The following is a 71,149-nucleotide window of genomic DNA, read 5'->3' as shown; positions in this document are numbered from 1 at the left end:
AACATTGTGAGCACATTTGAAGTAGGAACTACTCCTGGGTCGTGACCCCAAGACGTTATTAGTAAGCGATCGTAACCCTGGAAGAGAGAAATTAAGAGAGTGTGTAGTAATGAATTATCTGAGCACATAAAGTGAAATATTAGAGTTAGGCATTAGCATATCATCACAGCTAGGAAGTTATCATAGGTAGCTACAGCTCTACAGTGCTATGCTTGTAACCAAGGATCACTCATGTTAGTATTTTTGGTAGAGACAGAAGTTTGCCAGCCTCTAAGTTAAAATGCTATTTTGGACAGGAACTATCTGTCACCAAATCCTGCAAAGGTATGTGGCCATTACAGCAGCCTTCTAGCAAATAGGAGATTAATATAATCCTACATAATTTAAAAGCAAAATATAAGCTGGATAAAGTAACTCTATCAGCAAAGAATAAACATAGATCAATCCCCAAAACATCTATTAAGGGCTGGGTGGACAACACCACTAAAATAAAACCACTAAAATAAAACCAGACAAAACCAATAAATAATTTCCTAGTTTCTCAGTTTTCAAGACTGAATTCCACTGCATCTCCACAAGATTTCTAGAAATATCTTGACCGTTCCCTGAGAAAATAACATTACAAATCAGCAGGGGAGTGAAGCACTCATATTCCCATAGAGGGGAAAAAAAAAATTCCAGACTGGGAGAACATTTAATTAAAATAAATCTATCCTGTCAGCACACTGAGATTCATGCAGTATTTTGGAGTTTTCCAAGCCTACCACACTGAATGCTTCTTTACTAACAGAAGTGCACAATCCCTACATGTACTGGTGGTTTGAATTAATGACAAACTAGGGTTTGAACCAAGGTCATCACTAATGGCCTTAGGAAATGCCTTCTGCTCCAGAAGACTTGACTGACGTAATCCTGTGTGATCTTACAGTCAATCTTAGAAATACAGGTATCCACAAAATTTTTGAAATCATAAAGGGAAGGGACACATGAAAGGTTTGAGGAAGGGAATTCACAAATCCTAGTGCTAGAGACGACTGCTGATGTAGGTACATCAAAGAATGCACTCCCTCTCTGAATGTCTCCAAACCTTTCTATTATATTTTGTTCATCATGTATCTACAAGATGAAAAAAAAAGAGATGAAAACTTTAGAGGCTTCTCTGCAATTATAAACTTGAACAATACTATTTTACAAATTCCATTGTGAGGAGCAAGACCCAAACACTGCTAAATGCCCATGGCATTTTAATTTAAAGTCAATAGATGCAAAGATTTTTTTGGTTCAGGCAAGTTTAGAAGTTGTTATGGCCTTTCCACCTACATTTATCTAGTATACAGAATACCCAGCAGTGCTCCTTTGTGGTACATTTGTCTTTATTAGCATCTCAGAGTCAAAATGGGAGAAGGCAGCATCTGAAATCTTTCAGGCAGAAGTTGATCACCTGTGCTGTTTTGTGGAACTCCTTGCCAAAGCACTGTATGGATGCTAAAAGGTAGGTGGATTCCAGGCTGGAAGGAATTGAGGAAATCAACTCATCAGTGGAGAACCAACAATTTGAGTCACAATCTCTGTGTGCAGAGAATCACACGCAGCCAGGGAGCTCCAGACCAGAACATGCAGGAGTGGAAAGGTCTTAACAAGGAAGTATTACACAATGTGCTGCTTTTTTCTGCTTCCAGACACTGCTACAAGTCATGCTATGGGGCTAGGAAGACCATCTTTTCAACCTAATGCAACCTTTATTAAATTATTCTGTCATTTAAATCGCAGGGAAAGTTACACCCAATAACTCCAAAGTCTCCAGCACAGATTTGGATGAGCTGGAAGTGATCACATTAGCCATCTAAACCAAACAGAATTATATGCAGAATTGACGTTCCTTGCACAACGCTAAAAAAAGTACACTATACTATGTCTCAGTCTTTTCACATAGCTCTTCTACATGCTTCTAACACTCTCTGTGGATGGGCTAACAAACCTCAATTCTTAAGACTGCAGTACCACATTTTACACTAAACTTGAAAGGGGTGGCATCAAATATACTGGAGTCACATTCTGACAAAGGGAGGGACATAAGTAGCATTCCTTTTTCAGAACTTTGAAAGAAAACAAACCAAGATGCTATATAAAACCTGCTTCTAGAAAAGGAACATCATCTACAATGAATTGTACCTCTGACTTCAAATGTTATCTCTAAATAGCATACAGCATATCTTTGAAACACTTGGAGAAGGAAGGAGAATAAATCCATACACAGACTACCTGAAAAACCTCTGGGAGTTTTCGAAGACGTGTTCCTTTAGAGAGCAACAGGGAGGGTGGTCCTTGTCCAGTTATATGGTAAATATACAGTTTGAACCAAACTGAACTGACTTCTGGTATTGCAGGCCCAATATGCTGAAGAGAGATTATTCAAGAAAATAGACACAACTTCAGATTGCAACCCTCATTCACAAAGATTTAATTTAAGAAGCAACAGTTTTAAAGAAATATAAATCCAGTTTTTGAACACTGAAGCATGAATGTATTACTCTCCACTAACTATATTCTGTGTACTTAGTCCAGTGACACAAGAGTCATTATAGAAAGATGACAGTAATGTATTTTCTGTGAATCAAAATTCAAGAATAAAATATCTGTCACTGACTCGAACTTGAACAGAAAAACTGTTAGTAAGTTAAACAAAGTTAGTAAGTTAAACAAAGTTAATGTACTAAATATTCACATTTTTCCTCAACATTTTTATTAGATAAATTACAGTAATATTCTGCATGCTAATAATTTTGTCACTTTAAAAGGGACATCTGACAAATTTTTTCACCTGAGGTGTACAGCTGCTAATAGGTCGAATTTCATTGGTGAGTGGTGCCATGGAAACCAGCAGAGTGTAATTTTTGTTGAGAACTCTGCTGCAGGTAGCCGGATCCAAACCGAGCAAACTCTCACATCGTAACAGGTCCAAGGGGAACCCTATGTTCGAAACACAAGATTCTTAAATTATCACTTAAAATGGGACATACAAACACAAACTATGATTTCCATTCTCTGCTAAGCCATGAATACAGTATTTTCCACAATGATGTTTTAAACAATTGGGGTGAATTTTAATAAATCTGTACAAAACTTTAGCAATTCTAGGCATGCAGGGCTGTCTGAGAGTGAACTAGTTTCTTACCAACTAACTGAACACAGGAAATAAACACAGAGACATTGAGAAAGTTAACTAAGTTTTAGAATAAAAACGTAAAAATTAAACCCTATTAGAATACACTCCTTTTTGTGGCTTGAAAAATGTTTCTTTGACAGAACAGCTGAAGCTGACTCTTCTATATGACTTTCAAAAGCAAGTGATTTGAAACAATCTCTTTCTCAAGTTCAGCTGGTCTTGCCCTTTAATCTGTTGCTCTGCATCTAAAGTGCAAACCTTGGCAACCAAATCTGTCATTCAACAAGCAAACCTAGTAACACAGGCTCAAAGGATGATGAAAAATATTTCAAAATATTTTTAACCAAGTAGGCTACTACTGACTGCTACAAGAGCAGCAAGGGCAGAAAGCTGAGTGCCTGGCAGATAAGTAAGACAACTTAGGATTTCCAGAAGTGCTCACAGTACCATTATTTGGTTGATCAGGCTGTACAGCTTGTGCCCCCAGGTCTTTATTGTGCCGTAAGAACAGGATTGTGTTTCTCAGCGTAAGGGCGTGATCGAAGTATCGCTGTGCTTCCCCTTCTCCTGTGCTCTGAACCTAAACAGGAAACAAAACAAATGCATACAATTTGTTTACATAAGGATCAATTACACCAAAGGAAAGATGAACAAATTAGCATTCTAAGGCTTTGTAACTGAGTAATAACCCTGCAGCTTATATGCAAACTATTAAATGAAAAGCTTAAATGCAACTATTAAATGAAAAGAATGTCTTGGCCAGGCTAGTGCAATGGTCAAAAAGTACACAAAGACAGTAACTATAAATCAGAACCATGACTCATTCTTTAGGTAAAAGAACAGAAGTGTCCAATCATCCTGACTGGTATGGAATGATACAGCAATTAACAGCACTTCTCCGACACGATTCTACAGTATTCCTTCTAGAATTATCTTTAGAAGATGGAGTTGGTCCCTTTAACACTTGATATGCTGAAAAAGCATTTTGTCAAACATGTAACAATTTACCTTTTCCAGCTCCACCAAGAAGCTGTCAAGACTCTCATCTGACAGTTTCCCAACTTCAAACATAGTGACTGCATGACTTTTCAAGTTCTGAAACAACAAAACAAAACTGTCTTCTTTGAGAGCAGAATGGGCAAGTAGAAGCTGTATTAAGCAAGACTACTACTTAATAAATAATACAGAAGATTTTTTTGGTATTTATTTTTTAAATAAAGCTATATTATATTGATGTCAAAGTAATTTAAAACTCTACATGTTTGTTCTTGGCATAATACATGAAACAATTTGGACATACTGGTGAGAGATTTCCCATCATTAAAAAGGCAGTGAGAGTAGAATCAAACAGGAAGGCAATGCGCTTCGTGTGTCCACTGGACAGGTTCAGGCTGCTCACACTGGCTGTTTCAGCTAATAGAAAACAAAAAGGAAGTACATGATTGCATTTGTTTTATTTAAAAATAGTATCAAGTTTAATCAAATCTAATAACAAATAATTTTTTTTTAAAGGAAAAAGTTAGATATCACCACACCAAGTAAAACAAAATTCCCCTATTACTACTAAACTACTAATTAACTTAATTCAGAAGTTGGTATCTTTGTGTCAAGTTTATATCCACATTACAGATCAGTCTCATCTTCAGAAAGAAGTTATTTAGCTGAAGACTCTTAAACCACGAAATAGACACCACCTCCCCCACTGAATAGTCCATATGATAAAAGGATCTACATAATCTGTGTTTCACTTGTTTCTAGGCCTCTTTACAGCCTATGCCACTCTATAAATATAATTGATCCTAATGTATTAAAAGTCACTGTTGGTACTAACCTGGATCATCTTGACTGTTGGTATCTGTATCTGTGGCTGATGACCCAGCTTCCTGTACAGGACTTCTGTTTTCCCCACTGTCCCATGAAAGCAGCATCTTTTGAGGATCCAAAGTACTCCTATTAATGTGAATTAAAATCCACATCCATTGGTCACTGTAGCACCAGAGAAGTATCTCTGCCTCCCAGTGCTACTAGTCCATGCACAAGCATACCCAACACAGGCCCTTCAATATGCCCAAACCCTAAATCAGTCAAGTTTAAAATCCCTCAGGGTCCCGCTTTAGCTGCAGTAGAAAGGCTTATTGGGGGGCCGAAAATACCAGACTGTGAAAAAAATCTTAAAAATCAAACCAGCATCGTTGAAGAATCCAATAGAAAAAAATCTAATCCACTTTGTTCTCACAGTCTGAAAAAGCATTAAAGAAAACAGGAATAGTAGTAATTTCAAATGGCTTAATAGATATTGAGCTAAAAGCACCTAACAATTCCTAATTAATGCAACTTGGCACTTCAACTTGAAGAACTCTGTTGAGTGGTATTAACAGCACTCTCCTGGGAAGTGATATAGAAGATGCACACTTACATCATAGTGTCACTGACAGAACTGTAATGGGTCCTAACAGCAAAGAAGCAAACTCTATGCACATATTCACTGCCAGCAGTGCCAAGAGCCACAGCCTCTGTAACAGCACACTGACAGCTGGTATTTCTGGCCCCAGAAAACAAATACACAGTAACCGGCTGGAAAATGAGTAACTAGGTACCTAAAGATCAAAAAGCCAGCACTAAGTAACAGGACCAAATGGAGTACTCTGAATTTACAGGTTTAATTACCATTCCTCATCCTCAGATTAACATGAGGATCATGTATTCTTGTCATTATACACATTAGAAAGACAAGCGAGATTTGTTATTGCAGAAGTCAAAGCAAGCAACCAATAGCTTTAAAATCAGCTGTTTTAAGTTTTCCCTTCAATGAGAAAAATAAGCCTAAGAAAGAGGAAAGACACTTACTTCAGTCTGTTTACTGAAGGAACATTCTTCCATGATGGATGAAGGTTATCCAGGTTTATTACTTGGCCTTTTTTATGAGCGAAGCCTAACCGACAATACATGGACACAGCATTCTGCAGAACACACACACACACAGAGTAAGGAAACTGCTGTAGGAAACCAAGGTTGCAAGACAGTGAACTTTCTGTATCCAGTTAAACAAACGCATTGTACACACATACCTTTACTAAAGATAAGTCAATCTCTAATACGTTTGCCAGCTTAAAAATAAAAGAAGACAAGAAGACAAGTCAGTAAATTAACAGAGCAGGTAATCACTATTTGTGGGATTTGTCATCTTTTTATTGGTCTTATTTCTAAACCCAGTCTGTACTGGTAGAAGCAATTTTGTCTGCATCAAAGATGATGAAAAAAGAGCATGAAACCTCATAATTGTCCCACTTGAAAGCATGCAGAAGAAATACAAGGCTATAGTCCACTTCGTAACTTTTAGGCTAACCATGTATATATGATTTTAGGTTAGCCATGCATGTCAGAAGACAGGCAAAGAGGAAAACAAATCCTGGACATATTTAATGGGTATTTTTCAGATATTTATTCAGCAAATTTTGAGAAGATCTTATGAAAACATATTTCTCATACTCAAACTATGCTTACCAAAAGCTACATTCCTATTTTAAGCCAACACCCTCTGTGCTTTCACTGCCAAAGAAAAATTACTTGAACTTTTTTCACATTAGCAAAACAGACTTTCTTCCAGTTCTAACTTATATAAAAGCCTACTTTAGTCAACTCTGTATAAATTCATTCCAGCTAATGTAATCACTTCACTGAATTGAAGGTACTCCTTCAAGACTGAAGCACTATAAAAGCTACAGGTTGCATCTTAAGTATGTCTAAACAAAATCACTGTACATCAATCAGCATCTCTAAGTATTTGTAGCTGTGTGCTTTGGGCCATTTTCAAGTATTCCTATCTCCCTGACACAGGTTAAGTTTAACTTACCTCTGCCACATTAGTATGTTCATCTATTGAAACAAATATCTTGTACAGTAATGTTTCAAAGTAATCACCTTGCACTCTGTTCATCACAAAACCTTCAAGTGGTGGCACTGAAATAAGAATTACTTTCAAAATTACAATTTGGTCGCTTACTTTATTAAACTGAAACTGTACTAAAACAGAAAAATAAGTTTACACTTTAGTGTTCATGATACCTGCAATGTTGAGGATTTCACAGGCACAAAGAATAAAAACCTCAAGATAGCATATGAGGTATTTAAAATTCCCCCACTCCTTACGAAAGTAATACCTGTCAACATGTTTTCATATAGAAAATAAAGCCAAGCTAACTTCCATCACAGCCTTGCACTTTCCAGCTCAACAACTACAGATAATTTCCAGTGTTCAGCCCATAAAATGATTTTGTAATGTGGATGGAAATTAAATCACAACTGTGATTGGAGTAGGACATGAAAAAACCCACACCACCCACGTACCCCAGAACTGAGACTTCCAGAGCAATTACCTAAGCAGTAAGTCTCTTGTATTTAGAGGACTTTCACTTAAATGATCTCTATACAGCAATGTCAGGTACTTTTGCATGACCAAGTTCCAAACAATCTATGCCTTTGCAGATTATAGTGAATTCACAAACCTCTGAGACCTATCACAGCAAAACAAGCTGCTCAAAGGCCAGCCCACATGCTGTGCTAGTTCAAGTTCCTACACAGTCCCCAGGCACAGTTTGTGACTAACTGAGGTGACAATACCCATGAAGAATAGAACTGCTCTCTATTAAAACCTTACATCTGCCTGGAAAGAAGCTAAAAACCCATGTATGTTTGGTAAGGTAATTACAATTCTCTATGCTATTCTTCCTTTTTATTACAAATTTACAGGAGGGCACTTATTAATTCATGCCATGACTTCCATAAAAGAATCTCATCTTGCCTAAATCTGCTTTCAATATAACCTAAGAATTCAAGTTGAAATAAATCCTATATACAATAAAAACAATGTTTTAATCGGATTGAAAACATTTAGTCAGTAAGAAGTTTTATAGCTCAAATGTTTTGTTTGAGCAGGCATATGTACACATACAAGCAGCTTCTAAGACAGAGAATTACAGGGTAATTGAAAGGAAACTGAGTAGAGTATAATAACGTGAAATATTTACTTACCTGCAATACAGCTGTCATCAGATATTGGTACATCAAGGTAAATAAATCCTTTGTTATACAAACCTTTTTAAATAAAAGGACAACATTTTAGGAAAAAAAAAGAAAAAAAAAAAAACATTTTTCAAAATACTGAAGAGATAAAGCAGACTCCCCCACCAGCAATTTCAGATTTTAAAGTAATTTTTCCTAATATCCTCCCCAGAAGAATATTTCTTTGCAATGCACAGATCAATAAACCACACCTAATATCAACCAGGTGTCACCCTAAAACAGAGCTCCTCACTTGTAGCCTGATGTAGAGCACCCTTGGAACCCTAAAAACACTTCCAGGACTGCACAGCAAAATGACCACAGATTAAAGCAGCTCCATTCAAAAAACTCGAGCAAATCTCTGCCTAAATGTTACCTTAATTTTCACCATCATGACTACAGAGACACTGCATACAACAAGGACAACAATATGGTAAACATTTAAATTGCACTTTCAAAGCATGAAACTGATTTGAGCATTAAGCATCTCAACTAAATTCTGCAGAGAAGCCAGTAAGAACTTCTTAAGAAAGGGAAAAACTTTACAGCATGGTTATCTTTAGAGTCTAAGTTTTGTAACAGCTATCACAGAATTACAGAATTTGCTGATTTGGAAAGGAGTCATTGCGATCATGGAGACCAACTCCTGGCCCTGCACAGCACACCCCAGGAATCACATCATTGTGCCTGAAAGCATTATTTAAATCCTTCTTAAACATTAGCTGTACTTTAATGGCAAGGCATAAAGCTAAAGTGCGCAACATAAATAAGCCAAATTTATTGTCTGTGGTTTCTTTGGTGTTACCCAAGATCAGTGCATCTACACCATATTCATTATGGTGGTGAAGCTACAAAGAGCCTTCAGGTGAAGGGCTACTGAACACCTGAAGTCAAACTGTTAGGTGAGTTCTCACACAGAGAACTCAGCAATAGTGTGTGTCTGTACAACTGTAGTTAAATTAAATCTAGTTAAGTTACCACCCTCAATGAGAGCTTAAATAAAATGCCTGCATTAACCCACCACCTCACTTAAATTCAGGTTGATTCACTGTTCAGCTCCAGCAGTAACATACTCAGTTTTACAAAATGTGTATCAACAAACCAGCTTTAATGGATCGGGATGACATTACAAGTCATCAACATGCTAACCGTGCTTTACACTGTCTATCCTTTAGATTGAGCTCTTATGATTGATACATCTTTATCTATACACCTGAAATGCATTGGTGGCATTGTAGTTTGGACTCAGCAGTCCTCTTTGCACAGAAAATATGATCCATTTCACGGTCCCATTACATTAATTGTATGTACATTCTTTTTCCATACATTAGATCCTTCTGAAACACTAAATCTGAGTTGTAACACTCTCCAAAAACACTGGGCCATTTATAAAGAAAGATTATGAAGCAGTTCTGGAATTCAAGTTTTATTAAGCCTTGTACTGTTTCAGATACCCTCAGGAGTATGAATTTCACCTGCCTTACTTTTGTAATTGTTTTGTTCTGCTCAGTAACAGGCAATGAAATTCTGTCTCAATTTCTGACTAAAAACTGCAGTGTGCAGGTTTGAGTGCTTGTAGTAAGCCAAGCCCTTACAGAGAACTGACTTTTCAAGGAGGACCTTGTCAGTGAATTTTTACTCCCTAATACGATTTGGCTGTATCTATTAATTGTTACACTGAAATGAGAAACCAGTAACAGCTGCAGACTTCTGTGAAACAAAACAGCCCCATTTTATGGTATTAAAATAGTAGAAAAATCTAAAAAACTCTCCTTTGAAAAGCAAGGAGTGAATTTTAATTACTCAGGATTCTGACATTTTTAATTTTAGTTTCTCATATTCTCATCTACATTCTCTTTCCCCACAACCTTTACTGACAGCTTCCAACGAAAGAATTTTGACTCAACCAATGACAAAGCAATAACAGAGCTGCTAACTGTTCACCAATAAACCATTTACAAGATCTACACTGCAGTCTGTACAAGCTTTTGAATATTTTCCTTCAACTCTCCTTTATGCCTCAGATGTTTACATCACCTTTATTCCTAGTTTCTAGACACTACTAGAACTTACTAAGCAAGATCTAAACCCAGAAATGTTCATTAAAACTTACTGTGAACGACATTGAAGTCTAATGAACCAGCAAGTTGAGGACCTGAATCAATTATCTTATCAATAGCAGACTTCTCTGATGTGGTACAAATCTAGGTTTAAAAAAAAAAAATCGTATTAGTTTCTTGTAGAAATGAGTCTGTGCAACTTAATACCACTCAAAAAACTTGCCAATACTTAAGCCTCAAATCAGTCATAAGTAATATAAGAGTACAGGGAGTAGCCCACATTCCTAACCAAAATATTTGCACTGAAGAATTTACTGCAGTTCCTGCTAAAAGTTACTAATTTTTTTTAGCTTGTCCCCACACAAAATTATGCATGCTCTAGGAAAGGAAATTAATTGCACAAGAATTTGGCAAGTGAAGTCCATAGTGTAACAGATTTGCTCTTTAAAACTTCCAAACTGAATGTTCAGCCACATAACTGGAACATTCTAGAAAGAGGCCCATTACAATATCAAAGTAATTGGCTTCAAATTAACTACCCTGGGGTGCTGTGATGTTCGAATATGAGTAGCCTAAGATATTCAACAAAAGAGATTCCATTACTACTTTAAATATGTTCTAATCTAAACAAAAAACTACTAAAGAAAATAAATTCAGATCAAATGACTGTAAAAAAAAACACTCATGAGAAATGAAAGCAGAATGAGAATGAACCAGTAAGTCATCTTACAAGCTTTTTACGTGCAAACAATGAAAAACTAAGCTTACACAAAGAACAGAAACAAAGAAAATATGTATCAAACCCACTGCCATTCCGATACTAATTACAGTTGAAGTTGAAAATTGAGATTTTCTTTGACATATTCTGCCCTCTCTCCCCTTTGTACTTTCTGCACTATGTACAGTATAGAGGTTGTTTTGCTTCAGCCAATCTGTATTAATTTATGTGCACAATCATATGATTTGTAGGGAAGAAGCAACAAACTATGTTTTCTTAAATTTCATATTTAAGCCCTGACAGGTCAATTTTGACTCAATTTGCATTAGTTCTAATCTCTAAGATCCTCGTAAGAGAGTTGTTGAAAATCTGTAACACAATCTTTGTGTATGTCACATGAAAGCAAGCCCCTGCTTTCAGGGACTCTCAGTATTCACCCAGATTTAGAGATGCAGTCCACACTACAGTACCTTGATGTCATCCTCAGTGATGTAACCAGCCTGCACGACCCACCAGGCCTCTATAGCGATCTCCACGGGCTTCACGGGTAACAGGTCATGGGCACTTTTCCTTCTGAAAAATTTCTGCAGTGGTACAGTCCATTTGAGATGGTAATAGAGAGCACTTCACATGCACAGACATTCATTTACCTTTATAAAAACTGATCTGTATAAACATCCATTTTTAAGTACGTTATATTTACAGACTGCAGACACACATGCTACTATTAGTGCTGTCGTTTAGCAAAAGTTTCTCTCCTCTCTCAGATCACATGGAAATAGAGAGGAAAAAAAATATTTCTATCTGATATTGTTAAACCTTCCCATAAGCTCATCCATATTGTAGGTGTTGCTAATTAAAATCCACACTATTCCCCCTGTTAGGATCAAGTCCAAATTTAAACTATTTGTGACATTTCCCAATTTGAACAGGTAAGAGAGCACAAGTATAGAAATAGGACATTTTTTAAAAGTTCAGTGATGTCAAAAAACACATTTTAGGAACATATTCTGTTTACTTTAAGGGACAAAGTACAACATTAGTAATAAGCACAGTGCTAAAAAATTACAGTGAATATCAATCCATGAAAGAAAAACTGGAGGATACTGTTTATTTATAGAGCTAAATAGCTTCTCTTTCATGGCACAGCTGTTACTTTTTGGTTCACTATCAGCTGCATATTTTGGTAAGCTCACTTTCAGTTAAAGGACTATGAAGCTTCAGCAAGAGCACTTCTGAGTTCCCTGAAGAAAGGAAGGAACTGTTGCAAACTAAAGGCTCTACTTTTATCAACTGTGATACAGTGCTTTCCACGTGTGCTGTTCATGTCCAAGGATGTCTGTGCACTCATTAGCATTGTCTTAGAGAAAAACTCACACACTGCAAGAATTTACACCTACATGGATCACTGTTCCAGACTAAACTGTGATCTCAATGGCCCACATAGAAACATGGAATAATTATTTCAGAACCAGTATCATTGTTCCCTGCTTATAGTGGCCAGGAGACATTAGTTATCTGGTATCATAAGTATAGGTCCAAAAATATAAGATTAACAAAAATTAAAAAGGAGTAATTAATATCCTTTCCTTTTTTATACTTTAATTTTAAACCAAAAAGCTCTTTGTTAACTTGAGGAAACATAATATAATTAGCAATACACTACATCACACTCAATTAGCCACACTATTAAACTGACCAGGGCCAGAATATTATTCCATTCTTCATTTCCTATGAAATAATATGGGGGAGAGGGACAGAAGGGTAAAGGAAAGGGAGGCAAAATTTAAGACAAACTTACTTTTGAAGACCTACATTGGTTCATTAGATCAATATATTGGTTTCTTCCTATGCCAAGAAGTCTCAGACCTGAAAAATAAGTAAGGTTTTATGTATCTTAAGAAAGGTTTAAGATATATTAAACATTCTTCAAAGAATTAGACCTTCTCCTAAAATAACCTTTTTATTTACTCTTATCAAAAATAAAAGGACAGTTACAGGAGCTAAATTCATTCCATAGTCCGTCCCCATTCTTTCACTGCGTACAGGTTAAGGGAAAAAGAAAAAAAAAAAGAAATCCCCTATCATTCAAGTCACAAGGTAGCAGGTAATAAATAATCCAACCTCTTTCCTCCTATACTCCCATCAACAACTTCAGATTAATAGTTATAGTTTTTCTTTCCCTTAACAAAGCCCATGCCATGCACTGGATTAGAACTCTGAGAATTAAACACAAAAGACCACTTAATCTTCTAAGGAGTATGATTAAGATATAGTTGAGTTAAACTGATTTAAAGTTTAATTCCATAATCTCTAGCCTTCAACCATTAAGGTACCATGAACAGATAGCAGAAAACTATCCATTAGTTTTAAGCCATATTCTGTCTCAAATTTAACTTCAACTTTCTACTTCAACACTTGTATTTATGAAAAAATGTAATTAAGGAAGGTTAAGTCAATTATACTGCAGTCCCTAATCTGCAACTGTGCTACGATAACAGAATTCTTGGGGGGCAGCAGAAATCAATCAAAAACAGAAAAAAACTTTTCTTTCTTCAATTTCTGACTAACAATAGATTTCCAACAGGAAAACTGGTGCTGAGGAAGGTTCTTCCTCATCTATTTCACTTCTGTGAACATTACATAGAGGATAACTAGTAGTTAACTGAGAATATCCTTCTGAAACCAAAACCAACTGCTTTCAAAAGCTGCAGGCTACTCCTCACCTCACTACACACTATCCTTAAAAAGAACTTTATGAATGCATAGCAAAGGCAAGGAATTATGTGTTATCTATAGGTAACATTTCAGTGGCAGGTTAATAACCTCCCTGTGCCATCAGTTTATATTTTGCCTTATAAGACTTGTCAGTAAGGTATTGATCTTACCCTGTTCTCCACCACCAGGTTCAAGGTTTTTGCTTTCCTAAGCTCCCCATCCCATACCCAGGTGCAACAGATAAAACATCTGGCACATCCAGAGTGTAACAAAATACCAGATCTTCTTGCCTCTCTTTCCTGGTACATCATCCCTCAATCCACATGGATGCCAATTCACAGGAGTGTCAGCAGCCTCTTGTGTCCTGCTAAAGTCTTCTGCCCAACACATCCCAAAAAAAGCCCACTGGGGAAGGACCAGCAGCTCAGTTTACTGATGTACATCAACAGCAAGTGCAGGCAAACAGGAGTGCACAGCAAGCAAAGACACAGGCAAGGTTTTGTACCACGTCTATCTGTACTCAAACCAGCCCAATTCCAGTCCTGCCTGCAGAGACAGAACTCTGTGTGAAGAGCACACACTCCTTAATATCACTTTAAAACTTTAAATGTTTTTACACCTTCATTCACATGCTCATATTCAAGCAGAGAGATGCCCACAAATCCATTTTCAGAAGCTCCTTACTTCTAACTCACTGAAAGCAGTAATTCATCTAGGTAATACTTACAGTCAGCAGCAGTGAAGTTGGGTAAAGAATCATAGCTTTTTTCGCTGTTCATTATATCCTTAAAAAGAAAATAAAACTTTTAAGTTGCAAGACAAAACTTATCATTTCAGAGAAACACGTCCAAAATTCTGCCTGTCCTTTTTATTTTAAGGATGAAGTTAATTTTAAACAGATCTATTAAAGTCAGTTACCTTATCAAACTTGACAACTATTTGATTAATCATTACCCAGTAAGTTAAATACATAAAATGTGAGACTTCTGTTTAATGTAAGCTTTGCATAGAAAAATGTTGGCTGAAAGACTAATAAACAAAATCCTGTATCTCTCTTCAAAAAACAAAGCAGCACACAGAATTGCTAACAGTAATAAAAGAATAAACAAACAACTAATCCATTATGTCTGCAATCACTGTATACAAAATAAAATAAAAGCACTTCAAATATCCAACGAAAATAAAAGAAGGTTGCCAGAATGCTGACAGAAAACAGAAACATCCTTGTTCTCATAGGAAACAGATCTGCTTGAGGCACCTCAAAAACTTTCCAGTATGGTTAAAACGAGGTATTTCTTTTACAGTTTGAAGCGAAGGCTCACAAATCACAAACATCAGAGAAAGTCTGGTCTCAGAATGAGTCCCACCCCAGCTCCCTGTGACAAAAGTCCAGCTCTTGAAAGGCTAATGGGGCAGAAGGGAAAACACTGCAGGTAAAAGCAGCTCTACAAACTTTCCTGCGCTTCCTGGCAGGCCTAAACAAAACAAAACAAAACCCTGACACAGCCTCATATGCATTACTGGGCCATTACCAACATCTCCAGAGAGAGAACAACACCCTCCCACCACAGTTCTGCACTCACCTCCATTATGCCTGTGTAGTAGGAAAATGGTGTTACCCTCAGACCTTTCACCATGATGTCAGACAAATGATACGGGTACAACATGAGGTGATCTCGACTGTATTTTAACAGATCTTCATAATATTTACGTTCATCTTTCTTGACATGCTTAACTACAAGGGGAGAAAAAGTTACAATGTTCTATGATGTTCAGCTTGTTTTAAAAGTGTTACAACAAAGGATTAAAAATAGCATAATGGCAATAAAAAGAAAGTTACAAGCAAAATAAAGCAGTGGTGTAAGGAATTCAGCATCCAAGGATTTCTACACATGATGCAAGTAGCCTCAAAGACTTTAAGGAGCAGATTCATCTAAAAGGTCACCAGGAAGTGGCCCATTGAGACAGAACTCATGCAGCCTGTAGAAAATTATCTGTTCATTAATGAAATTATTATCTGCTTTGAGAAGACAAATGGATTCAGTCAATGTAAACTAAATTGAAAGCCTGCAAATAAGCCAAAAGCTCCTGTGAGTCAGGGTAACTGTCTGCATCTCGCCTAGTGGCAGGCTTAACTTAACATCTCTTAATTTCTTGGAAAATGACAGAGGAACTATAGTAGGAATTCGGTTCCACCTGTCAACTCAGTAATCTTCAAGAGTGCTTTGCTAGAAAAGTTGCGAAATGGACTCAAAAGTCAGGATTTTTCACGCTTTCATTATTTGGAAGCATTTATTTTCAAGGAAGGAAAGGCCTTTGAACTGGACTTGTTCTTGCAGTTTTACAGTGAAGGCAAGCTTCCACACAGAAGAACTAGGCAGGGATCAGAAGTTACTTTGCCTCTTTACTCACCTAAGTTATTCCGGTACCGCAGTTGATTGCGGATGCTGTAGAGCACGACCTGCCTCTCATATTCCCTCTGGGAGTTTCCAAGACCCTTGAAAACATAAAGGCCTTTTAACTGACTTGCACAACCCCTCACCATTTTAGTTAAACCACTGTAAAGTCTCTTATGAGGAAACATATGCAGGCAGTTGTCATTGCTCAGGGAGTCCCTGAGTTCAACATGACAGCATCTTTAGTCTCTCTATGAGTTCAAAACTACCTTTAAATAGGTCTCTACACAGGATGCATATTTCAGCAATCATTTTTAGATTATTTTTTTCCTAGTACCACTGATAAAAAGGGAGCATCTGATCTTCAAGTCCAAGACATGATGCATCAAACATTTACCAAGCATTCAGTGTCATTCAGCCTTGAGAAAGTACTCAGAATTAGTGTAGCACAACCAAGTATGATGAACGATATGAAGCTTTATTTGCTACACCTAAGAAACTTCTAACACCAAAAAAAAGAAGGAAAAAAAAAAATAAAAGTGAGCCAGCTGAAGTTGCAGCTTTGCGGAAGTAAAACCATCAAGTAATTCTTGGTCACAAGATTAGGGAACAAGCACAGCACATTACTTGACTATCACAAAAGAAGATAAAAAGAGAACTTTGGTTCATGCTTCAGATGCCTCATTTCAAAAACTGTCCCCTCAATATTCCCCATACTACTTTTTTACTCTGCATCTACAACAAGTTATCTGGGTTTTTGGTTTTTCTCTTCCCTCTTCTGGTTCCCTCATTAATGCTTATATTAAAAGAGATTCTTTGACAAAAAGTTACTTTACTGCACATATGGGTTAAAAACAAAAGTTGCACACAAACTGCAGAATTAGTTATTGGAAAAGCAACACCTGATATCAGAGACAGGGTTTGGAATTGATTAAATATCCAAAGAGGGAGCCAAGTGTTTGCTCAAAGGACAAAAATATTAAGGACTATATTAACACTGAAGTAGCCCAACAGTATTCCAGAAGTTACATTAATGAAATTAATGCAATAAACACTGGCATATTTTCTATCCTGAATCACAAAGCCAACAATATGGTGCTCAGCTGGACAGGTAAAGAAAAATCATCATTTATTCTCCCCTTACTGCTCCTGGAATCACAAACTCCAGAAGCTGCATTACTCGTGGCCTGCAGCGACTGACTACTCATCCTCTCCACCCTTCCTCTGTGCAAGGGCAGGAATTGTTTAACAGCATTTGCTTTAAAGCAGTGTAAGCCTTTAGAACATGAACCTCCTCCCAACTCGACACGATGCCTCCCCGTTGCTACCAGAGGCCCATTAAACCCAGGCAATCAAAATTTCATGAGGTTTTCCCTTCTCTGAGCCACTTGCAGCAAACAGTTTTCTGTCCACTGGAACCCGGGGCTGCAGCAGCCTGGGCAGGCACCTGTCCCGCTCGGGCTGGCACAGGGGACACACGGCTGGGCTCTTTTACCCCTCCACAAGCTGAGCGGGGTCCCCACATCTCCCTCCGACCATCAAGGCACCTCAATTCAGCCCTCTCCTCACTGAAGCCACACACACACATAACACACGCAGACTCCCCGCTCCTCACACACAGAGCCCCGCAGGACACCGTGCACACAACACACAGAGAGCCCCCTGTCCCCACAGAGGGTCCGTGCGTCCCCCTGTCCCCACAGAGAGCCCCAAGGCCCGCCCGCCTTGCCCCGGGGCAGGCGGGCCCGAGTGCCCCGTGTCCCCCCGTGTCCCCCCCGGGCCGGCAGCCCGCATCCCGCACCTGCCTGACGCTGGCGGGCAGCCGGGCCCAGGGGTAGTTGTGGCGGATGTGGAACTCCACGTCGATGTTCATGGCGAGCAGGCCGGGCCGCGGGCCCCGCCGCCGGGAGGCGCTCCGGCCCGGGAAGGAGGTGCTCCAGCCCCGGGAAGGAGCCGCTGCGGCCCGGGGCCGCCCTGCCCTGCCTGCCCTGCCCTGCCCTCCCTCCGCCCGCCGCCTCCCGCCCGGCCCGGCCCGCCCCGGAAGCGCCGCGCACGCAGTTCCGCCGCCGGGGCGGGCTCGGGTGAGGCCCCGGTGCCCCGTGAGGGTGATCCTGGCACCGGAGCTGTCGCAGCGCTCGCCTCCTGGTGACCCCCGGCCGCGGGCTAAGCGAGAGCAGAGCCTGGAATGGCTCTGCTGCCCGCTGGGTTGGGTTTAAGCACAGCGTGCTCCCGGTGCGGCCCGGGATGGAGCCGGGCACCCGCCAGCGCCGCTCACGGTATTCCATGGCAGGGAATCACAGGTGGGGAAAGATTAGGTGGGAAAAGACCGCCAAGGTCATAGAGTCCAACCCGTGGCCGAATGCCACGATGTCGAATGGCACCGAGTGCCGCGTCTAGTTTTACTTTAAACACCTCCAGGGACACCGCCCCGCCTCCCTGGGCAGCCCGTCCCGGTGTGGGATGGAACGGGCTGGATGGAGGAGAAATCACTGCGCTGAGCCCTGGCCCTGGGCTGCCGCACTGAGTGTGCCCCGCTGTGCACAGCGAGGGCTGGGAGCCTGCCGCCCTGAGTGCCAGGAGCATCCCGGACCCCCATGTGCCTCCATGGAGCATCCCGGACCTCCCATGTGCCTCCATGGAGCATCCCATACCTCCCATGGACCTCCATGGAGCATCCCGGACCCCCATGGACCTCCATGGAGCATCCCAGACCCCCATGTGCCTCCATGGAGCATCCAGAACCCCCCATGTGCCTCCATGGAGCATCCCAGACCCCCCATGTGCCTCCATGGAGCATCCCGGACCTCCCATGTGCCTCCATGGAGCATCCTGGACCCCCATGTGCCTCCATGGAGCATCCCGGACCCCCATGGACCTCCATGGAGCATCCCAGACCCCCCATGTGCCTCCATGGAGCATCCTGGACCCCCATGTGCCTCCATGGAGCATCCCAGACCCCCATGGACCTCCATGGAGCATCCCAGACCCCCCATGTGCCTCCATGGAGCATCCTGGACCCCCATGTGCCTCCATGGAGCATCCCGGACCCCCCATGGGCCTCCATGGAGCATCCCATCCTCTATGGAACCCCCTGTGCGGGGTCCCCAGCAGGCAGAGAGTGTCACCAAAGACACTGCTTCAAATAAAACAGCAGCAGGTGCCCCTCCTGCCCCTTAGGATCCAGGTGCTTCTGAGTCGTTTAAAATTTTACCTGTGTCAAAATCAGTGCCAAGCGTTTTCTTGCTCTTGGGGAATTAGTGATGTGGGAGAGGCTTTCTGTTTTTCACTGTGCAACATTTTAGTGAATAATTTTATGTATAACAAGAAAAAAAAGCATGTGAGGCTCTGATCCCTTGTGCCATTTAATTTTCAAGGCTGTTTGCTGCGTTCTTGGAGCAGTGGTGACAGCTGAAAGGGGACCAGTAGCAGCAGAAGAAAACTCAGTGCTCTGTTATGTTTGAGTAAATCCCTAGAGAACTAGAGACCCAGTTCTCTTTCTTCAGCATCACAGTCACCTTCAGGATCCCACCACCATGTAACTGCAGAGACACAAAGCCTCAGCTGGGGGACGTGCCCCGTGGTGCCAGCACAGGGTTCCCTGCAGTGAGGAGCAGCTCACAGACCTCCAGAATCCGTGATAAAGCCTCCCTGCTCATGTCACCGACAGGATTCACTCCAGGAACAGTCACAGCCTGCAAATCTGACCTCATCCCTCAATCCTTTTTAACGCTAGTGCTTCTTAAGAGCCCTTCTCTGTCACACCCCACAATGGTTTATAAATAAGCTGTGAAAAGACATTAATAAAAAACGTGGTTTACCTTGCCCATTGCCACATAAACCAGATGGTACAGGACGTTGGCTGGTACTGTCTGTTTGCTTTTGATATCAGCAGTTAAGATACACCTCTGTATAGGGCAGGACAATTTTTTTCTTTGATGACTACTCTCAGGTAAATTATTGTGTAAGAGGCACCAGCACCTGAATAATATTTTTAGTAAGACACAGATGTGAAAATCCACAAGCTAAAAATTCAGATGCTCACAATAATAGTAATTTAGGAAGTATTCCTATTCTATTAATATTATAAAACAATATTGCTATCATCTGCCTCAGACTTTTCAGTTATTGAACTGGCAAAAGAGAGGAAAAAGCAAGACAGAGAAACTATTGACACAGAGTAGACCTTCAAAAAGGCAGCGTAATAGAGCAGACTTGTGGTTAGAAGTGAACAGTGAAAATACTTGACTTTTAACAGGATTTTAATTTAGTACCAGAAAGGATACCATACAACAAAATCGTTCTGTGTTTATTAATGAGTTTGAGAATTTGCAGACCACTGATTCAAATTCACTTTCTAAATGAAGGTCACAGATAAAAGTCTGAACTCCTGCAACTTCAGTTGGGGTCTTCAAAGTTATAATCATGTTGGTTTAAATCATGTATGTAAAACAGTGTGAGCACTGAGGATCACACTGCTGATCATTTTTTTTCAAGCCCTAGGCTATCATTACAACCACATGCACTTCCAGCTCTGCTCCTCAGGATGGAGATAAGATAGATAGATAGATAGATAGATAGATAGATAGATAGATAGATAGATAGATAGATAGATTATGTTACATTATATGTATGATGTTGTGCAGTTTGCAGTTTCTCCAGCTGACCCTTCAGGCAGTTGCAACAATGAGCAGATTTATCCTGGCACATGGGTACTATGTGTGGCCTTCTCCAGTTGTTTATGACTTTCCTTGACCTAAATTAGGGTTCAGAGATTTCTGCCCCTAGTTTGAGGCTTAATAGACCTGCGTCACTGACTACATATAATGACTCTTCTCTTTTTGGTTTTTTGAATCCTAGTCAGGTTGGTGCACACAACTGCTTACTTAAAGACATCAATTTCTGGCAGGAATAATCTTATTGATAAACATTTTTCATACAATACCTCTTATCTTTTCTTCCTATAGAGAAAATTTGCTTCTTGAGTTTTAATACATTTTCTTCCAGTTATTCTCAGCAGCCTTCATTCTTGAGATTACCATCTTTAAAACATTACCTTTTTGTTCACTGACTTTTCTGAAGTTTACTTTTTTCCTTATTGCAAGTATTTTGTTCTTTTTTCTTGCAACAACGTACTTCCATTACACTTTCAAGCAAACCACCTTCACTTTCTGGATTTTCAACGAGTTCCTCCTTGTTTAAAAGCAGAAGTAGCATTTTGGCATCCTCTAGTCACTTCCTCTATTTCCTGAGACAAAACTTGATTTCCAGTGTGCTCAGAAAACTTGATGGTCTGGTGGGGACCTGTCAGTAAAATGCAGTGCTCTGAAAGCAAGCTGAGCTGAATTGGTGTAGCTCTCTCTGAACTGAGCAGCTGCACTGAGATCTCCTACCCACATTCCTACTGCTCCTGGCTGCCCTGACCAGCTCATGGTACCTTCACCAACATGTGAAGAATGTCTGCTCTCCAAGATGACTTCTGTCTCTTTCTCATGAGTGATTAGTGCAGTACCCTTGAGCCGCTTACTCAAATTGGCAGCTGTTGATCAGATCTTAAGATTAAATAGTTCCCGGGGAATTTTTCCTTGGAAATAGTATATCCAGTGACTTCCTTCGAGGACACTGGAGACAATTTCATTGTAAATGTCTGGTTTTAGCCAAATTTGTTGATAGGCTGAGTTTTTTATGTAGGACTTCCACTGCAGTTTTCATGCCCTTAAATACCTCTTTAGAGGGAACATAGGAAAATATCAGTCCTTCCAGCAGCTTATCCCTGTTAGTGAAAGTCTTGGTAAACCTCTGAGAATCTATTGGTCCCTGATAGTGCATGATCAGTCTCCGGTCAACCCTGTGCCCATTTTGACTTACCTGAATAAATCTCTAAATCCTTTTCAGAATTCTTGTGCTTGTCTTTCTTTCTGAAAATTCTCAGTCTCACACAGGTTCACCAGTGATCTGCAGAGTTGAACAGGAGTGCCAGGCACCAGTACCACTGTAAAAGCCATTTCACAGCTCATACCAATGCTATGTCAAGGTTGGGAAAGGTATTCATTCTTTTGACTCTGATGTAATCCACAAGCTGCATTTCTGTCACACAGAAATCCAGGTACCTTCTCCAGGGAAAGTTCTGCATCTTCTTGCAGACAGACAAAGCACTCACTGCCCATCCATGAGGGCACAGTGCTACCTTAAATCCTCTACAAAAATTACCTGTTACCACTTCAGTGCTTCACTATTTCACTTGCTTCAGTAGACTGCAGATTTTCATTGCCTCTTCCATTTAGCCTCAGTTAAGACCTATCAGCTGTAAACAGTTCTGTGGTTGCCTTTAGAAGAAAGACTAGCCTGGGGATCACTAGCAGTTTTCTCCAGAGTAGCAGTGTTGTCAGTCCAGTTCCACACTGCAGTGTGATGTTTCCTACCTGGGATAACTTGCACCTTCTTCTCTTCCTTTCTGAATTCTCAGAGTGTCCCTGTGTCTTTGCCTAGGGTATGTCACCCATAGGAGTATGTGTGGTCCTCAGATCTTCTACAGGGAGTCAGTCCTGTTATTTACAAAGCTAAAAAATACCGTACAATCCTTAAATTCTTGTTCACTGTACAAACTTTCAAACTCCCAGAATATAAGCTAAGTCAACCAGATTGATCAGTAAGGGCAACACATAGTTTTACTACTGACAGCTTATTTACATGTTTAGATAGACCATTTCCCTGCACAGCATCCTGTAGTGGGGCTTAGTCAGCTGCTTGTTGTAAATCCTTCATTAGTTGCACCTTCTGGACTGCTGTATTTTACTTACAGTCAGGGAAAGCAGTCTGTGCTTGAGCTTATAAGTACTCCCTGACTTCATGCTCAGTTTCCAAACAAACCCTGCAGTTGCTTTCCCTCTATAGTATTTTCTTTAATATCAGTTGGGATGTCTTTATTCCCAAAATATTCTGAAAGAAGTGGGTAGTTCCCAGATCATTAAAGGCCTTGATGATGCATTTGAGATAGTACATTAGCACAAATCATTGAATTCTGGATAATTTTTTTCATACTCTTATTTGATTTTTGCATTACTTGGGTTTGAACATCTTGATCAAAGCTGATTTTTTTTCAGTGTGTTTGAATGGTAGTAAGGTCTTTGCACCTATCAATCTACTTAAAATCTACTGCATTTTCAGTAACAGTGATTTTCTTTTGCTTTTTACAGAATCACATAGTTTGTTTTTATTTTCTCCCTAAATTGCTATAAATTCAAATGTATTTGGTTTAGTTTCTTATTTTTCTCTGGGTATCTTGGCTAAGGTCTAAAGGAGGACCTTGACTAGCTGTCAGAGGTCCACCAAGCTGCCCTCCCACTCCCCATCCTCAAAAGAACAAGTGGAAAGAATAAGGCATAAAAGCTTGTGGGTTGATATAAAGACAGTGACAATATTCATCAATTTGTCATGGGCAAAACAGGCTTCACTTTGGGAAATTAGTTTACTTTATTGCCAATTGAAAATAGAGTAGGATAGTGAGAAGCAAAGACAAAACTAAAAACATCTTGACCCTGCCCTTCTTCTTAGGCTCTACCTCACTCCTTCATTCCCAACTGGTCAACTCCTCCTTGACTGGTGTAGGGAATGGGCAATGGTGGTTTCAGTCAGTCCATAATACTTTGTCTCTGCTGCTCCTTCCTCCTCAGGGTCTCAGGTCCTGCAGAAAACCTGTGTCTGCATGGGCTCCACTCCACAGGCTATCATTCCTGCCAGGAGCCAGCTCCAGCATCAGCTCTCCATGACTGCAGCTCCCCTCCAGGGCATGTCCACCTGCTCCCATGTGAGGTCCCCCATGGGCTGTGGGTGGATCTCTACTTCACCATAGACCTCCCTGGTCTCAGGGGCACAGCAGCCTCCCCATGGGCTGCACACAGGCTGCAGGGGAATCTCTGCTAGAGGACCCGGAGCACCTCCTGCCCCTCCTTCCTCACTTACCTGGGTGTCTGCAGGGCTGTTTCCTTCACACTTTCCTCATTCCTCTCTCACAGCTGCTGCCCAGTAATTTTTGCTGTTAAATCTATCATCACAGAGGCACCACCAGCACCATTGATGGGGCTCAACTTTGTTCTGGGGATGGTTCATTTTACAGTCAGCTGTCCCTGACTGTCCACCATGGGGGCAACCCCTGGTCTCTTTTCACAAAGGACACCCCTGAAATCCCCTGACTACCAAAACCTGATCACATTAACCAAATTAAAGCAGTGAGATTCTGTTCAAATGTTTTGTAGGAGCTGAGGGTCCTCAGTGGCATACTAAATACCATTAAATTCTATAAGATCTGATATAAACCCTTCAAAGGAGGCATCTTTCTCTCTAATATGTTTGGGAAGCTCATGTTGGATGCCACAATATCTTAATGTTTTAGATCATTGTAATAAGATTGTAATTAGACAAATCAGTATGTATAATATTGAGGCTTAAATTCTGAAATCCTGATTTTCCTTAGAGGAAACCAGTCAGCTCCATGACACAACAGGATGTGATATTAGATAGTAGGGATAATAAAGCCACCATGTAATAATAAATACACCCCACCTTGCAATGACTAGAATTTCAATAATGTCAGAAGTTATTGATTAACCCAGGGTTAGGTAGTATTTAGCTATTCCAACTGCATGCTTGTTTTATTGAAGAGCAGAAGAGTTGCACCTTCCACGTTCAGGCTAAGCAAAAATGGGCAGTTCACATGTAAGTAGTTACTTAATTTGGATTGTCAAGAATGCAGTGATTTCCTGGTTTTATTTTTGTCAATTTTCACTTTATATGGCATTAATACTGCAATACTGCAATAGCTGCAAGTGAGTATTTAAACTCAAAATCTACTTTGTGGGGGAAACTTGTATGCAGCTGGTGACATTGCTTCATTACAGTACATGAATTATGAAATTACTGCAAGACACAAGTCCTGAGTGCTTTAAAGCTCCTTGTGGCTTCAACAGGGCAGCACTTTCATTTTGAGAAAAAGAAATGATGCACAGAATGTTCTGGAAAAACTAATTTTAGTCAGTTTAGCAAATTTGTGTTGGAACATTCTAAGCACTAAAGCAATTCCCTAAAGATATATGAAAAACTTCCTATTGGTCTCAAAGGCCAATACTTTCAAAATTTGACTGTTTATCACAGAACAATATGGACAGAAGTAATCTCAAAGTGTAGTGCTTACAGAAGGCCCCAATTAAAATCTGGGTGTTGGGATTTAGTGCATCAGATTGCTGTATGAGTTTTGACTGACACAATTTTCCCTAACATTTGTCTGCAGGAAGACATTTAACCTCAAAATGATCTGATTGTCAAAAACTTTTGTGTGACAGCTTTGAATAATTAGTCTCTCTGCAAGTTAAGTTAGCTCCAATTTTGAAACTAGTGGATAAAAGCAATATTTATTCAGCAGTGCATTTTCTCCTTGAATGCAGAATACCTGCGGTTTTGTATCAGTGTATCAATAGAAGACTGCCTGCTTGCTAATACAGGCTAAAGTGACTTTCTGTAAGGTTTATATTATACTGCAACTATTTTTTAAATCCAAATTCAGCAAGGCCTGGACACATGCCAAGGTTCTGATGCTTTTGGACCAGTTTCCCAGGACATTTTCTTTGGCAGAATGAGCAGGACACCCCATACCATTTGCATAAAGCTCCAGCTACAAATCTAAGGAGCTTTTTGTCTCCCCGTGAATGGGATGATGGTCCCATCTCACACCATCTTTTTGCTGTTTGCCTGAGGGGAGAGGAGTGAGCAGTTCAGCAACGCTACCTGTGTCCAGCAATTCCACCTGTGCACAGGAGACACGGCACAGGAGACAAGCCAAGAAGGCTCTTGCTGCACAGGACGCAGGCTTGTCAATAGGCATCTCCTGAGGGTCCTGGCCCTGGAGAGCCTTGCAGTGGACAATATATGGAATGCAGTGCACATGGAATGGGCAAATATACTCCATTCACGTTTAAACTGTCCAGAGGGGATGTATCTGTGGCAGGAGTGATCACAGCACTGCAGTTCAGGAAGGTTTAGCAGGTGTATGAGCTCCATACTGAACTAGGTGGTTTGGATGAGGGTGCATTACTCCACAGTTGTGCTGTAGGCTACAATGGGAACAGGGGTGATCCCATGTTGGAAGAGAATGCCATCATTCAGCACAGACTCGCCTGGGAATTGCATCTCTCTGTTGTTCCTAGAAGGTTCCAGGTAATCTTGGAGAAATGGCTGCATGTGTGTCAGAGAACTTCCAGAGAGCTTCTGGAGAGAGCAGAAAATAAAACAGAAGTTCTTGCCAGAGCTTTTTAGCTGCAGTTTGCTGTTTCTCCTGATTTCATGTCTTGTAACCACAGGCTCCTGAGTGTCTTACACATTGTGTTTTTTAAACCTCCAGAGCCAGTCTTACAAACTCGAGGAGGATATACGGAAACCAGCCATAGGGGCTACCAGTTTGTCAGCAGAACAGCCAGTAAGAACTTCTGTGGAGGATGAAAGGGGCATTGTGGTGCTGCAGCACCTGTTGGCTGTGGTTTATGGTGGCTTTGGGAGGCTCCGCAGTGCACAGAGGCAGCTTTTCTTTTGTGGTCAACACTGGCTCTAGGAAGCTGGGTAAAAATGGGTTGTTTCATTCTGTTGAATGATACAGCAGAATTTTCTCTGCTTTGAAATTTCAGAAGTTATATTTTTATTTAATAGCTTCTGCTGGGAGAGGTATAAAATGAATCATCTTTGTTGAACGAGGTATCTTATTTGGTTAAATGAGTTCAGGTTTTAAAGCTTTTTTAAACTATCATTTTTAAATGGAGTTCTCATTGAAAGCTAACCATTCTTCAGTGAAAAGCTTCCATTATGTGAGTGTTAAAATGGAACTTTTCAGTTCTGTCAGAATGTCTCATTTTAAAATGGAGCTTTCATCAAAATTCATATCTTCCTGAACATATTAGTTTGAACAAACATATCAAATTTTACTGAAAAAATGTTTTCAGCAAAAATTTTCCAACCAACTCTAAAGTGTACCTTTCTCTTAGAAGCTGAGCTCCCAATTAAGAGCTGCACCTGATGCAACATTACAACTCCAAATCTGCATATTTTCATGTGCTTTTTGCTCTCTGAACTTGGTCCAGAACTTTTTTCCTCCAATCAATGTTTTTGACTGTACATTCTTCACAATTTAAAGTCTCTTAATTATTTTCTGTGTTTGCAGTCTTGTATCAAGCTTAACTGTGCATCTGATGTCCATAATATGGAAATCTAGATAGCTGCTCTGCTCTAATGAAGATGCTTTGGGGACATTTGGGGAATAGCAGCAATGGTTTTCATTCTATGATTTGAAAAGTTTGATGGATTTTTACTTATGTGAAATTGTGTAAGTTTTTTTTTTTAATCTTCTGTCTCTCAAAAATCCATGGAGATTGTTTATGCATGATTCTGTGGTATTTGTGAGTTTAATTAATCTTGGAGTTGGATGAGTTCTTTGGTTTTAAATCAAATCTTTTGAGATTCTCTGCAACACCCTTGAGTTTCATCTTGTCATTGCAAAGCAGACTAACCCTTCTTCCAGGGAGGACTGTATAGTATATGGGGATGGCAGGTTGTTGTGGGCCTTATGGTTTGAGAACTTGAAGGTTGAAAAGTAAGTACTACCTGGAGAACATATCTGCCCAAGGAGCCCTCTTGGGCATAAGCTCACAAAACTCACAAGGGCTTCTCTGTTGCCCATGAACATTACTGTCCTTGTAGAAATGTTTCCCTAGCACAAGTATTACCACAGCATGATTTATTATCTCATCATGAAGCTCAACAATTGCTCTTTGTTGCTTCCCCTGGCACACCAGTGTTCAGGGACAGGCAATTCTTGTTCAGTCCCTGGCCATAAGCCCACAGTCAGCACAAGACAGAAATAACTTCTTGTTTAGCTGGGGAAGTGCTGTGGCAGATTCTTTTCATTTCCAGGGTCCATTATGATCCAGGATATTTGTTGTTCCTTTTAGATCTGAGGCTGTCCTGTGAGTGCTGCTGGAGTAGGTGTTAACAAGCATCTACCCATGAAAAAATTATGATGCATTTGTGGCAAAAATATAGAACCCATCTGAAATATCAGGCTTGCTACGGTTATATTTTATATTGTGTAAATAGGTGAAGCAGTTATGTTTTACAAAAACATTTAAAAATCTCAAGTATCTGGACTCTAATGCTCTTCTTTGTATAAAACGGTTTTAAATGTACTCTACCAAGTTCTGTTCTTACTGTTAAGGAAGTCTTTTTTCACTAGACTCATCTCTGTTAGGTGGGTTATTGGCACAAATCATATCTGAGATACCTGGTGTCGCAATCTTAGGTGCCTCAAAAAAGGGACCCCAAACAAAGAAACCCAAATAAACCCTCACAATCTAAACTCCTCATTCCTCATGCAGCACTCCAGACCAATGGTAATAGTGAGGGTCTTCTCCCTCTGTATTGGTTCACTGTTATGTTTCCAGATGGTGGCTACGTGGTCATCTTCACATGCCCTGAGGTTGGTTTTGGTGGGGGTTTTGGTCAGTTCTGTATTCCATGTTGGAATATGGTTGTTACAGTCTATATACCACAATCAATTGACTGTCTACCCTAGCCATTAATTTTTTAAATAATATTTAAGCTGCTACCTTTGTCTGTTCTAACTATTACTAATCTTCTGGTTGTTCACATTTCACTACAATCTATCTTTACTCTTCTTAATTATCAGATTATTAGCTCTAGATTTCTCTGTAATCCATCTTTGATTTACACAACATAGCCATACGGTTCAGATAAAGTTCAATTTGTATCCCCACAATTCTAACTACTTATGTCAAACAAGAACTTAGCTACTTTTAAATAATATAAAAATTTCAACTGTTGCTATCCAGAAAATGACTCTGCCTTTATTGTTAATTATGACTAGTGGCTGTAGCAGTGGATGGATTACTGCTGCTTTAGGTGACTCAGCTGACCTTGGAGTATCTTGAACTTCCTCCACCTCCTTCCTGTGAGGTAGAAAGGCGTTAGAGACACAAACTTTCAAGTTCTGTAGGCACAGTTGGTTTGTTGGACGCTAAACATTCATGTCTGTATAGTAACAGCACTTCTGTGTGTCTGTGAATATATAGATGGTGTTTTGATAGAGTGTCTTGCAGAGACGTGTTTTAGAAACAATGAAGGGACCAGGGGGTGAAGCATGTCATCTTGGGGCTTCCCTGATGGGGTGCACCATCCTTCAAGTTCTTCTCCCTTTGAATAACTGAGCTTTAAAATACATGCAAGGGTGACCAGGATGTTCCCAAAGATTGTGCCCATGGATTCAAGCCCTGTGTAGGTGATCTTAAGTCATGTTAGCTTTCATGCTGGCCTACACAAGAATTTACTTCAGTTCCATCAAGGTTAGCTCACCATAAGTCTTAGTGGAGGTAATGAGTGTCAATTTTTTAATAAGATGTAAGAACACTTGAGTTAAAAATCTGTTATCTCAGCTGAAAAAAGCAGCAAAAAATGCTGTTATCCAAGTGTCTTCCAACCAGGTATTAAGGTCAATAAAATAAAAAGAGTCTGCCCCCATCATAACGAAGAATGATTGTGAACTTGAAATACTAGATTTATCTGTGGTGAATAAAGCCATTTGATTGCATTTTGTATGGCTTCCATTTGCAAGATAAGTAATCAAAGGAAGTGTTGTGAGGCATTACTCATGTCTAAGCACAGGTGTAGTGTCTTTGAAGATTTCTAGTATCCTTTCCTGCCTTGGCTTCAGCAGCCTCACCAGGTGAGTCAAGTCCTTGTCAGTCCCATGTCCCCTCTGCCAGCCCCATGCAGGTGATGGGTGCTCTCACACATCTCAGAGGTGTCTCTAAGCATCTGGATTGAGTCCTCTGGAAATAAAAGCTGCAGTTTTGCAGCTGTGGCATTCCCGCTTCACGATGCCCTGGTAGCTAACAGATTTTAAAAGTACTCTGTGTTAAGGTGTTCCATCAGCCACAAAAAGTTTTGAAAACGTTAAAACTGGACAGTATAAAATTCAGCCATGAGAGAACCATCCCAAACTTACATTTTTCTCTTAATTGTGGGTTTCTTCATCATGGCAATGAGCATGAATAAATTGGATAAAAAAATAATCATTGATGATATATTAACAGCTACTAGAAACAGGAAGGACATTGTAGGAGAAAGATGGGTTTAATTTTGCAGTTTAAATAACTGTCAGAGCAATTATTTTCCCTATTGCCACTTGTTTGTAACAGGAAAAAGAAAATGTGATTAATTCTATTAAGATCTTGTTGTCACTGCAGGTTTAGTCCCAGATAGGGTTTGCACCTCTCAGTTTGGAAGGAGTAACAGAGCCATTGCAAAGGCTGTTGATCCATCCATAAAACTTACATATATTGTATTATGCAGTATAGAATTCATATAGAAATTGTTCTGATCCTGATAGCACCAAACCATCAGGACCAAGCAAGCTGACAGTGTGTGTTGCTGCCGTGCAGCTGTTAGACACGAAACAGCCACAAGGATCTGGGAGAATGACAGCCTGGCTGGCAGATGGCAGTTGGCATTTGGAGACACTGATACCATTCTCTGAGCAGGCAAAGGAGGCAGTTGGCAATTTTTCAGCTGCATATTGTGGTTGACGGAGAAAAATGCTCAAACAAACAAAAATGAGAGGTATGTTTTACAAAACAGTGAAGAAGGAACCTTGCGGACAAAAGGACATGTCTCAAGGTTGCACTTTGCCAATTTGTTTGTAAAAAATGTGTTTGTCAACCCCACCTTTTTATTACCACAGCACAAACCCCGGTGCTTGCTAGTACAGCCCTGCTGCCAACATGCCATGGCTCTTTGCTTCTGTTTGTTTTTAGATGTTAGTTCTCATCTACTCTGACCTGTGTGTAAAAGCCTTGACATTTCACAGAAATTTCTACCTGAATGACTGAGCCCCGTTACTTGAACTTTACTGAAGAAGAGCTTGCAGAAGAATCCCTTACTTTGGTGGAAGGATGATAGGAGATAGTGAAAGCATCATCCACTAATGACGAGATATCCTTGACGTGAGTGGCCTTTCCCAGTTAGATGAGACTTGACCTTGCCTACTAGTAATTGCTCTTTGTTTCTTTTGCTTAGCCATTATATTAAAGAGCTCTAATATTTGGAAGTTTTTCTCATGGAAGTACCCACACACTGCAGTGATATGGGATTTATCTGCTTTTTTACCCTTTCTGATTGATGGTCTTGAGCTTTCTCAGCAGGTCAACCTTTTATGACTGGGAATGTCCATTTTAGTAAATCAGACTAAGGATGAAGTGCAAACAGAGCATCATGTTTTCAGTCTGTCTTTGGAAGTAGATCACAATCAAAATACAGCAGCCCACTCCTAGGTTTCTTCTTGTGTTTTATTATTCTCCATGGATGGAAACGCTTGAGATGAGTAATGAGGTTTGAGCTGTCTCAAAGACTGCTTTGGGTGGGTGTTCAGAGTTTCTTCTGATAACAGGATGTTATCCTGACAATCATGTGATGTACCAGAAGGTTTTAACCACAAAATCTAAGAACATATCCTTTTTTTTTTCCTTAGTCATTACTGTTAGTCTAGTTAACCCTGGATTCCAGTTGCATTATAGCTCATTAAAGACTTCTGCCAAGATAAATAATTAATCTTCAGTATATGTGTGTTTATAAAAAATTAATCATGGAGGTGCTGATTTGCCAAAAGCTGTCTTCTATGATCCAAGTGTATTAGATACAGTTTAACCAAGGAGATGCACACCCGGGTCCTGTTGTTTGTTATGCTAACAAGGTGACTAGATGGTTTGGAATATTTCCTGGTACGTGGAGAAAATAAACTTTCTTCTCCGCACAAAAGATAAAGACAGGAATCATAGAACTGGAAGGCACCTTGAGATGTCAACTCACTTAACCATTGCCTACAGCAATAATTAAATATCTGTGAAGAATAAGAAGCTCTGCCCAAACTGGTCCTGAGAGCTCTCACAGTGCTGAGCTGGAGAAATGGTTCATTAGCTGGAGATTGGGCTTCCCAAAGGTCTTTGAACTGGTGGCTCAGTGGCTGTGCATGGTTGTTGCAGTGTGCATTTTGGGTTTTCTAAAGTTCCGTATGATTTTTGTTATTAAGTTCCTGTAATGGTTCCTTCCTACCCCCACCCCTTTCCTTAAACACTGTCCTTATCCCACATAATAGGCCTGGCTCTCCTCATTGCATCTCCTTAATAGCCCTGTCCCAGTGTATTGTATCCCTATTGTATCTTATCTATGGACACTCCCTGGTATTTGATGGCCCTGGCTAAGCCAGAGGCTCAGCCACGGCTTCAGGTATCTCCACACACCTTTCACCCCAAAATGGCCATGTCAATCCCCCCTGTACCTAAATCACTCCCCCTCATTTCCATCAGTAACGCCCATGTACTTAAGGGGAGGGAAGAGAAAAAATCTTGACTCACACTCTCACACAGTCAGCACCCTGAGCCTTGGCCCTGAATAAACACCCTCCTAAGTACCACCAAGTGTGAGTCCGCTCCTTGTTCCAAGCAAGATCACATCTCTGTCTGAAATCTGGACCCAAAGGAATAACTCATTTATATGGTATCTGAAGAGCAGAGCTAGCCAGAGAGACAAGCTCGGAAGGACCATACATGGTGAGACCTGAGAAATCTCAACAGGTTCTAGAGCTTCCTATCTAGGATGGCTTTTCAATTGTTTCTACTTGTTTGTTTTTCTGGTATTCCTGTCCTCACTTTTTGGACATTATGGATTGTTTGTTACTTGGCTCCACAAAGAAACAGAATGCAAGAGGATGCAAGATGCTGCAATATGTATATATCTCTTATACTAGCTAAAAACATTTGAACCCACCAGACAACCTTAGATTAATTTACTAGCAAGGTGCTAATCTCAAAATTAGTAGTGCCTTTTATGTTTCTTGGAAATCTTAAGAACAGAAAGACTGTATTAGAAATCCTCTGAACAAAAGACTGAGACATGAACTCAACCCTTCTAAGACAGCAGAGAATCTACAGTGTTGGGCCATTGCACTTGTGCCCATGACAGGAATTGTTTCAACTGCAGTAGGCAGTAGAGGAACCAAAATCAGGCATACAGGAGCTGTAAATCTCTGGGAAATCAGGCAGAGATGTTGCTGGTGCTCACCTGCTTGATAGAAAGGAAAGCTCAGACTGATGCACATGGTACTAGTTTATGTCATACTTTTTAAAACCTCGTTTTTCTCCAGTGGATTTTTTGAACATAATTAAATATACATGAAGAAGAAGAAGAAAATGGGTGGAAAAACTCTGGCATGATTGTGTAGCCCACCTCCAGTATCCACTGGTGATACTCTCAAGTATGTGAGACATTCACATCAGGTTAATGGGTGCAGGCCCACAGGAGACCACTGATGTCTGACAGGCAGCAGGCAGCTTCGTCTGGGACACCACTAACAGCACCAGAGACCTATATTTAGACAATTAAATACTGCCACAAATTTTATTACTGATCCCACTCAAGTGTATGAATTAATGCTGTAAAGAGCATGGCTGGGTCAGTCTGCCCTTTCTGTCTGCTGCCAATTTTAGATTTAATTTTTATTTCTGTTAAACAACAGCCAAAGAGAAGCTTGAAGTTAGACATCCACAAAATAAAGACATCCACATGAATTGTACCTAGCAAAAATGAAGACTGGGGAAGGCACTCAGCATACCTGGATCAATCCAGCTCTTTTTAGAGCTTTGCCTACAGCTACTAGAGCTGCATCTCATCTTCTCTGTTCAGCAGGCACACTCCTCCTGGTTCTTACCAGTGATTTTCATTGAAGGTTTGTGCCCACATTTATCCATGTACATCATCAGCATCAATCTCTGTTAGGGCTGCAGTGGGTGACCAGCACCCCGAGCAGCTGCTCCTTTCATTTTTCTGACAGCACTCCTCCATAAAGCTGTTCCTGAGCAGGCTTGTGGCTTCTGCATGAGATGATGGAAATGGAAAAATAGCTGTGATTGCTCAAGCTGTATTATCAGCTGTTTTCAGGGAGGGCTCTATTTTGCAATACAGGAAACTACCTGACATGTTCATGATAGCACTTCTTCTGTTCTTGTCTACTGACAGATGAGCACTTTGTACCTACTGCAATCTTAAGTGTCTTTAGCCAGAGGAAAATACTAGATTTTTTGGGAGTGTCTGCAATGTATTGCAGCAATCTACCAATGATAGCTACTGATGCCTTGAATCCATCAGAGCTCTTGTTCTCCCACCCCCACCACATCCTTCTGGGTTTGCTGACCTTTGTTAAACTGTTTATTTGTGCTCCATAAGGGCTCCACATGCTGAAACATCAAAGAAAAATCTACAAAGCTTCTCTAACCATTGCAGATCATCTTCAACTATAAACTCATCTTACAGCTCCCTAAAGTCAGATGTAAATTATAGTAGGAAAAACTACTTGGTGTGCTTTAAAACAAGTTAGAACAAAGCAAGTTAGTTTTAGATCTTTTATAAACTGTCCAGTTTAATATAAATAAATCTTTGGCAATTTTAGCCAAAGCTGCAAGGGAAACAGATTATTGTCTAAAACATGCTTGAGTGAGACAAAAATCTATCCAGGATAAGAGAAAACAAGTTGACACAGGCCATAAATACAACTATGCTGGAAGTGAAAAGAATATTTTTTACCATCAGAACTCCAGTCACATTAATTAGTATGGAACTATAGGAGAGAAATGAGAAGAAATTTAAACAAATGAGTAGATGGAGCTGGACCAATTTGTGAAAGAAATTCCCTTACACTCTATGTCCAGCTTCAAAGTTGTTTGCAGTCTGTCCACCTGATATTTCAGACTTCACATCATATTCTCACCAAATTTTCTAGAGTACTTCTGAATCAGTAACTAATCTAATCTAGTCCTAACTCTAAAAAAAGAACTATATTAAAGTGGTTCTGCCCATATTTTTAGAAGAAGAATGACTACAGGTTACAAATGGTATTAAACATCAATTGATTTTGCCATGTATTCCTTACAGGAAAATCCACCTATCAAAATCCACAGGCTAAGGAATACAGCTCTTAAACAGCTCTCCCTCTCCTGCATTGGAAAGCTATGTCAGTGGGAAGGTCAAGGATAGGACTCAGCAAGCAGTGAATTTTAGCCAGTGCTTCTCAGATGACCCAGGAGTTGGCTGTGACAGTCATTTACCACAGTGTCAGGTTTCTCTGTATAAAGATAATGCTAGTATTACACATAGTATTATAAAAATGGTATCCTCCAGGCACACCATTTAATGTTTTGCAGCGATTTTTTTCAAAACAGAGGCTTTAGCAGAGCTGACTCAATAAATTCTTCTGGTGCTTTAAACCAGACATGTCCTGAACATTGAAACAGGCCTGCCTTCCTTCCTTCCTTCCTTCCTTCCTTCCTTCCTTCCTTCCTTCCTTCCTTCCTTCCTTCCTTCCTTCCTTCCTTCCTTCCTTCCTTCCTTCCTTCCTTCCTTCCTTCCTTCCTTCCTTATTTCTGCCCTGACAAGAAATATTTATGTATTTATGTCTTTATGAATAATCATAAATCTACAATGTAATTTCAGTTTCTGGTGGTACCATTTTCCTCCCTGTTGCACCTGTGCTACACACAAACACAACAATACAATACAAGTTGTCCCTAGGAATGAGGGGCTCACTAAACCCAGGATAACTGACCAGCCATCAAGGCATGAGAGAGCAAACCACTCTCTCAAGGTCTGCCATGACCTGACCATGACCAGGTGCACCTGCAGTAGGGTTGGAGCAGTGGGAGCTGCAGGGGCAGCAGCACCAGCATGAAAAGGGCAATCCCCACAGCCCAGCACTTCTGGTGGGCAAGGCAAGACAAAGGACAAACCAGCTCCTGCCTTTGTGTGTTTGTGCAGGTGTTTCTGTCCAGGCTGAATGTCTGGAAAGTGGGAGACAATCCCAGATTAAACCTTTTTCTTCTCACTTCTCACCACTGCACCTTCTGCCCCAGGTCAGAAGGCAGTGAATGTGAAGCAACAGTTCTCAACTCTTATTGTTGCAGGGAATCTGAGAGTCTATAAATTAGAATAGCACTTGGATAATTACAAAGTAGTCAAATACCTACATTTGATATGTTAGCACTTTTCTCTGTATTTTGTGCTACAGAATCTTCCCCTTTTTTCTGATTTTTTCAGTTGCTTCTTTGGTCCTTTTGGTTTGCTTAGCAAACAACTCTAGAATAACTTCAGTACTGGCTGCCTAACACAGACAGTAAGCTCCACCATAAGCATACTAGCAGTACAGAGCCAAAGTAATGGTATTTCCCTGGAGCCTTCTCTTCTCCATGCTGAACAACCCCATCTCTCTCAGCCTATCAGTCCATTTCCTTTGTACATGGTGCCATTGGAGGAGAAGCACCTACACTCTCTCACAATGGAAAACTGTGAATGGAATTCGTTGAATAGTTATCAGTGCATCTGCTTTCTATATTTGTGGTTTTCCCTTTCCATTTTGAGCCAAACTCTCAGGAAATTTGAAGACTGTTAAACAAAAACTCCACTAGAAAATATTAGTTATGTATATGCGACTATTTCCGTCTTGTTTGAAAGGTTTAGGAAAACTTGTGTGAGCATACAGTAGGATAAATCTTTAAAAGCAACATTTGTCATAATGATGGGGCAATCAAAGTGTTACCTTGTGCTGTAGAGATGAAAGGAAATGATTGCATTGTTATTGTACCTTACTAATGGTTATAGTTGTAAAAATAACTTTCTGTTTCATCTACCATTAGCAGTAGGTTGTATCCTGTCTGCTAACTGTATTGGAAAAGCCAGGTACTTAAATGGCTTCAGTCAGTCACAAAGGCACATTGGTAAAGCAGTGTAGGGACTGGATTGGAGGTTTCCTCCTTTAGAACTGGCCCTTTGCCTTTTGACAGAGGACACCTTTAGCCAGAGTTGTAGCTCTTTCACCAGCACTAGTAGATGACAGCATGAAACTTTTGAAGCAGACCAACAAACAGACTTTCAGACTGTATCTATACTTGTAAATAAAACATGCTGTTGTCTGGCCTGCTGGGTATGTGGTAGAGCATGGCCCACAGCCATGCTTCTAAATTCTCTTTATTCCACGAGCAGAATGATGTTGTGCCTGATGTCTTTCAGGAATGGTCTCTGCCCTGCACTACCCCCAGAGACAAGGAGGTTAATCAGCCATTTAACCTCTTCTGCTCCTCAGCTGGCTGGTGGCATTTTCAGAAAGGCTTAAAAGCTGACTGCCATGCCCTGGACTATCATAACTCTTAATTAACAGTGGTGCCTGTGCCTGGCAGCTCTGCAAAGGAAGCAGCCTGAGCCACATGTTGCTATTTAAATGGAAATACCAAAGCACTGCCAGTGCCCATACACACCCCACAGAGTCTGTGGTGTGCATACTGAATGGTGCTACTTGACTTAGGAGTCCAAGACCTGTTTTCTACCACTATTTTAGAGCCTGGGCATTTAAAATATTTGATTAATCATATTAGAGGAGCTGAAATTGCTGCTGTCATTGTGGTCTCAGATAATTCTACCCTCTTCTGAGAAACAGCAGAATGAAGGGTGTACCAGCATTGCAGCCCCTGTGACTCACAGCTTGTCAGATTAGAAGGAGCAGACACGGGTTTCTGCTTACATTGATATGTCAGGCTGTAAACTGCTGCAGTGGCTGTGGACTTTGAGTTATTATCCTGTCCCTGTAAATTTAGCCACAAGGTAGCCACATGTATTATTCTGACAAATTAAAAAGTAAACAAAAAAACCTCCCTAGCAACAACAAAAACCCCCAGCTTTATCACATTATATATCTCCAATTATCTTGTTTTCATGAATGCATCAATAAAAGAAAGGTTTTCTGGAGCAGTTTTTATCCAGATGGTTGGGATTGTTCACAGTACTTAAAAATGTACTACAGAGATATATCCTGCTTCTGCTAATGTGTTTGTATTGGCCTATTGTTAGTGATACAAACCAGTAATATTTGATCTGGCATGAAGATGCCTAGTATGAAGTTATTATCCTTAAATTATCTGAATAAGCCAGAACTGGCAGAGCAAAGTTATATAGGTATGTATGCCATATGGTGACATGTTATGTAGGGTGACATATACACACACACACATATATATAGTGACAAAGTTGTATAGACCACTGTGTTTTTTATATGGTGACAGCAATTTGTGGATCCATTCCAGGAACCCTAGGGATAGATACAGTATTTCAGCAAAGCCCAGCCTGAACTTCAAGGGTTAGATGGTGGGAACAAAGATCGAGCAAGAACCTGGCCCAAACTGCTGTCATTCTAATGCAAAATTGTTTCCCCCGTGTCTGTTGTGTCTCTGTCTTCCCAGTCAAGCCACAAGCACCACCATCACGACTTTGATGCAGAGCGAGATGCCAAGAAAATACACAGTGCCTGCAAAGGAGCAGGTAAGAAAGACTTCGTAGATTTTTGGATTTTGTACAAAGGGCAGATCAATATTATAAAGGGCATATACATGAACTTTGGCAAATCAACTGTTCCAACCAGTTTTAGGTAATCTTTATGCTTTCTGTCACATACCAACTCAAAGAACAGTCACACCCATGAAGATAAATGGGAAGGGAAGCCAGCTTATTCCTCAAAGACTGGTGAGCTCTAGCTTGATAATTGCATGTCTCCAGAGGATTAGGGTAAACATGATATTTGTTCCCTGTGACAGGAACATCATCACCTCCATCACCTCCATGTTTCATCAGAGCCCACTGCAGCTCCATCAGCTGAAAGAAATTTACTGTGATTTCAACCTTCATCGGTGATTTTTAACTGAAAAGAACTGTCCCTCAGCATCTTCTGAGGTGGTTTGAAGCAGGCTGCCTAACTGCACTGATGTCAGTGAGGAATGCATGGTGTTTAATGGGATCTCAGGGTCCATGGAGATGGCAATGTTCAGTAAAGGAAGAACATCCAGGCAGCACACAAGATCAATAAGTTATTAATTCACTCCAGGTATTTGCACAGTTAATGTGTATTTAAGCATTTCTTCCTGGTATAGCAGTGACATTCAGAATCAGCTAGTTAAGTTTTGAATTTTAGGAACTGTTCCTATCACACCAATGGAGCCCTCTCAAGTCACCCAGAGGACTCTCCTAATTGAGAATTTAACCCAACATTATCAAACAGGAGTATAATTCCTTCTAAAATTGGATCATGCCTTCTGCCTTGGATCTAAGCAGGAAGATCTTCTTGGATCAGGAAGAACTGGACAAGATGCCCTAAAGTTATCCTTCATGTACCACCTTCATGTACCTTCATGTGGTACATATGAGGGATGAAAACATATCAGCTAGTGCTGAATACAAATATAATTTGTATCTTTATCCTTTGTGCTGGTTGCTACTCGGAAACCCTTGTTGGTTCCTGCTCCTAAAAGCCTGAGGTGAGGCAAAGCACAAAGGCCAGAGATGGCCACAGAATGGCATCAGATGGCAGAGCACAAGGAGGGTGTGTAGCAGTGATCACCAGCAGGATGTGTGGGCATCAGCAGACCTGGCATATGTCCTGATCCCTTTGGTCTGCCATCCTAACCCTTGATATGCTTTGGGCATTGGGGCAGTGCGCATCCAAAGCTGGGTCATATGTCTGTCCTGGCTCACATTCTCAATTTCAATACTTGTCACGAAGAAATAATGCCTGAGTCAATCTGCTGGCCCTTGGATGCACCAGGACACCTGTGTTAATGCAACAGCTGCCCTATTGTGTCCTTTGTACATCCAGGTAACATCACTGTTGTCCTGTCTCTTTTTCACTGTAACAAATGCCTTCCAGCAGCTCTCTTGAGTGCACACATCTGTTTTTGTGCAAACAGCTGTTTATATGGCAGAGGGCAGCAAAAGTACAAGAGCAAGGTCACTGCCTTTAGTAGCCTTCTTCAACCCATTGCATAAGTTAGAGCTCAAAGCTGACTGAGGGCTTTTCCCCTGGGGTGGGGCTGCATGTTCAGCTCCCCTCTGTGATGGGCGGTACAGCACCTGCATCTCTTTGGGCATCCCATGCTCCTACTTCACTCTGAGTTTTGCCAAGCAAACCAGCATTGGTAGAGACTGAAACCATCCAGGCTGGTTCAGGTTCCTTTTCCTGACTCCATTTAGCAAAATTAAAACCAATTTTTTACAGGCTGTATATCCAGGCTTCACGTTCATGACCTGATTCAAACACATCCTTGCCTGCCCCAGCCTCTTGCCCCACTGCCCTCATTCTGTTGTGCCAGCACAGCGTTCTCACACGTAATAAACTGGACCTGGTGGCTGATTGCTTGGGACTACTCAAACAAGCATTGTCATCAAAAACGTGTGTGGTGTGTATCAGCTTATGAGGACTGGCATAATCCTGATTTTAGGAGCAATGTCTGCCCTTCTCAAACAGAAGACCCAATTTCGTTGATATGAACAGCATGAGATGGTGAAATTCTATTTTATGATCTGAACATTGTTGCTGACTACAGTTAAAATTATCCTCAAAAGAATCTTAGATGCTACAAATCCTAAAGGTGGAACCGCTGGGGATGTATGTACAGGAATTTGGAATTTTTTTCTCTTTAGAGGTCACATTTCCTTTCCTCTGCATTAGATTCCTGATTATAAAATCCCTATTCACAACTTCTTTTTCAGGAACCAATGAAAAGAAAATTATTGAAGTCTTATCAAGTCGAACATCGGAGCAGAGACAACAAATAAAACAGAAGTACAAAGCTTTGTATAACAAGGTATTTTGAAATGAGTGGCCTTTCTGTTTGAAACCACTGCCTCTGAAAATACAGCCTACAGATCTCTGCTTTTGAAAATATCAAGGACATACTGGATTTAAGGAGGACACCAGTTACTTTCTGATTCAGCAATTTATTTTATCTCCTAAAATACTGATTATATTTCTAACTTTAGGCCTCAAAATCTTCTTGAAGTCAGCCTTAAGCAGATCAGAGCATTTTAATCAAAGCTGGGAGAGCTAGAAAATAATTCATAATTGAAATAGAAGATATTTCCATTGGTGTTCATCTTCAGCACATTCAGAAAAATAAGTTAAGGTGAAAGGGAAATTTTTAGTTAGAGTCCCACTTAGAACAGATGTAAATTTAGAGAAACTATTTGATCTTGCACAACTATATTTTTATTGAGTTTAATAGAAGTAATACTGATTTCTTCCAGTGATAAAGTAGAACATGTTGCAAAACTAAGTTTCATTGGGCACTTGATATCTGCAGGAGGAGGCATAAACTGCCTTAATGAACGTGCAGTATTTATTGTGTGTGTGTTGAAACAGCTCCAACACAGATGGCAGTCCCTGACTTGAGCAGTGGAGTGTCCACGTGCAGTTGTGTAAGCAGGAACTTGAGAATAATAGACTTAGGGCTGGACTTCTCATTCAGTGCTCTGAACTTGTCAAGTGCTTCCCATACTGCAGGAAATGTTAGCTTCAAATACATCCTCAGCTGGCATCCTCAGCATGCACTAGCCAGCTCTGCTTTAGGGTCTCACTGAATTTTGATTTAAGGTTGATGTGGGTTTGTGTGTGTGTGTAAAAATGCTGTTTGCTTGGCACAAGAGCACCTTGCAGAAATCTGCTGCTTTTTCCAGCAGTCAGTTTTTAACCAAAACTGACAGAGAAGGTTCTTAGTTTGATCCCCTGTGTGGCAGCTCTGCATTTTGTTTCAGAGTAAACGCCTGTTAAGCTTTTCAAAACACTAGTTTTCATTTGTTTACACAAGTAAGGGTCATAACTGGACTGATATTGGCTGGTATTTGAAGATGGGACTATCATTTCACTCAATCTGAAAGCAAAATTTTTAGGGAACTTATTTTGCAAAAAAAAAAAAAAAAAAAAAAAAAAAAAAAAAAAGTCTGTATTTTGAGGCCTTTTAAAAAATGTTTTGTCACTTTTTGGTACAGGAGCTTTATATCATTAGATTTCCTGAAACAAATTAAGAAATCATCTAATCTCACGTAATCTTTTGCACTAATCCTCCTGACTGTCCCCACAGGAGATGGAGGAGGTCCTGAAGGGAGACCTGAGTGGGAATTTTGAAAAGGCTGTGCTGGCTTTGCTGGACTTGCCCTGCGAGTTCGAGGCCCGGGCGCTTCGGAAGGCGATGAAGGGAGCTGGGACCGATGAGTCACTGCTGATTGAGATCCTCTGCACACGGAACAATAAGGTTGGGGCACCACCTGTGACCTTCCTTGGGCAGCAGGGCAAAGAGCTCACTCACCAAGAGGATCCCTGGGAGGAGGAAGAAGGATCAGACCAGCTTCTGTGGCTGAAATGCCTCTTGCCAGTGTTTGCAGCAATAAGATTGCCATACTAGAATGAAACTCCAACAGGAGTTAAGACCAATAAAATTCACATTCCTTCCTTTAGCCTACTCCTACCTGCCTTGGATGGCGTGCAGGGAGCACTGGTGAGAAGAATTCCCAGATAGATGTTAAAGGGCAGCTTCTGCACTGCTCTGATGGTTCTGAGGTACAGGAACATGATCCTAGTGGAAAAAACCAAAAAAAGTTAGCTCTTGCCTAAATGCAGGGAAAACCAGAGGGAAACCTGCATGGATCAGGCACCCCTCAAAACGCTGTCCTCAATGGAGACTGGGAATTCATGGCTTCTCCCACCTCCATGGTTGCTATGCCTCACACACTACAGTTGTTTTGTTTGCTGGTGTTTTGTTTGCTCATTTATTTCTTAATTAATAAGATACATTTTATTTATTTACTTACTTATTTGATTATTACTTTTTTGGTTTTGTTTTCCTAGGAAATTGTAAACATAAAGGAGGCCTACAAACGTCGTAAGTAGTTTTATCTTTCAAACACCTTCATTGAAAAACCTTTCTCACTGGTTGAACTCTCAGAGACTTTTTTTTCTTCTCAGTGTTTGATAGGGATCTAGAGTCTGATGTGAAAAGTGACACCAGTGGTTCCTTTCAGAAGATATTAGTCATGTTGCTAGAGGTAAGGCTGGGGACTTTCCTCTTGTGCAGCTGCTTGACAGAGATATTTCCTTTTTTCCCCGCAGTAATCATAATAAGTATTGGCTGGTATTTATAATTATGCAGTTATGATATGTAATATAACAATGAGGTAATTACAGTAAACAAAAGGCATTCTTCAGTATAAGAGCCTTTCATATCTATGGCTTTTTAATATGTACAAGTTTGTTTATGAAGCTGCAGAAAATTTTATAAATATACTTTGAAAATAACAGGATTGTTTTACTGTTATTTATACCATGGTAAAGGCTAGGATACACATTTGATGTCATGGCCCCTTTATTCTGAATTTTGCCCCAAACCACTAAATCTTATTTCCATCTCAGCTAAGGACTTTAGAATTCAGATACAGAACAACTAAGAAAGAGATTGCTGTTATGTTAGCTTTTCATTCATCAAAAAAAGCGTGTTTTCCATTAGAACACATTTTGGTTTTAAACCCTTTTCATGAAATAAATCAAAAAAATCAATGCCTTTGTATAGACACATTATAACTAAGAAAAATAGGAGCACATAAAAAAATGCAACATGGTGGTCAATCTGATCTGACAACCCTGGGAAATGAAAAGACTGAATAAATAAAAGAAGCTTTAATTACATAACAGTCACATCACTAACTACATCACAGTTAAGAGTCTCATTCTGGGAAGCATCGATAAAGCTCTTCCCAACCTCTTGTATACTTTCAGCAATGGCAAATACATTTATTCCTTTTTTTCCATCAGTCAGTCCTTCATAATTTCTCCCAGAGATGACAGTGTTGGTGAATGCTCAGAGTATGTAGGTTAGTCAGGAAAACATTTCCCAGTTACCGGGACACATCCAGCACTGTAAAACCATCAGCACTTCACTGCAGGTACTGGGCACCTCCTGCTCCAGAGGCATCAGCGCTGCAATCTCATTGGGGGAGCTGTGGGGGATAAAAAACCATAAAGCTGGGAGATAAACCCTACACAAAGGGGAGGGGTCCCCACCGTGCCCATCACCGGGCTGGTGTCAGCAGATGGCAGCAAAACTCCGACCGAAATATCAGTGAGGACCACGAGCTGAAGGGTAACCAGCGCTTGGTCCGGTGTTTGCCACGGTTCTCTCCTGTCCTGCAGGCATCCCGGGATGAGACCCAACAGGTCAATGCAGAGCTTGCTGAGCAAGATGCCTCAGATCTGTATAAGGTAAGTGCAGATGTGCAAAGATCCCTTTTTTTCCCCCTGCTGTGTAGCAAGGGCTACTTCAGGGGGACTAAATAAACCAAGAGCAGGGGCAAAGGCAGGGCAAGGAGAGGAGCAAGGGGGAAACAGGCTGGATCTTGGTGGATCAAGGGCTCTGGCTGACCCCAAGTCTCTGCTGTGTATAAACAAGTGCTTCCAAAAAATAACATGTGATTTTGAAGGCAGGAGAAGGCCGCTGGGGAACAGAGGAGCTGGCCTTCAATGTGGTCCTAGCAAAGAGAAGCTACAGCCAGCTGAGAGCTACTTTTCAAGCCTATGAAAAGGTGAGTTTATCTTTTGCAATATGGGTTGCATAGGCCCTGACATGCAGGTGCAGACCCTACAATGACATATAATGATCTGAAGAGCCTTTTCCAACCTAAATGATTCTATGTAGAGTGGACAATCCTTTGTCTGCCATTTTATAACTTCTTGAATGCTTTAAAAAACTTGGAAAACATATTTATACAACTGTATCTTGAGCATACAGGTGATTTACAGGTGTATCTTCTGCCAGTGAAGAACCCGTTCCCCTTCATCACCTACACAATATTCAGCCAAATAAATGTCACAATGTCTGTTCCTTCCCACAGCTGCAAGGAAGTGTACCCCCGCTCCTGCAGCAAAGGGACAGATTCACAAACTCCTGCCCTGAAGGAAGGATTTTCTTTTCTGGTGTTTTCTTCTCCTTCTCCTACACAGAGCCTGCCAAGGTGTCTCCTCCTGTTCCCCCAACTTCACATGCTCATATTGGCAGAGGAGAAGTTTATCTCCGGCCTTTTCCTCTCTGCCCACACTGGGCTGATGGCCTATGAGGTGCTTTGCTGTGCTTTCCCCTGTCTTCAGCCATAAGGCAAAGTAGGCAGCAGGATCCTGGCTGTTTAGTACTTCTCCCTGTGTCACCCAGCAGGGACATTTTACTCATGTCTGGGCCTGAACCTGACCTGATATGGAGATATCTTGCTTGGAAATTACCTCTGAAAGTCAAAGCAATGGGAGATCCAAGGTTCTTCTTCTAGCAGCAAAGTGGAAGCTCAGCAGTGACATTCTCAGGAAAGAGTCTCCCTCCACCCTCTGGCTCCTGAAATTCCCTGGGAAGACTCTTGAGTACATCAGAAAACTGTAGCCTTAGGCACTGAAGATGAAAAGAGCTCAAGTCAAAGCCATATTTCAGTGTCAGCATAATAAGGAACCAATAGCTACAATAACATTTGCAGCTTAATCCAAGTTTTGGGTTGTTGCTGGCAGCAGAACAAACCCAGTCACAAACTGATACTCTCTCTCTTGGAGTGGCCCAGACCCTGGGGGTTCAGTTGAATGCTTCAATGGCCAAAGCTACCTTGGTTTTTTGATTCCTAAAGCCAAGCAGATCAGGTTGCCCAAACCAACCCACCACATCCTGCCTGGCTGGACTCAAAGTAGAAGTAGGTCAAGATTAGAGCCCAAATTTTGCAAACATGCCCTTCTTTTCAGCTGGAGAGATACATAGGGCAAGATCTAAACCAGGCTGGTGGTTTGCAGAACTTAAGTCCTAAAGCCTCACGTGGTGCCCTTGCTGCCTTGTACACACAGTCTCCCAGCTCTGACCTAAAGGTCAGTCTTGAATCATGCAGGGACATCCTGATATGCAAAGCAGAACAAAGTAAAAGTCTCTGAGGTTCCTGAAGTTCACAAAAGTCAGGATAAACTCTGTTTTGAAGAGACAGTCTGCTTCTCCAATTCCCTACAGAATAATACAAAAACTTTGGGACAACCACGGTGCTTGTAAACTTTGCCTGGGAAGCCAAAGACAATAAGTAACAGAACTTCATAGAGTTGGGAAAGCTCCAAAGATTATCTTATTTGTGTGGGAGCAATCCAGAGCCTTTGATAGAGGGGCTAGAGAAAGCTTGAACAGTTTGTCTTGACCAAGGGTCACTCAAGAAGAAGCTGCAGCTTCTTTGTCCTAGAAGCTGTCAGATACCTGGGACTGCATGATGTAGATTAACCATTACTTAACCACTGTGCCTTACCTGGCTGCATAGACCTTCTCTTGGTCCCAGTGGATCTGTGAGCACTTACACCAGAGGAGAACTTCATTTGCCCTCGAATTATTCCTCTGGAAAGGCTCTAAAGTATCTGGATTGACCTTTTGCCATTGGTTCCTGAATCTTATGCTGGTTTGGACAGCAGGAAGACATGTACAGATAGAAGCTCTTACAGCTCCTTTTTGTTCTCATAGGTGTGTGGGAAGGACATAGAAGAATCCATTAAAAGTGAAACATCTGGAGATCTCGAGAAGGCTTATCTGACTCTAGGTAAAAAGCAAGTTTCAAGATCTTTCTTTTCTAGTTCTTTTCATCACCTGACATTGGTCACTGGGGGTCTGTGTAAGGCCTGGCAACAGCCATTGAGTTACCCCTAAACTGAGGTAACATATCTGCCAGGGGGAAAAGAGAGTTTTCAGTAGTGATTAGGACTCCTTGGTTTTAAAAATGAAACTTGCCAGACACAGCTGCTTTCCACACAGCTGAATTATTTGCCCTCTAACACAGAGTAGCCACCTCCAAGCTGCCCCTGGGACCATGGCTGGTGATAACTTCCAGCAGATGCTTGGGCACCATAAGAAGTGTGCTAGCCAGCCACCACAAAAAATGTACAGGGTCCTTGAAAGCAATTTAGCACTGGGGTTGGCTTTGACCAGTATTTAAACTTGTGCTGTCTCTGGTTAGCTCACTGGTATTGCTGTTATCCATCTGGATTTAGGCTGTCCCAGATCTTTCTCCTGTGGTCTGCAGAGTGAGCAGCTATCCCAAGAATAGATGGGCAAGAGGAACCCCATAGGGGCAAATGCTCATTCTCATTTATGTCATTTTCACTGTGGAACAGCAGAGTAGTCAGTGCTGGTAATCTCTTGTGGAAAGATTTACATCCCCATTCAGACTCCAAGATTTCTCCTTGCATACTGATAGGGCAGCAGACTCAGAATAAAAGCCCTGCCCGTTCATATATCTGAGCATAAACACTAGAGTTTCCTTTTCTTTCTTATTTGTTTAATTCTGCTTGAAGTTGTATCACAATTGCAAATGTACAAATATAATGAGGCCTCTTACTGTTTTCTTTAGTCAGCTGTGCCAAAGACTGCCCAGGTTACTTTGCCACACTCTTGCACAAGTCGATGAAAGGAGCTGGGACTGATGAAGAGACCTTGATTCGGATCCTTGTGACCAGGGCTGAGGTAGGGTACCCTGTGTCCTGTAATGCCTCACATCAGCTCTGGGAGAAATACAAATGTAGAGGGTATGGAGTGAGTCCTGATAGATCATGTGCTCTGCAAACCCTTTTCAGCCCAGTGACATCAATGGTCACACTCTGCTTCTGTACCCAGGCACCTCTAATTTTGATATTGCATCTATTTCTGTTTTCAAAGGAACTAAAACAGGAAGCATGTAGACAATTTCAAGTGGAGTCAACTGTACCTGGTTAAAACCAACCCATGGGGAGGTCTGGCCCCAGTAGGATGTGTAAAAGTAATTCCTAGTTAATTAATGATAAAGCAGAAGTTTCCAGTTTGAGAATTACTTATAAACATATGTTGCCAATTTTCTCTGATTCCAGCTGGCAAAAAAGATGGGGAGGAGGGAAGAAAAATAAAAAAGCTAAAGGAGTTAACTGTCATTTTAAGAAGCACAAAACTTCACGAGACATTTGAGATATTTAAGCACAATCTTTAAGTATTCCTTCTAAGCTGTGGGTTGTAACTCCAGGGTTGTTTCAATTGACACGAAGGAGGAGCCTTTCACAGGCATGAGGAAAGTGTATTTCTCAATGATCCACAGTGAGAAGAATTACACTCCAGGGTATTCTCTCTCTTAAAACACAGTCCAGTCATTGTAAGATTTAAAACCCAAAGTGATAAAGATCAGACCTGTGCTGTAGGTGCCTTTTTGCAGGAAAACTCAAGACAAAGAGTTTGTTACTCCCTCTCCCCCCCCACCCCCCCACCCCACCCCCCACCACGGTAACCAGAAAATTACTTCTGTGGGTGGAACAAAACGCTTTTAGCCATACTCCTGGGATGTGCCTCTTTCCCTGTTTGTCACCAAGGGATGACCTCACAGGAAGTCCTACAGGTTCACAGCAACCTGTATGAGTTTTTCCAGTACCAAGGCTGTGCTGGCACAGCACCACTGGGCAGAGATTCCCGCAGCCACCTGGCATAGTTTTCCATGCAGGAAAACTCACAGTGAGCTTCCCCTCATCACCATCTGACATAGGCTTACCTCGAATTCAAATGTTAAGCTGAAAGCCCTCCAAGAGTTTTAGACCTCCTCTCTACTCCGTGTGGTGGGCCTTGAATCAGACCCTGGGGTGCTGGCAGGAGCAGGGCATGTTACCCAAAGCATCCACCACTCTTCTAAAGAGACTCTTGGTGTCTCCTCAGAGTGACCTGCCAGCAATAAAGGAGAAGTTCCAGCAAATGTACAAGAAGACTTTAGCTGAAGCTGTCCGATCTGACACCTCTGGGGACTTCAGAAAGTTGCTCCTGGCAATTTTGCACTAAAAGCCCATCAAGAATGAAGAGGGATGCTGAGCAGCCATCTCTTGATTAGTTTCCAAAAAAACATCAAAAAAAATGTGGCACTAGCACAAAGAAAAAAATCCAATTTATTTGCTTTCCAGCTGGGAAATATGTTGCCAAGTAATGTTGGATGTGAGGTTTGTGTTATGGCTATCTTGCCAAATGCCCTCAAGCAATAAAGACATGTCAAAAAAAATAGATATAAATTGACCTCTTTGTGTTTGCATATGTGGAGGAATCTTCTGTCATTGTTTCTTCTGGGTGGATTTTCTGTCTTTCTCTCATTCTGAAGATTATCCTTGCTCTTTCCTAAATTCAATGAATGTCATGTCATGCTGTTACAGTCCTGCCAAGAGAAAATTGATAGTAATTTCTTCTCAGCTCATTATCACAGCTCTTTAAACAACCTGAGGGCTGTGAATTAATGATTTAAGTCAAGCCCTGATTAAAATCCTGCTGTCAACAGAGAAAGCCAGAGTGTTTTCCCTATCTGTGAGTTGCCCTCTCAGCAGCCATATCCTAAATTATCCCATGAGGGAGATAAGAACTTGCCATCTCCACCAGCACTACCTCCTGGGATATGGTGCAGGAGCATCACAGGGGAAGAGGAGGGTCTTTTGTGAGGCAGGAAATGCTGTTCCCAAAGAAGAAGACATGGGCCTCAGGACAGCTGCATGGTCTTCATCCTGGGATATTTCTAAGATGTGACTGAATAAAACTCTGAGCAACCTGGTCTGATCTCATGGCTCATCCTGCTTTGAGCAGGAGCTTGAATTAGAGACCACTGGAAGACCCTTCCTCCCTGAATCACCGTAAAACCTTATAATCATATCAGAGAAGATGTAGATGAAAAATAGTATAACAGAACCTGATGACTAGCGTTTATGAGTGTTTCTCTTTGTCTGGCCCTTTCTGCCTCTTAAGTGCACCACCATTCTGCATGATGAAGGGTCTTTCAGGCCCTCTGAGGTATGTTGACTGATAGCATCATATCCCCATTGAAAACAGTATTTCTGAAGCACTGGACCTGTTTCTCCCCTCTTGGATCAATGTCATAGCAGTTGCACCTAGTTATAAGACAAGGCAGTATAAATGAGAGATGGGAAAGATGTGTAGCTTTTAAAAACAATGATTGGTGTCTCACACAGGTGTAATAGGATGTTACAGCATTTTAAAGGCCTGATCCTTCTTTGGGAACATTTCCAGCTACCTAAAGATATCAGGGGCAGATCCTAAATACCTGAATGCCTTTATCACAGGCGTTTTAATGTTCAGACCCAACAGAAACAGAGCCATGTAGGATCTAAGTATCTTCTTGTTGCTGTTGCCATGGGTCTGTTGTAACCAGAGACTATAGAAAGGATAGATGAAGAATCTACTTTGGTGTCCAGTGATAGGGTGATATTTTATCCTCCAGCACACTGTATGCTCAGACCAAGATAAGCTGGCAGGTACCCATTCTCCAGTGATGTAGTTTGAAGAAAAAGCCAACAGGTGTCTAAAATACACATGAAGTAGCTGGTTTAGGCAAAGGATTTGTTTTAAAATATTCCAACGAAAGTGCCCAAAGCTGTACGAGTGGTTTCTGTGAAACCTCTCAAAGCTCAGCACTCTTTAAACTGGCTACATCGTTATTTAATGTGAAGCACATAACTTTGGCAGCCAAATTTATTTTTTGCCTGAAGACTGTTTTAATTAATGCTAGTAGGTCATTCTGACTAAAGAAGAGTGCAATTGCTTTCATCTTAATCTTTCACTCTTTAATTAGAGATTGGCCTGAAACCAAGCCAGGAGCCCACACATCTTCACACCCACGTGTACTGGGCCAAAGTCATTATTGAATTACATGCTGTATCTCTCTATCTGTACACAATGCAAACACTGACTCTTGGGAAGTTCCTCTGTGACTCCAATGCTGTAAAACTTGTCCCCATGCCTCTATAAGTTTAGGCCAGGGGTTCATGACCAGTATCTATAGATGCAGCCCGTTGCCCTTGCCTGCAAAATCAGAACATAGCCCAGATTCTTGAAATAAGCCTTAGTTCAGCATTAAGTATCATACCAATGTGAATGGCAGCTGTGACAATAGCACTCAGGGAAATCATGTTTGCTGAGCAGCTAAATAGAAAATTAATAACATAGTAGTTACAGAGGAATGAGAGAGAAGGACCATAAGGATATTTGGACTTAAAAAATACGAAGAAGATCAGATGGCTGGCAAGTAGCAGCAGTAGCAGAAAGTTAGCAGATTTTTCTGTGGGCAGGAGACAGCATTCACAAATTGAAACAGTAGAAATTCCTATTCAACATACAGTAGCAGGTTGTCTAGAGAGGCTGTGAAATCTGCACCCTTCAAGATTTCAAAAGTTCATCTGTACAAGTCCCTGAGCAAGCTGGTGTTCTCCCAGACTAGGCTGGGCTGTTACCCCAGCCAGCCACCACTGCTGCTTGGGGCATCTTCCTGTCCTCTCCACGGCATCTGATTAATTATGATCCCTGTAACTGTCTCTTTATACAATGAGGAATGTTAATCCTGGGCTTTGTTCCCTCTCCCAGTTTTATTAAGACCATAATGAGGAATATTTTTTTTTCTTGTCCCCTGTCAATTTAGACTGAAAATTTGGGTAAAGGGATGACCTGTCTCTTGATTAATGTGGGGGCTGGTGGTCATTGAGACAGTGCACGTAACACTGAACAAGCTCAGTGAAGCCTCTGTCTTGAGCAGTCCTTTTTCTTTATACATATTTGTTCATTTTCACCTGAATTGTAATAGGATCAGTTTATGAGTTTTATAAGTTATCTGACATCACCGTTCTCTGTGCACCTGTCTGCTGGTCAGATTACGGCTTTTTTTCCACTCTGTTGCTTAGTACATGACATTGCATCATCCCATTGCATTAAAACATAAGAAGAGCTGCTCTGGGTCAGATGAAAGGTTCAATCACCATAATTCCAAAACTGAACAATGCCAAAGGCTTAAGGAGAAAGTGCAGAAAAGAGCAGGGTGAGTATATAAGCTCTACAACATGTTCATTCTTTGGTAGATACTTCTATTTTCTAGAAACTGACCATGGACGGAGTTTGTACAGCAGCAATTAGAGAGGATCACAGTTTTTAATAGCCCCCAATGGCTCCAGCCCATCAAGGGTTATGGGGCACCTGCAGCATCACATCTCACACTGCTGCTGGGTCACATACCCTGTGAATGAGCCCATTTTCCCATTTGTGTTCAGACAAGACCATTATTTGTGCAAGATCTCACTCTCATGGTAATGCATTAATTTTGTCTTCCCAAAAGAAAGACCACTCAGGTCTGGTTCAGTCAATAGCATACCTCCCTAGAAAACTCACCTCAAGAACTCATTTAGAAACTGATTTTTTCTGACAACTTAGACTGTCCCGTCTCAGTAGAGCTCATGCCTCCCTTCCCCCCACAAAGAATGGGGGCCATACAGGACATATTGTCTTTGGCATGAAATGTAATTTCTAGTCTATTTATAAAGAAAATCCTAACTAAGCAGTGCTGATGTGTCTGCTTGGTTGTAGATGTGTCTGAAGCCATAATCTATGGGAAAAATATGAAGAGAGTTGTAAGGCAGGCAGCAGGAGCTTCATTGCTCAGAAGCCCTGGCCCTAAATTGGCAGGGACCTGTGTGGTGATTCAGCAAGGAGCACCACCACCCTCCCCAAAGCAATGAGCTATTTAAACAGCACACTCCATACTCTGGGCTAGCAGGAATTTGCATAACTGTGCAAAGCCATTGAGCCTGGGATCTTCTAAATAAATGCCACATTTATCAGTATCTGAAGCACAACAACATCCCACCTAGCTTTCCCCAACCCCATAAACCAGTGTCATTAATGAAGTCAGATAGCATCCTTTTTTTCTTTAAGGGTTAAAAGAATAATCCACAGCCACTGCCAGGAAGAGGCAGAACTAAAGAGGCAACAAGGAGTTAGAGCCAGAAAAGAGTTATAAAGCTAAATCAGTCATCAGAATGGACTGCAACAAGAGCATATACATACAGAGCAAGAAAGAAAGCGAGAGGGCGTTTTGTTTGGGTAGCTAATGTTCCCTGGACAAGGAGAGAGAAAAATTCTCCTTTGGGTTTTTAATGCCACTCTAAATATTTATAGCAAGATCATGTCCTGCTGGTGAGGCCCTGGCGGCAGGGAGTAGGGAGGGTTCATTTTCCCCAGCACCCCAACATCATTCTGAGGTCATTCCTTTACTTGAGAAGAGGGAAAAGGCTGTAGATTGCCATGTTTACCCTCAGAGTGACTCATCTGCTATAGTCAAGTCCAGTGGCTCCTGCTCTTTTTCTCCTTCACCGTGCCTCCAACACACGTGTGCACACACACACGCAGATTGTGTGGGCAGCCTCCAAAAGCTCTGCCAGCCTGACTCCACCCTGTCTTTAACACGGCCCTGGGCCTTCAGGGTTTTGACTGGCCTTCAGGCATTTCACCATGTCCTTAGGCTGCACTGAAAAGCCTCTTGGAAAGGCCACGTACAGCATGGCCATGATGCAAAGCTGACATTTTCAGAGGAGCAGGCTGCCCACATCCCTGTGATCTGCTGCACCATGGACGCAGGGGCAGGAACATATGGAGGACTGCAAACACCGGCATGGCATGGGAGTTGACATGAGGGCACTGTGGCTCCCAACGAGTTTTGCTCATCTGCCTTGCTGTGACTAAATGCAGACATGACTCACCCGTATTTCAAGCTTTGGCTTTGAAAATATGAGAAGGACTTTTGCTTTAACTTCGTGTTTCCCTGACATAGTGATGCTTAGAAACTACATTTTGGCTTCAACCCCACCCTAGAACAAAGGGAGACATCTCAGCAGAGATGAGGAGCCCAGTCCAGTTACCCAGGCAAGGGCAGCCAATTCTATTCCTCATGAAACACCCAGGAACTTGGTATAGAGCTGGGACACATCACACTTGACCTGCTGAAGACCCTGAGAGGGCAGCAGCTGGGGTTCTGGAGGATCCTCCTCTGACACAAGGAGTTTGAATTATCCAAATCCAGCCCTGAGGATGGATTTAGGCTCATCATCACAGATGCCTACCATGGGAGTGTTAAATATGGGCACCTACATGTGATTGAGGCAGCTGAGCACCTGTGGACACTCAGCAGGACTGTTCCCCTGCCCAAATGTAGGTTGCACATACTGCTGACCTGAATTACATGGCAGACTTAGTTGTGTTGACCAGACCTCACTGCATGCAAAAGGACCTAAGACCTTGTTCATGTTCAGCCATCTGCAGTCAGGGACTGCATTACAGTGTGTGCCCTGGGGAGCTCTCTGTGCCACCCTGGGAATTGCTACTCTGGAATCTTGGTTTCCAGCTTGCTACCTGTAACACTGAGCTTCCTCAAGCCATCTGATTGAGAAGTTCTTTTCTAGGGGTTTCAGACAGCTGAGGTCCTTAGACAAAAGGCCACAACCTGGTGTTTTCTATATGAAATATCAAGCAGCACCATAAAGATAAACTGCTCCAAGAGTGAGCTTCACTTTCTGCCTGGTGAAAGTAGCTGGGCTTTCCCTGCCCACCCTGGATGCAGGGGTCCCAGTGCATCAGCATCTCCCACCACACTGCAACAGGCTGATGCTCCCCACATCTCTCCATAAGGTGGAGACACGGTCCATCCCACCGGCGTCCCTCGAAGCCCTTCTCACTCCGCCTTTCCCCACGAAAGGACGGTGACAGCGCAGTGCGAGGCATTGCAGACTGTTTACAGGCTTCTAGAGTTCCCAGGCACTTTAGGACAGCGTCCTGCCACTGTTTCCAAATGACCAGCCAGGACTTTTATAAGTAAACTTTCCTCTCTCCGTGTCTATTTTTTTTTATATGTAAACATTTGCCAGAAAAACACCACTGGGGCATGCTCAGAACCAGCCGGGTCATTGCAAAAGGCAGCGGCGGCGTCACATGCGATAAGAGCGCGGAGCCCGTGTGCGCCTATTCTTAGCGCTGGAATGTACACAATGCCCGCGCCCGCCGCTCCCGCGCTGCGCCCGGCAAAACCCACTGCGGCACAAACACCGCCAGAAATCGCCCTCTGTGAATCACCTGCCTACTGAAAGAAACCTCCCGTGGGTTCAATAGGGTTTTGTTTTAGCTGTGGAAAAAACTCAGCAGAGAATAAACGACAGAGAGTAAAGTGCATGCAGTGAAGGACAGCAGAAGGTAAAACGTTTCTACCCTTCGGTTCCACTGCAGATTGAGCAGTTAAGCCATGGCCGTAGATGCTCATCATATTGTTCTGCCTGGCACTTAATTTAGCCATTGTGTGTCTGATTAACATAAAAAACCCACAGCTAAGCAGAGTTAATAAATAACTTTTAATGCAGATTCCCAGTCTCTAGGGTTCCGTTTGCCCTGCTGCAGAGTTCAGCTCTGCCAGATTTGCATTCTTTGGGAGTGACTAACTCTGGAGGAAAGAGGCACAAGCTACTAAACTGCTAATACTTTAAAATAGCGAATAAATGTCTAAGTGCATTTATTCAACATGATGGAAATGGACAAACCGATTGCTTCAGCCCTCCAGCTTTAATCCAAAATCAGTGAGATAACTTCAGTGCTTTTGCTTCTTGCCAACGACACAGGCAGTGCTGACCTCAGAGCTGCAACCTATCTGATAGTTTTATGAAAGTTTTAAAGGGTCTTAAAGACCTTTTGGCTTTTTTTATTACTTTCCCACTGTGCTTAAACCATGTTCCATTTTTATGTGTAATAGTGAACGGATATTTACAGCAACATCAAAGTCCTGATTTGTTCCCTTGGAGTTGGATATTTCAATAAAAGCTGCTAAGAATTTGGAGTGGTTTTTACTGCCAAGTCCAGAATTCACCTCTCTCATATTTTGCTATGGAAGAGGGATCCACTGAAGAGTTTCTCTTCAAAGACCAGGACTTCTCCTCTGACCTGCTGAGGCAGCTGAATGCTCTGCGGCAGAGCAGGATGCTGACTGATGTCACCCTCTGCTCCGGGGGCTTTGAAATCCCCTGCCACCGAAACGTGCTGGCTTCCAGCAGTCCATACTTCAAGGCAATGTTCTGTAACAGCTTCAGGGAGAGTCACCAGCCTAAAGTCGTTCTGAAGGGCATCGACGCTGATATTTTGGATCAGATTATCCTTTATGTTTACACTGGGGAGATTCTAATATCCACTGAGAATGTCTTGTGCCTCTTGGAGACTGCATCTATGCTGCAGTACACAAAGCTGTTTGAGGCCTGCTCTACCTACCTCCAAGACAAGCTGACTCCTGACAACTGTCTGAGCATGATCAGACTGGCAAAAGTCTTGAACTGCCAAAGCCTGAACAAGAAAGCCAAGGCTATGGCTTTGAGATGTTTTCCTGTGGTGGCCTCTTCTGAGGACCTGAAGGACCTCTGTCCCACAGAGCTCATTGATTACCTTGGGGATGATGAACTTTGTGGGGAGGAGGAGCAGGTCTTTGAGGCACTGATGGTCTGGATCCGGCATGACCTCCAGGCACGACGAGGCTACATCCAAGAGCTGTTCAAGAAGGTCCGACTTCAGTACGTCCATCCAACTTTCCTCTTCCATTTCATTGCTAACGACTCGCTCATTCAGTCCTCACCCACTTGCAGGAGCATCCTGGAGTCAGCCCGGAGACACATGTTTTCCTTGTACAGCACCAACAGCCCGGACATCAAACCCATGATGCATGTTCCTCGCAGGTACTCCAACCAAGAGTTCCTCATCATCGTTGGTGGCAGGAAGGACAGCCAGCAGACAACGAGGGATGTCCTGCTGTATGATGACAAGACGAACCAATGGCTGAGCCTGGCCAAACTCCCCATGCGCCTGTACAAAGCCTCTGCAGTGAGTTTACACAGCAATATTTTTGTGCTCGGAGGGATGCCTGTTAGCAATAAGAAAAGTCTGGTCAGTGGTAATATTTACATTTACTCCCTCAAACTGAATCAGTGGAGGTTGATTGAGCACATGCTAGTTCCACGTTACTCCCACAGAAGCTTGGCATATAAAAATTATATTTTATCATTCGGTGGAATTGGTGAAAACCAGGAAATCCTGAATTCTGTGGAAAGATACGATAGTGTCTACAACACCTGTGAGAGCATGGCAAACATGCCTGTTGCCGTCCTTCACCCTGCTGTTGCTGCCAAAGATCAGAGGGTTTACCTCTTTGGGGGAGAAGATATAATGCAAAACCCTGTTCGACTTATCCAGGTAATGGTCAGTCCTGCTTGTCGTAGGCAATTTCTTCTAAGGTATTCAGCAGTCCATCACCTACATGAGGAAATCAAACCTCTCAAAAGACTTCATTGTGTGTTGCAGCAAGAGGCAGGATGAGTTGATCCATGGCCTCAAGGAGAATTGCAGCTCTTCCATTTCCTCTTCTGAATGTTTTTCAGGCAGCAGCCCCGAGGCACTGCTTTGGGTGTCAGTCAGTTGTGCCACTGGTGGCAACAGGGCCAGGGCTGCTGCAGGTGATGTCACAGCAGGCAGCAGCAGCTCCCCCTGCCTGGCTTCATGCCTGTAGACAATCTCACCAAAATCAGTGGTTTCCCCTTGGTGCAGAGCTGGGGTCTCAGCCACCACCTGCTCGCTCGCAGCAAACGCAAACACTCGCGATCATTACAGCGATTAGATACTCACTCATCAAAGGGCCAGAACTTAAACTGACAGTCATTTTGGATAAACAGTCATGTTAAAAATGTGGCTTCTGCCACATGTTGCTGGCTCTCTGCCTGCTCTCAGCTGTTACACTCTATTAGGAGGAAAAAATATATTAAATTTTTTCTTATCTGATTTAATGCTTTAGCAACATTGTAGTGTTTCTTTTCCCATGAGTGTTTTTCACTGTTCACCTTCTTTAACCAAGATGGATCATTAAGCTAAGATGGCAACCACGACATGAGCAATGCCTTATAATGGTACTTCCTTATCAGAGGGAAGGAAATGTATTTATCAGTTAGTGGGGAGATGCCCTGGTGATATTTGCTATATTAAGAAGCAAATAACATGACATAAAGGTTTATGTCACCCAGATGCAGATGATTGAATGATCATCATCTGGCAACAGTTCTTTTTCTCACATAAATCGATGACTTAGATACCACTCTAAGTCCTTTTGCCAGTCTGAGTGCATACCAGTCACCAGCATAAATATAGCAGCTGGGCAAACATGGTGGCTGCCAGCAGAGCTAGTTGAAGCTGAGGTTTGTTTGCCCAGGAAATTTCTAAGGCTAATAAGGAATACACAGAATAACTGGAAAATGAAATGAATCACCTTGCCCTTTGGGAGAACTAGTTACAGTGATTTAATGGCCGTGCAAGAAGCCTTCACATGGCAGATACACTGCTTTGGTGCTTGTGCTAGCATCTCCTGAACAGACAATCTTGGGGATCCAGAATGCTTTCCAAGGGGATGTATTAGGGAAAAAAAGTGGGTACATTCTCAGATTTCCAGCAGTTTGAGCCAGAGGATTGTATTTTTATTAGGACAAAATAAAACCCAGAATTTCCTCTGTAATTACAGATGCCAGTTAAAATGAAACACAAACAGCTGTGTGAATATTTATAAATTTTTTGTCAGGTTTACCATGTCTCCAGGAATACATGGTTTCGTATGGAGACCAGAGTAGTGAAGAATGTCTGTGCACCAGCTGTGGTGATTGGAGACCAGATTATCATCGTAGGTGGTAAGGGCTCTGTTTCACCTTCCCTCTCCCTTCCTCTGCCCAGATCCTTGGGTTTTTGCAGCCTTGGGGTGCTCTCTCAAAAAGCACCCAGATCTTGGGAAGGAAAAGAGGAGGGTGCCCACCCTCCATGCACTTCTCTAATGGAGTCTCATGGCGATTGAAGTGGAGATAAGTTCTCCATGAGGCACTTTCTTACCCCAAGTGGCAGTACCTGGATGGAGGAAACTGAGGAAAAGCCAATACAAGTTACTGCTCCTGGGAGGCAGCCAGGAGCATGAGGGTCCTGAATGTCCCCTGCTGACTCAAAGCCTGGTCCTCCCTGTCTGCTCCACTTGGAAGAATGGAAAGCACAGTTACCACAAGGCCATGGATGGCTAGTCAGGAGCGGTAGGCTATAGGTCTATGAGGTGTTGCTTGGTCTTTTGGCTGCCTCCTGGGGGTAATTGTGAAATATCCCAAAAGGACCGTGAAACACTTGGAAAGAGGAAACTTCTCAGTGCCTTTTTCAACCTGAGTACCACCCTGTGCCCATGGCAGTCAGGTGTATCATGTCCTTGATAATTTGGCCTCTTCCTTGACCACAGACTGCCAGGAGAAAGCCTGTGTTGAATTATTTAAGGAAAAATGAGATACTAGTATCTTTAGCAAAGCAGAGGATCATACCCAAACTGCACAGGATTTCAAGGTGGTGTCACCCCTCAGGGAGAGGCCACTGCTGTCCTTTGCAGTGAGAAGAGGGGAGAGCTGAGTCCAAAGGTTCAAGACTATCAGGCTCCTATGTGGCAGATTTCCCTCATCTCAGACCACACTCATGTTTTCCTACATGGGTAAGGTACTGCTGGGTACCAAGCTTCCACACCTCCACTGCTCCAGGGCAATGGCCCTCTTACCAGCCTTTACCTCTCAGCTGATACGAGGTTATATCACCCCTCAGAGGAAGAGCTGTCCCCTGGGTCACTGGCAGGGTGGCTAGCACAGATTTGGTCCTGAGGGCTCTAGGAGTGGAGTGAGCACTGGTGGCACCGTGCTGCTGCATACCCAGCTCCAGCAGACAGCTATAACTCCAGCCCAACAAGGCCCATCCATGTGCCATTGGTTTCTGTATTTCCAAGTGAAGCTCTAGGAGTCTGTTTGGTAAAAAGAAATATTTTCAGATGTTTGGAGGCACATGTAGGTAACTGCAAGCTCCAACTGTGTTTGACAGTTTGGTTGCCTGACCTGATGGGCTTTATATGGTGCTCATCGAGCCTTGGCTGCCAAGGTGCTATGAGGCAGGATTAAAACAGACAGGAAAGAAAGATAGACAGACAGGCATTCCTGTGACACATCATCACTTCTTAGTTTAGATATCTCAATCCGGCAAAATTATATACTACTATAATAGATTTTATTGAAGACCAGCATGAAATGTATTATTATTATTAATATTATTCCTTCTGCTGGCCATAAGCACTTAATTCCCATTCCCATCTGTCTCTTCCACCTCTGGCTTTGCATTCAGGGTACACCCGGAGAATAATTGCTTATGATACAAAAGGCAACAAGTTTGTTAAATGTGCAGACATGAAGGACAGACGAATGCATCATGGGGCCACTGTCATCAAGAACAAGCTGTATGTGACAGGAGGACGATGTCTCACCTCAGACAATGTCATCAAGGACCTGGATTCCTTGGACTGCTATGATCCAGAGACTGACATGTGGACACCAAAGGGAAAACTGCCGCACAAACTCTTTGACCATGGGTGCCTTACACTCCAGTGTGTCCCCTCTTCTAACCTTCTCTAAACCACTCTTGGTACTTCCTTGATATTTTGTGCTTTTCTTCCCAGAGAGGACCCACCTCACTCTGCAGAGAGCACATGGGGAATCTTCATGGGATCATGCGAAGTCCTGACCTTGAAGGCACCAGCAGTGTTAGTCCTTCCCAGACCCTGTGCCAGAAAGGTCATGAGCTTTGTGCTCACACTGTATATCACACTGGCTGATATTGCATGTGGTGCTGCTGAGTCCAGTCTGGAGGCCTTACCCAGCATCTCACGAGGAAACAGGAAAAAGATACTGGGTAAGAACCCAGTGTGGGATTTGTCCTTGTACAAACTTTGAAAGTGAAGGGGGATGCTGGTATCTCCAGGGAAAGTAAGATCTTTGCTGTCATGCAAACTCAGCTGCCTGCCACAGGCCTGTGCTGCCCATTGCTGACCAAGCTTTCCATTTCCACTGGTGGGAGTGTTTAGAATAGGAAGCCCCAAGCTCCAGTCTTGTAGCCAGCCCAGGAGCAGCTGCCTGAGTTCGCTGTGGTAGTCAGTTCATAAGAAATAAAATTTTAATGTTCCTAACAGCTAACTAGAAATTGGCAAAAGACTGATGCTTTGATCTGAACTCTCATATTGCAAGAAGAAGCAGATTTGACTTTTCTAAGCTAACACTCTTCCAAAGTGCAGGGAATATTTTTGTTCCATCTGCCTGCCCTCTGAAGGATCTGGAGAAGATGGGATGGAAATTAAGATTGTCTGCATCTTCTTTTTCAAGGGATCTTATTTTGCAGGGATCTTTCTTCTCCTTTTGCATGAGGAATAGCAGTGGGGTTAGTTAGGATGACTTTGGCTGATGGAGTTCCTGAAATGTAGAACAGCAGAGAGGATTCACAGAGGAAAGGGGATGTAAAAGAGAAGAGGTATTTGGGAGGAACGATTTCTTTTTCCCTTTCTCCTCTCTCCAAACCACTGGAAAAAAGCCCACAAGACAAAGCCAGTGACAGGAAGCCAGCTTTCCAAGAAGAGCAAGTCTAAATCTGCCACTTGGCAAAACAGCTCTGGCTCCACCAATATTTTCATGGGGTTCTGCCACTAAGTGCATACTTTTAAAGGGAGGGGATTAATCATCAGACACTGAACAGGCTGTGAACTGCTGTTAGGTCACTGGGCTTGGTAAGATTGCTGAGATAGCAAGGAGCTTTACAGATGACCACTACCCAGAGAAAGGATGGCAGAAACAACACCCCTTTTTCTTCATATTTGAGAAAAAGTGGGACTTCTCAAAGGGTACGGGGTGGCATGAGGAAACCATGCTCAACTTCCCTCTTCACAATCTTCACCTCACAGCCATGTGGTCACCTCCACATTGCAGAAAACCAGCTCCAGACACTAAGATGGCCTCACATAAATTGAGCAGAAGAGTGACAGAAATAGTTAACAAAGTAGAGGGCTGGAAGGAAGTCTTTAGTATCAGCTGCTGGTTCAACAATGCAAAATAAAAGGGCTATTATTGTTTGCATGAGCTTTGTGTTCAGGAGTTCCCATTGTTCCCTCCCTGTGTTGATAAAGGGAATTGGTTTTGCACCAGTGGTATTGCCAGCATTTCCTTCTAAGGATCTAAGTAAACCTGAAAAAAATGAGTGGGAACTCAAACTCCTCTCCCAGCTGAGAAGCCTTTGGCTAGATTTCTCTTCTGTCTTTCAGTCTATATCATCATCTCCTCCCTGTGCAAAGCAGAACTAAATCATGGCACTTGCCAAATTGAGCTGGAGCAGTGATTCATCCTTGCTTCCTTACAGACCAGCTCCAGCTCCCTGGAGAAAGAAGCCTTGTCATGGCCAATTATGGAAAGTCTGCCCCAGGGAGATGTTTATTCCTAACCCTGTAGTGCTGCCTTCCCAAACTCCATCCTGTTGTGACCCCACTCAGCTCCAAACTCCAGGAGACGCCAGTTGCTGCCATGCATTTTAGCTGACACAAATCCCTGCCAGGCTCGTGACTGTACCCAAAACCGAGGGGGGAAAAAAAAAAAAAAGTTGACTTGGGGCCATAATCCAATGTTTGCAAACCATTGCCACAGTCATTAGCTTACCCTTAGAAGAAACAGATTTTCTTTTAATTCCTGTATCATATAACTAGTGATTTTTTCTTTGTTCACGTGGGACCATGCAGTACCTTGCACAGCTGGGCAGGAAATGGGGAGTGCAAAAAAGATGCAGGGTTGCAGCAGGATTGAACACAGCATCCTTCTCTTGGGGAGCCCTCACTTCACCCCCAGGTCATTGGAGATGCCAAGGGCTATGGCCAGCTCTGCTCTGGCTGCAACCCTGTGCTCCTTCCCTTCACAAACTTCTCACCTCATGCCTATTATTGAAGGAATTTGGGATTGCTGGGCATTAAATTCAAAACCTGGTTTCTAATAGGCTTTTAGATGCCTATTAGAGTTTAGATGCAAACTCTGACAAAGCTTTTGGGGCCCTTTGAAGAAGAGGGGTTGAAATCAGAAAACAGTGTTGAGTCTTTCCAAGACAGACAGGGGATGACAAAGTTGCTCAGTCACAAGTAGGGAGCAGCACACTCAGCTACAGGATGGGATACTCAGCTCTGGGTAGGCACTATGGGGAGAAGGGATGTTGCCTTTCTAATCAGGTGCTGACCCCCACCTGGACCACCTAGACCAGTATCTAATACCATCCTCACTGCTTTACACTTGCAAAGGTACTCCTAGCAAGAGCTGACCAAGGTGCCTCTTTCTCCATTGTCAGGAGAGGACTTTTCATGGCAGGATCTACAAGGTTGTCACTACCTGATATACTTTTACATGCTTTTTCAGAGGTCTGATCATCCCAATATTCAAGTATTTGAGTACTCATCTAGATGGGAATCCCCCATGGGAGAGCAGCAAGGTCCTTCACAAATACAGTGATGGCTCCATGGAAAATTGGGAATTTGTTGCTCTTCATTTAATAACCATGGAAGCCATGGAAAAGAGGATTTTTAAAAAGATTTCTTCTTGCAACTTCTAGAAGGATTGAGCACCTGCCACATTTTTTCAAATCAGGGAGTGCTCTAAAAGTTCATCACCATCAAGGCCTTGTTCTCAGGTGCCCTGACAGTCACTAGATCATGGAAACCATAAGACCACATGGCTGAAACCAGTCTGTTCCATGGGACAGGGAGTTACCCAGTCCATCATGGTGCTTGTCCAAAACACTGAAAATCTGCCAAATCTGAAACACTGAAAATCTGTCCAAAACACTGAAAATGAGATGCTCTGATCCCTCCCCAGGTAAAATACTTGAGGTGTTGTTGGCCTTAGAGCTTTTATCTTCTTTGCTGTACCTTCTGCCACAGAGATAAAGGGCAATTGATTACCCTTTTTAGATGCCATATATTTTTTACATCTTTAGAGTCTATTAGGATGTTTCAAAGTCTGTAGACTAAACAAACCCAGCCCTTTCAATCTTTCCTCATAAGTCATGTTTTCTAGACCTCTGATCATTTTTGTTGCTCTCTGCTGGACAATTTTCAGTTTGTCTCTTGGTAGTTTTTTTATTTATTTAATTGCAGGGCCATGGCTCAGCCTTTCAGTGCTGAGAAGGGCAATAAACCCTTTCTGCATCTTACCTACAGCATTCCTGGTCTCAGAGCCCAGAAGGATTTTGCTTTTCACAGCAGCAGCACAATACTGACTGGGGTTCTGCTGTCATCACAGTTAAGGAATGTTTGCAAGTTTGGGCAAGGTCACATGAAAAGACTGCAGGACACCTAGAATGTCCCAGAGTTATTCCCTAACTCCATCTTTGCTTTGGCTCATCAAGATCCCAAGTCAGAACCTGATGAAAACAATGTCTCTCCGTGGCTTCAACAAGGGGCTTTAGACATGTCCCTAATTATTGTGTTCTTATCATCTGGGTTCATCACTAATTCTGTTAATTTTAACAGCAAATATTTGATGTTTGAGGTTTGGGTTTTGGATGTTGTTTTTTTTTTGCGGGGGGGAGAGGCGGTGGTGGTTTGGGGTTTTTTTAATACTAGGGGAAAGGTTTCAGCAAAAAAAGAAAAGGAACAGAGGAGATTGCATTTTCTTTTCAACTTTCTTCCCCTTGCCTTGCTGCAAAACCAGAGCTGAGTCCTGCTGCACAGGCAACCTGTGGCAGCAACTTTGCTTTGATCTCAGCAAAGAGTCGTAGGTTAAGCCTGTGTTTTTTCACTGTAACTGTTTATCAAACAATGTAGTCCTTTCCAAGGGCAGCCTTTCTCTTCTGCAGTAATGTGTTTATAATTATAATGCATTTCCTGCTTCTTTTTGATTAAACACACCTGACAAAGTAGGAAAGATGTCAATGCATAAATAAACGGGCACATCAAGTTCATTGCTTTGTCACTCCTCTTTTTCCAAATGCCAAGGAGTTCACTGTGAGGTGAATCCTCTAGCTGAGAAGGAAACAATTGGGTAGAGCATATATGAATAGCGGACAGGGTAATTTATCCCTGGCATTGTTCCTTAGCCTGACCTGAGAGCCATTAATAATTGACAGCAGCAAAAACAATCCCTTTTTAAAAATATAAACATCCATACTTTTTTCCAGCTGCTTGAAAGCTCCCCTGCAGAAGTTGAAGTCATATTCTCCATGGCACAATGAGCATGAATTCCTCAGTGCAAGGTTGCACCTGCAAAGGAGCTGAGATCTGCTAATTAGTGGACTGCTAATAATGTTTTCAGTGGCTAAATCCAACGAGTTTTCCCACAGCCCAAATGAAGCAGAGTTCTTACTGACAAACTGGTGTCTCAGGCTGCTGGTGCCATCAATGTCTACAGGGCTCCTCAGGGTTTTTGCTGGAGCCCTGAGAGATTGATCTGGCCTCTTCTGTTTATTAGTGTTTCCAAAATAGTAGCAGAGTAGTGAGGAACCCAACTGCTCTGTCACTCGGCAAGTCACCCACTGGCTCCAGCTGCTGCCTGTCACTTCTCTCCCCAGAGCTCTTTGTTTGCCTACACTTCTTTCATGTTGCAAGAACCCTTTCCCAGAAAAGCAAGCAGCAGCACATCTTGAGCAGCCCTGGGCCAATAGGCACATGTCTCGTGGCTGCTTTAAACACAACACATCCCCACAGCTGTTGGAGACTTTTGCCTTAAGAGTCAGGAGTGAGGCATGAGGTAAAACACTGCTGGAGGGGGGAAAAGGTGAAAGAATCTGGTCCACTTCTTCATGTGCTCAGGAAGATGCATGTACCCATCCTCCTATATCTAATCTTCCCATGTCTAGTTCCCTGAAGTTTGTTTCTTGACCAGGCTGTGCCTTCTGATGAATAAGCCATGTCCCACCATCTCTTCCTAAAGCAAGCATGCTGGGACAAGGACAAAGGCATGTCTGCTTCCTCAGATCCCCCAATTCCACATCTGTAATGACATCCCCTGAGTTTTGCCCTAGTCTTGGCACGTTGCTGAGTCTTCTTTCTGCTCTCAGACACTTTCCTAGGCTCTGCAGCTGCCCTGAACCAACGTTTGGTTGTGGCAATGACCGCCCAGAGCACTAGGAAGTGACACCAAGGACTCTCAAGTGCAAATTTTCAAACTGATGGGATGCTTCTGGTCTGGAAAATCAGCCCAAATGAATCTGAGACTTAGAGCAGAACCGTGGCACCTCTCTGTAAGACCTGAGGGACTGTACAGGAACATGTTCAGCTCTGAGGAGCAGAGAACAAACCTAATGGAGAGTGCTGCAATGTGAAACTTGGCTACAAAACTTCAGTGCTGGGAAAGGGCAGTATTTTATCCAGATCAGCAGCAAGCCTTGGAATTAATAGGCTTGATTAAAATATTTTGATGTGCATGGTATGTGGAGATAAGGGCCCAATTCCCTAGGGTTTCCAGTGAAAATTAGATGTTAACATAACAGTACGTGACATTCCTTGACAAGAGTAAGGAACACTGCTGAAAGACAAGAGACAAGTACAGACCAAGGGGCAAAAGAGGCACTTCTTCAGAGAGCAAAGTTACCATGAACTTGCTGGATCTGTTTCAACACTGAAATGACGTGGACCCTGGCACCAGGCAGATCAAAAGCAAGGGAACTATGCCTGCTTTGTGTTGTTATGACACATATATTTCCCTGAAAATGACATTAAAATGTACCAGAGGCTCAAACATTGTTCTGTTTATCTATTCCCCGGGTAGGATCTTGGAGACAGCCTGAGCACTGCAGAATATGGCCTCTGTGAAGTAAACTTGGCCTCTGACATGAGGACCATCAGCAAATGTGAAATGGGAAGCCAGAGCGTCGGGGCACACATGACTATTGCCCTGTCAGGGCTGCAGCCCTTGGAGAAACACAAAGAGATGAACCATGGGAGGACATTCCCCTGCCATGCAATGAGGTTTGCCAGAGAGGAAGCAGATGGCATGGAATGATTCCCCCCCATCGTATTGACCCTGCGTTCATCCTGTGCAGAAACATGGAAAGGCTCCTCATTACCCAGGCTGTGTCAACAGTGCCTCAGTGTGCTTCAGACCATATTTCAGCCCTGGCACTCCCTTGCAGTGGAACTTGCAGCTGAATTACCCATTAATTCATGGTGTGGACTAACCCACGTGTGCATGTAGAGCCAAAGCATTCAACAGAGAAGACTCCCAGCAACTTAACTGAGTGCCAGCTCAAACCTTGACCAAGGAGGAAAGCAGAGAGATCGTATGGATATTCTTAAGGATGCTGTGATATTTAATGGCTAATTCAGACCTTTTTAAATGAAGGAAGTCTTTGGGCTTGGCAGGTCCTGACTGAAGGCTTCTAGCTGAGAGATCCTGTTTAAAGCCTACAAGAGTTATCTGCTCATAATAACTTGGAACAAATGTCAGTAAATAGAGCCTGTTTCTTCTTCCAGGGGGCTCTGGAATTTTTTTCAGGAGAAAAGTAGCAACAACACACAATGAAAGAAGGGTTGCAGGCAAACTGAACTACAAATGGCAGGGAAGCCAAAAGCATGTTTGCCCTTCCAACCTTGAGCATATGTTTTTTATGGCATGAAATGTGACATGCACAGTCGATCACGGATATCAAGCTGAGAGTCTGTTATTTGTGATGGCAACGTAAAATACACAGGCACTCACTCCAAAGAGCTTATTAGAGACTGGGAACTGAGGACACAGATGGCCCTCAAAGCACCATCAGCTGGGCTTTCAAAGCATCCAGCTCATTCATTAGGCAAGAGCAACATCTTATGCTATAACCTGGATAGCTGAAGTAGAAGTGAAATAAAATAAAATAAAACAAAATTCAGCTCTTCCCCATGGCTCCCTGGTCCACAGATCAGCACACAAATATGATCAAACAAGTGCCAAGGCTCAGGTCTTTCTGGAATTTGGGTAAACCAGCTGCATCAACTTTTCTATCCCCTGGTACCTCATAGCCAGAAGATAGTCATTACTCTTCACCTAGAAGAAAAGTTTTTTCCCTGATTTTCCAAGTCAAGATTTTTACCTTCCCCAGAAAGGTAGCAGGAAGGTTGAGACAATTCCAGGAATGGGCACACACCTGGGAAATTGGATCCCTTCTGCTTTTAAAAACAAGTGATTTATAGAGTAAGGACAGAACATTCAGACAGCTCAGGGAACTCTGATTTCCAGGAACAAGCTATAAAAGTAATTTAGATTGTCTGAAAATACTTTGACATTTCCCTTTCATATTTCCAAAGCAATTTCAATGGTAATGTAAATAGGCAGTGCAGACTAATCTTCCTAGGACTGCTGCCGGTGAAGGGAAATGTAGCTGGGGAAACAACTGCCTGGATCAATAGGATTTTGCCTTTATCATATTTGTTTGACTCTAGAACATATTTTCCTCTACTGATTTGTGGCTGGACTACTGCAAATACATGGATTTTCATGTAAGTTCAACATACTGATTTGTGGCTGCAGTATGTAGGTGAGCTCAGCTTGATCAGGAGAAAATCCCTGCCCAGGTTTTAGTAGAAACCTTTGGACACACTGATACTGCCAGGCTCAGTGGGATGTGGCACTGGCAAACAGCATGAGTCATTTGCCCTGGAGCTGTAGGAGCAGAGAAGATCTGAAGATCTAGATCAAATTGGTGAATCTGCAGCATCTGACACAGTTTAAGAGGTTAAGCCTATTTATAGACAAATGATGGTAATTTTCATAGCTGAAGGGATTGTATTTTTTTTTTTTTTAATAAATTCACAATAAACTCTAGGGAGGAAAATACTGAGATCTGTACTCAGATGACTCTTTGGAGATGAGAGGAGGTTTGTCCAAGTCAAGGATGGAGTTGAAGGAGCCAGTAACTCAAGAGTGCATTATCTTCTCCCTGGATTAAATTTTGCTTTCAGGACAGTACAAAGCACCCCTGTGGAGCCAGATCTTGATCTCCCTGCCTGGTGCATAGGTGGGACACATACAAGTGCATTTGAAGGGGGAAACAAGGAGAGACAGAACGGATTTGCATCTGCCGGGAAACAAATAGCTTATTTTCAGAGGAATTTCTGTTATCACTTCTTGTCTTATATCTTCTTTAGTGAAATATAATGTTTATTATTAAAAGGGACAGCATTTTGCTCTTTTAGTGACATGAAATTTGGTAAACATTCTTGAACAGACAAATTGTGAACTATTAGCCTTACAGTCCTGTGGTAGATCACACCCCTTCTCATTCTGGTCATTTGCCTGTGGATTATGACTCACTGCAGAATCAGCTCAAAGCCTACTTCAAATTTTGCCTAAAGTCTAACCCAAGGAAATCCTCTTGATTATCACTAATGGTGAAAGTGAGAGTTAGTTTGCTAGTGGGCATCAGCAGTGCAGTTATGTGGCATCACCAGTAAGTGAGAAAGGATGTGACTTGCTGAGTGATTGTGGATAAAATATTGTTTCTTTCATGCCACATCATTAAAATAACAATGATACCAACCCCATAAGGGCATTTTAAATGAATCTGCTAAAGCTCAAAAAAATGCTGCCTTTTGTGAAATGCTTAAGATTGCTTTTGTACAATCCTACTGCAGCTACTTGCTCTTTAGGAAGTAACCATGCCTATAGAAACAGTGCTCTTAATTAATCTAATTATGATCTTAAATGAATGGCTATTCATCTGGATAAGCACAAAAAAATTATGAAAAGAATATAGGACTGATTTTGACTGAGGCTACCCACACCTCAGGAAAAGAAAAAAAAAAAAAAAAGAAAAAAAATATGTAGGGTTTTTTACACTGCTTTCAATAGATATCGATAGATATCTATTGACTATAAACCTATAGACCCATGGGGAAAACAGGACCTTATCAAAAGGACACAAACACTAACGGGATTTGCAGGTGGATTGGCCCGTGGACTAGTGATGCTTTCACTTAAAGGCTCTCTTGCTTGAAGGCAATCTCCCAAGTAAGCTTGAAGATTTGAAAATCATCCCTTTGAGGTCATCTGAAACTTTTTTCCAAATTCAGCATAATGATATATGGATGTATGGAGCACTACACGCACACATTTAATTCCCAAGTCTGCAATTTCAGATCACGTCAAAAAATAGTATTTCCATACATGCATTTCTACATCCCAGGTCTGTAGAACCAGGTCTTTGCTTGTCTTCCTGGAAAAAGTAAGTTTCTCAATTCTTTCAATGTTTTTACACCAGCCTTCCTGAGATGCCTTCATGTAACATCCCCTCAGCATCTGTTTTATTTTAAAAGGATAAAAATGTATCAAAGTCTCACACATTCTTGCTGCTTTCAAGCTTCTCCAGTTACGTTATTTATATTAATTCACCCCCCTTTTTTGTTAGGATTTTTTTTTTTAGTTTAAATTTCACATACTCAGTGGCAGTGACAGAGACCTGCAGGGTGTGTTGTTTTTAAAAACCATTTTATTTTGTCTGCTCTGTGATGAAAACATCTCTGCAAATGTAGGATTGCAGAGATGTTTGGGCACCTGCCATCACTCTATTAACTTTAAGCTGATCCTAGGAACTGGCAGTACTTGACTATCCAGTTCCCAAGTAGCATTTGTGAACTGCAGGAGTCCTTCAATCTTGTCTTCCAAGAATGATTCCTTGGGTGCCTGCACTCACCACCTGTCTTGGTAAGCTCAGCTGAGCCTTGAAATCTTACAGTTAACATGAGACATCTTCATTCTTTGGCCTCTGCATGTATGTCTCAGTACAAAAGGGGACAGAGTGTGAAGATGCCCAAGCTGGCAACCCAGGAGACTCAACAGCATAAGCTTCGTCAGCACTTGTGCAAGTCAGAATTCCTACTTTATGCCCTGGAGCCTGATCTGACAGTAGATAGGTCAAATGCTTCAAAACAGCCTTGTGACTTGGTTAAGTCTCCCAGGACTAGCACAGGGGTCCCTGGAACTCCATGTTCTTCACATTTTCCCAAAAGCAGCTCCACTCAGTGTGCTTCAAGTGGGGCTAGCAAATCAAGCAACTGCCTTTGAAAACTCTAGCCTTGGTCTTTGTGACCAGATCCTCTTGATAATGGTACTGCCTGGCGTGAGCAAAGAGCTTTCCTTGTTTTCCTTAGTCAGAATTCAAACAAACTTTTGCTGACCTCTTCATTTTGGCCATTTGATTTCAATGGGAAATGGACTGCACAGGGAACTTGGACCTCAAGCCTTGTATATTTTCTCTAATATTCTTTCATCTTCACTAAAAAACATTTATTAATATATTAAGCTAATGTTTCTCTGCAGAGGGTCATACACGGTTCAGCACGCATCTTGCATCCAAAGATTTCT

The 71,149-nt window shown here is 42.0% G+C and overlaps 3 protein-coding genes across 4 annotated transcripts in view; 2 read left to right on the top strand and 1 right to left on the bottom strand.

Moving 5' to 3' along the window:
* FAM91A1 (family with sequence similarity 91 member A1) overlaps positions 1–18,052 on the bottom strand; it is a 24,587-nt gene extending 6,535 nt beyond the window's left edge. Inside the window, exons 1-18 of the mRNA XM_083868885.1 lie at positions 17,921–18,052; positions 16,136–16,220; positions 15,307–15,458; positions 14,451–14,508; positions 12,807–12,874; positions 11,476–11,589; positions 10,341–10,431; positions 8,198–8,260; positions 7,020–7,126; positions 6,235–6,273; positions 6,014–6,126; positions 4,998–5,116; positions 4,467–4,579; positions 4,175–4,261; positions 3,614–3,746; positions 2,822–2,970; positions 2,263–2,397; positions 1–77 (exon numbers count right to left, since the gene is read on the bottom strand). The exon at positions 1–77 is cut by the window's left edge and continues 37 nt beyond it. Of these exons, the coding sequence (XP_083725011.1) occupies positions 1–77; positions 2,263–2,397; positions 2,822–2,970; positions 3,614–3,746; positions 4,175–4,261; positions 4,467–4,579; positions 4,998–5,116; positions 6,014–6,126; positions 6,235–6,273; positions 7,020–7,126; positions 8,198–8,260; positions 10,341–10,431; positions 11,476–11,589; positions 12,807–12,874; positions 14,451–14,508; positions 15,307–15,458; positions 16,136–16,220; positions 17,921–17,992 (1,775 nt within the window). The 5' untranslated portion in view covers positions 17,993–18,052. The remainder of the gene's footprint in view (positions 78–2,262; positions 2,398–2,821; positions 2,971–3,613; positions 3,747–4,174; positions 4,262–4,466; positions 4,580–4,997; positions 5,117–6,013; positions 6,127–6,234; positions 6,274–7,019; positions 7,127–8,197; positions 8,261–10,340; positions 10,432–11,475; positions 11,590–12,806; positions 12,875–14,450; positions 14,509–15,306; positions 15,459–16,135; positions 16,221–17,920) is intronic.
* Positions 18,053–24,760: 6,708 nt separating this feature from the next.
* On the top strand, positions 24,761–49,105 carry ANXA13 (annexin A13). The gene is made up of 11 exons (XM_083877014.1): positions 24,761–24,831; positions 38,502–38,580; positions 40,801–40,895; positions 42,168–42,338; positions 42,932–42,965; positions 43,049–43,128; positions 44,270–44,338; positions 44,557–44,658; positions 46,596–46,671; positions 47,479–47,591; positions 48,798–49,105. The coding sequence occupies exons 1-11, from the start codon at positions 24,817–24,819 to the stop codon at positions 48,915–48,917; spliced, it is 954 nt and encodes a 317-aa protein (XP_083733140.1). The 5' UTR covers positions 24,761–24,816; the 3' UTR covers positions 48,918–49,105.
* Positions 49,106–54,995: 5,890 nt separating this feature from the next.
* KLHL38 (kelch like family member 38) lies at positions 54,996–64,003 on the top strand. Of its 2 annotated transcripts, XR_014591607.1 has the most exons (5): positions 54,996–55,136; positions 55,687–57,167; positions 58,537–58,642; positions 60,144–60,707; positions 63,970–64,003. XR_014591607.1 is itself a non-coding variant. In XM_083876955.1 (4 exons), exons 2-4 carry the CDS (start codon positions 55,818–55,820, stop codon positions 60,428–60,430), a joined length of 1,743 nt encoding a protein of 580 aa, XP_083733081.1. In that variant the 5' UTR covers positions 54,996–55,136; positions 55,687–55,817; the 3' UTR covers positions 60,431–62,744. The 2 variants fall into 2 exon arrangements, 1 of the variants encoding a protein (XP_083733081.1); XM_083876955.1 differs by lacking the exon at positions 63,970–64,003 and having other exon boundaries at positions 60,144–62,744.
* The last annotated feature ends 7,146 nt before the right edge of the window (positions 64,004–71,149 follow it).

Source organism: Zosterops lateralis (genome assembly GCF_965231275.1).
Source record: "Zosterops lateralis genome assembly, chromosome: 1".
Taxonomy (NCBI): domain Eukaryota; kingdom Metazoa; phylum Chordata; class Aves; order Passeriformes; family Zosteropidae; genus Zosterops; species Zosterops lateralis.
This window is presented reverse-complemented; position numbering and strand designations above follow the sequence as displayed.

Excerpts from the sequence above, each read along its gene's own strand:
- ANXA13 (XM_083877014.1), top strand. Across the intron at positions 40,896-42,167 it reads ACAAAGCTTTGTATAACAAG|GAGATGGAGGAGGTCCTGAA; the intron begins GTATTTTGAAAT and ends CTGTCCCCACAG. Across the intron at positions 47,592-48,797 it reads TCCTTGTGACCAGGGCTGAG|AGTGACCTGCCAGCAATAAA; the intron begins GTAGGGTACCCT and ends GTGTCTCCTCAG.
- KLHL38 (XM_083876955.1), top strand. The coding sequence starts at position 55,818 with ATGGAAGAGGGATCCACTGAAGAGTTTCTCTTCAAAGACCAGGACTTC. Across the intron at positions 57,168-58,536 it reads ACCCTGTTCGACTTATCCAG|GTTTACCATGTCTCCAGGAA; the intron begins GTAATGGTCAGT and ends ATTTTTTGTCAG. Across the intron at positions 58,643-60,143 it reads CCAGATTATCATCGTAGGTG|GGTACACCCGGAGAATAATT; the intron begins GTAAGGGCTCTG and ends CTTTGCATTCAG.